The sequence below is a fragment of the Ochotona princeps genome, chromosome 13 (assembly GCF_030435755.1).
Source record: "Ochotona princeps isolate mOchPri1 chromosome 13, mOchPri1.hap1, whole genome shotgun sequence".
In the NCBI taxonomy this organism is placed as follows: Eukaryota; Metazoa; Chordata; class Mammalia; order Lagomorpha; family Ochotonidae; genus Ochotona; species Ochotona princeps.
This window is the reverse complement of record NC_080844.1, coordinates 39242872-39313292: the sequence shown is the minus strand read 5'-3', so window position 1 is coordinate 39313292 and position 70421 is coordinate 39242872. Positions and strand designations below refer to the sequence as shown.

The window sequence follows — 70421 nt, the reverse complement described above, 5'->3', positions numbered from 1 at the left end:
AAAGACAAGATAAGGAATCTTCCATCTGCTGGTCCAGTCTGAGTGGCCACAGCAGCCAGGGTGCTGACAGCACAGGCAGCAGCTTGACCCACTATGGCACAGAGTTGGCTTCTAACAATGTGAATCTTCATATTCATTGGCAATGTGTTTTATCAAAGAAATGAATTGTCTCAGAATTCAAGACACACAGATACCCTCAGACACTTAGGCAAAAAAAAATAAGTAAATAAAAGTTGAAACTGTGGGTTGATAGAGTTTCCTGGGAGATGACCATTATCACCAGTTTCCTGATGAAGTTCTGGGATATTCCATATGTCCTGCAGTAGAGGAGTCAGAGTGGGTGCAGGGAAGTGAGCTGCTGGGACTGGAACCCCAAAGGGATGCCCAACACCCACAGCTCCTCAAGGCGAACATTATTTCCATTTCACAGTCAGAGCCCTGCAGGGCATCCCCGCCCAGAGCTCAGGTGGCTGACTCCCACCCTCCACAGCACATAGAAGCCCCAGGGAAGGGTGGATTCCTAAAAGCAATGCCCAGAGACTCCTGGATGGTGTGGGGATGGGGAGTGAGGGCTTTAGCATGGGCAGCAGGATGTCCTCCCTCCTCTGTTGTGTCAAGTTGGTTGCAACAGTTGCCAGGTTGACTCCTTCAGCACAGTAGCAGCAGCACCTAAGGCAGTGTGCTTGGGTGTCAGAAGCATAAAGCCGTACTGAGATGGCTGGGGTTTCTGATCACAGAGACAAATACGCACAGGCACCCTCAGGTATGTGCCATACCAGGTTCCCAAGCAATAGTGGGGATTGGATTGTCATTTCTCCCTAAGGGCTTAAAGGGGAAAACCCCTGCAAAGAGGGACTTCTGTAAGAGCCTCTAGCAAGGACACACTACAGGATCTGTGTTGCTGGTTTCTCAGTTAAGTCACTGAGCTCTCCATACAAGAGGGTTTCAAAGGTTAATGGAAATCTGGATTTTTTCCTATTCCATACAATCTTTATTTTTAAAATCTTTTTAAAATCCTTTTGAACATTTTCTTTCGGAATAGAGTTAAAGGAATAAGGAAGTTTATATCAGTGTAGAAAGATGTTGAAATCCTCTGGGGTTACTCTGGAAAGTTCACGGAAATACGTATTAACAACAACAACAACAACAAACCCTGGGACTGACACTGTGCAGTAGTAAGATCTACCCACCAGCAGCACTGACATTCCTCCTGGGCACTAGTTCATGCCCTGGTTGCTCCACTTCTGATCCAGCTTTCTGCTAATTCTCCCGGGAAAGCAATAGAAGATGGCCCAAATGCTGGGGCCCTTATGTCCTGGCGGGAGACCTGGAACAAGCTCCTGACTCCTGGCTTTATCCTTGCTGTCGTGGCCAACAAGAGAGTGAACCAGCATATAGAAGACCTTTCTCTGTATCTCCCCTTTTCTCTCTCTTTATGATTTTACCTTTCAAATAAAGAACATTTTGAATTAAAAAAAAAAAAGAAAAATTATGTCTATATTCTAATTTTTTGACCAAAATGAACACCTTTATTTCTGTTTTCTTTTCCCCTGGGTTTTGATTTTTTGGTTGCTTATTTGTTTGAAAGGCAGACTTCAGAGAGAACAGGAGAGGCAGGGAGCTTCCGTGTGGAGTTCACTCTCTAAATGAACACAGTAGCTAGGACTGAGCCAGGCCAAGGCCAGGAACCTGGGACTCTACAGGTTCCCCACATGGATAGCAGGGGCCCGAGTCCTTGGATCTGCTTCTGCTCTTCCAGTTGCATTAACCGGGAGCTGGATCATTAGTATAGCGTTAGGATGGAACCAGTAATCAGGAGGTGCCAGAGTCCAGATGATAGCTTAACCTACTATGCCACAGCACTGACCTCGAATCCCATTTTTCTGTAAGGTTTTCTAGCACCTGGATAGGCAAAAGCCTCGCTTGTCACTTTCCCTATGCTTGCCCTCATCAAGCTGATGCCCCAAGAGCACAACGGGCGTTGCTACAAAATTTTGGCCTCTGGAGTGGGACTATGAGGTCACTGAGTTTGATAACTGACTTAATTGGATTTTCATTTCATTCTTGACAATTTGCCAGCAAGCATTGGGTTACCTACATTCCATGTAGCTCTTCCAGAAGGAAAAATTCCCAATCCAAACCAGTGTGAGTGCCAAGTGAAAGCAACATGGTTTCTAAACATGACAAGTAAGACTAGGGGGAGAAACAAAAAGCCCAGTCTGGCGAACTGCATAGTTCAACTTGGCGTCCTTACAAAGCTTTCTTTACTGGGCTCAACACAACTCAGATATCATTAAAATACATGGGATAGGAGCTTATTGCAGGAAAATTGGTGAGACAAGCTCAAGTTCATGTCCTGGTATGTGACCAGAAACAAAGGTGAGAGGAGAAGAAGCAAAGTTTTGGGCCCAGTGCGGTGACCTAGCGACTGAAGTCCTTGCCTTGAACGCACCAGGATTCCATAGGTGTGCCCTTCGTAACCCTGAAGGCCCAGCTGCCCATCCAGCTCCCTGCTTGTGGCCTGGGAAAGCAGTCAAGGACAGCACAAAAGCCTCAGGACCCTGCACCCATATGGGAGACCCAGAAGAGGCTCCTGGCTCCTGGCTTCAGATCGGCTCAGCTCCGGCCATTGTGGCCACTTGGGAAGTGAATCATCAGATGGAAGATCTTCCTTACTGTCTCTCCTCCTTTATGTATATCTGACTTTCCAATAAAAATAAAACAAATCTTTGAAAAAGTGAAGTTTTATTGAAATAAGACTCAAAACAGAGGTGCTGGTAGAAAGCAGCCCAGCCACAGAGGCCCCACAGGTCCTGGAGCACGGGGTGCTTGTATGTCTTTAGCACTGGATCTCCCCAGGAGCAGGTATTGTAGAGCAGGTATTGTGGTTGTATGTTGGATACTGTGAAGGCAGGAACGGTCTTAGCAGAGTACTTTGGTTCTTTCTTTCTTTTTTTTTAAGATTTATTTATTCCGAAGGCAGGAGCCAGGAGCTCTTTCGGTCTCCCACATTGTACAGGGTCCCAAGGCTTTGGGCCATCCTCGACTACTTTCCCAGGCTACAAGCAGGGAGCTGGATGGGAAGTAAGGCCGCTGGGATTAGAAAGGGAGCCCATATGGGATCCCAGCACGTTCAAGGAGAGGACATTTTTTCGCTAGGCCATCGCGCTGGGCCACAGCAAAGCCCTTTCTAACATGCTATTGTTGAAAGCTAAGTCGTGTTGTCTGTAGGCCACTCTGTGTCAGCAGGGGCCCATCCTGTTCTGTTTTAGTTTGTACTTGCTGGTTAGCACAGCACATATGTGCTGGCAAGGGGCCATGGAAATGCATTTGTCCGCCTGCCCGTAGTCCTCAGCTCTCTCAAGATGATATCATTCTCGCTCCTCACTTATCACCAGAATGCTGGGGGAGATGGCAGGCAGAGCGGTCTCCCCTTGCCTTTTTCCACAGTGGGAGAAACTGAGGAGGTTGTAGGTATAGCAGTAACCAAGGTATTGTCTCCAACCTAGTGGCAGAGCTAGGTCCCAGCCATCTCACTATTGTACCAAGCCACTTGCCAGCCTCGTTGGATGCAACATGCAAAGCCAGCCCCTTAGCAGCGTGCCTCACCTGCCAATTACAACTGGCATCCAAGGATGACGATTTCAGAGTCAAACAAGTTCTGTCATTGTGTGCTGCCTCCAACCCCACATCCGGTTCGTGTTATTGATGCCTGCACTTCACATGCAGTATCCATAGCAATGTACAAATATTGGAAGTCCTCTGCAGGCCCAGGGGCTTGCTTGCAGCGTAATATGTTGCACATGGACACAGAAGGGGAGGGAGTATTTATAGCCATTTATAGAATTTTACAATCTGCAGAGCCAGAGAGTTGGAAGGCTGGGTTCTGGGCATTACAGAGCATTTCCTAGGAAACTAAAAATAAATACATTATGAAATGCCAGTTCTCAGTGTGTCACTGGTGGTGTCCTGGCATCCTATCAGGAATCCTTGCCTTGTACATGCCAGGATTCCATATGGGTGCCAGTTCTAATCCCGGCAGTCCTGCTTGCCATCCAGGTCCCTGCTTGTGGGTTGGGAAAGCAGTCCAGGATGTCCCAAAACCTTGATATCCTGCACCCACGTGGGAGACGTGGAACATGTTCCTGGCTAATGACTTCAGATCAGCACAGCACTGGCTGTTGTGGTCATTTGGGGAGTGAACTGACAGATGGAAGATTTTCCTGTCTCTCCTCCTCTCTGTCTTTGCAATAAAAATAAATATATCTTTAAAGAAATATACTTTGACCAGAAGGGACATTCCTTGTACAACCCCATTGTGTCCTTTGAATCCACATAGAATGGTTTCTGGGTAGATGACAAAAGAGCCAATAGTAATGGAATGCTCACTGTGTGCCAGGCATTGTGCTGAGTGCCTCAGCTGCGTTCTCATTTCGTCTTCACTCTAACCCCTAGACGGTAGGCAATGGATGCCGTTTCTCCTAGCTAGCAAACAGGTCTGATGAATGAAGTAGCTTGCACACCTCAGAACAAGTAAGTAGTTGAGGATTCAATATTCCAATAAAAATAAGTCAGAAATTCCATTCCTCCATGTTACTTCACACTCATGTTACTTTCTAGGTTTATTTTTACCTGCTTCTTTCCCTTTTCAGACAGGTAGACAAGTACCCCTCCTCACAGGCACCCATGATCCTAAGTGCAAGTGTTCTAATCCCCTGTCAGTTTTTGGATCATTGAGTTCCTAGAATCAGCATCAAATATTAAATAAAAGTTAAATGATAGCTTCCCAGAAAGCCCATTAAAAATCCTGAAAGCTTTGTACTTCACCATGCAACATGAAAGGTACCAGAAATGATCAGGTTTCATTGATTCGTTGCTATTGATGAATTTCACAAGATTAGAGAAGATGTTTTTTAGTTCTTTTTATTTGTAAGGCAGATTTTACAGAGAGAGAGAGGTGGGGGAGTGGGTCTTCCATCATCTGATTCACTCCCAGTAGCCCCATTGACCAGAGCTGGGCTAATTGGAACCTCTTCTGGGTCTCCCACATGTGTACAGGGATACAAGGCCTTGAATTATCCACTGCTGATTTTCTAGGCCCTAAGCAGGGAGCTGGGTCAGGATTGGAACAGCCAGGACATGAACTGGCGCTCAAATGCTGATGCTGGCACCACAGAGGAGCACATCAGCCTGCTGCACCATCAAGCAGGGCCTTCTTAGACAAGATTCATTTTGCCCTGAAGAAGGAGAAATTGTAGGACCCACTTCTCCCGGTGGAAGACTAAGCATCCTCTGTAGCACATCTTTCCACACCATTGGCTGGCGCCATGGGAGCGCCTTTGCAACTCTAAAACCCAGAAAGCGATAGAAAGGCAAAGTCAGTCTCCACTGCAGACACCTCCACTCCATCCTCCCCAGGGGAGGCTCCTGGCCCGTCCTGGAAGACGCTGCTGTGGGCTCCATCGGTGCCTTCATTTCAACATTGCTTTGCTTCCTGTACAGTCCTGCTGTTCTGACTCTCTGAGTTAGTTATAATCTGCCGGGTTCCCTCGTGGATTCAGAGAAATCTATCCCTAAGAGCAGTTTATTTTGTATCTCTACAAGCTCAGCCCAGCTGTTGCAGCTCAGCTGTTGAACCAGTGATGGGGGCTCTCTCTTTCCGTATCTCTTCTTTCTCTTTAACTGTGCCTTTCAGATTAATTAATTAAAACCTTGAATTCATGAATAGATGTCTGATTCTAATCTAACATAACAGGGTTCCTTTTTTTTATCCCTTTCCTTGTTATAGTTCCTTTTTTCAACAGTGAGAAAACTTGCATATCTCCTTTTTTTTTTCATATCTCCTTATTTTCTCAACCCTTAAATACCCATATTATAGTTTCAGAATTGTTAATCCTCATTCCCAGGAATGATATCCCAGTAGCAATGAGCATTTCACAGCTCTCAGTCTCCATTTCTTTCTTTTTTTCTCCAAGATTTAATTATATTCATTGGAAAGGCAGATCCACAGAGAGAGGCAATAAAGAGAGAAAGATTTCCCATCCTCTGGTTCACTCCCCAAATAGCCATGACAACTGGATCTGAGTTGATCCAAAACCAGGCATCAGGGGCCTCCTCCAGGTCACCCACAAGGTGCAGGTCCTCAAGACTTTGGGCCATTATCCAGTGCTTTCCCAGGCCACAAACAGGGACCTGGATAGAAGTGGAGCAGCCAGGACATACACTGGCACCCATATGAGATGCTGGCACTTATAGCGGCTGGAAAAGCCAACTGAACCATTATGCCAACTACCCATATTCTAAGACCCACTTCCTGGGACTTTCAAGTTAACACCTACGTCAGTTCTTAGCCAGCCCTAGATAAGATGATCTTCTATTGCCTTCTGAGAAACCTTGAACTCTTCATGCCTGTCACACCCTTTGAATCTTTAGGGCATTTATGATTTGCCAAAAAGTACAACAAAGAGAAGAGAAAGCAGATAAGATCAGGGGGGACACTCCATAGATCTACTGGGCTGTTGGTGTTGCTGCAGGCCTGTTATGGAGAAACAAAGTTAGGAAAGGGGCTGCCTGTCCGAGGTTGAAGAGCCAATAAAAACAAAATGGGCCTTGAACTCAAGTCCTCCACCTCCCTTGAGAAGGAAAGCTTTGAATAGTTAAGCAAACAGTATCCTCAAACAGCTTTCTTCCTTTTTTTTTTTTAAGACTTTTTAAATTTTCATTTGAGAATCAGATTTTACAGAGAAGGAGACAAAGATCTTCCATCTGCTGGGTTACTCTGCAAATGGCCATATGGCCAGGGCTGAGCCGATCCAAAACCAGGAGCTTCTTCTAGGTCTCCCACATGGGTGCAGGGTCCCAAGGCCTTGGGTCATCTTCTACTGCTTTCCCAGGCCGAAGCGGGAAGCTGTATTGGGAGTGGAACAGCTGCGACAGGAACCAGTGCCCATTTGGGATCCCGGCACTTCCAGGCAGTATTAGCCAATTGAGCCATAGCTCTTGCCCCTAACAGTTTTCATTTTACCCTCTCACCTCAAGAAGGAGCATCTTGAAGGGAAGGGGTGGAAAGCATTGCAGAGAAAGCTCCCAGAGAGCCTACAGGAAATACCAACTGACTCCTCTGCCCTCACCCCACTCCCCAGGCCCACAGAAGATCCCAGGGTCATGGCCTAATGCATTCTGGGTCAAGAGTCATGGATTGGACAAGTAACTACATTCACTCTTAACCTGCTGTAAAATCACCTCAACACTAGAAGATATATTTTGTAAGGAGTTCAAATTTGGGTGACTAAAGAAATACCCATCAAAACAACGGTACCATGCCCCAAGTGATTTAACAATGTGGCGTTTAGACATCAAGAGTGGGAAAAAAGGTCTGGCATAGTAATCTAGTGGCTAAAATCTTCGCCTTGCATGTGCCAGAATCCTATATGGGTACCAGTTCGTGTCCTGGCTGCCCTGCTTCCTATCCAACTACCTGCTTGTGGCCTGGGAAAGCAGTTAAGGACTTTCAAGGACTGCCATGATCTTGGGACCCTGCGTGGGAGACTCAGAAGGAGCTCCTGGCTCCTGGCTTCAGATCAGATCAGCTCTGGTCATTGTGGCCACTTGGGGAGTGAACCAGCAAACGGATCTTTTTCTCTGTCTCTCCTTCTCTCTGTAAATCTAACCTTCCAATAAAAAAGAAAATACTTTAGGTCTCATCATTAAGGTGTCATTCTTCTGTAAGAAAAGCAGAATTATTATTATTCCTTGATAGGTTTTAAATTCGAGAAAAACCTACGATTGGAAACTATGTCATTGTTAGTTTTAGCTTCGATTTGAATGATGCAGTGGATTAAGCCACCACTTGCATGCTGACATCACTTGTCAGAGCTCTGGTTCAAGTTCTGGCCATCCCATTTCTGACCCAGCTTCCTACTAACGCACTTGGTAGAGCGGTGGAGAATGGGCTAAGTGCTTGGGCCCCTGTTGTCTACATAAAATATCTGGGTGGAGTCCCTGATAATTGGCTTTGGCCTGTTCCAGGCCTAGTGGTTGCAGCTGTTCAGGAGAGAACCTGCAAAAAATAAGATCTTTCTCTGTCTTGTACCCTCTCTCACTCTGCCTAAGAAAGAAAGAAAGAAAGAAAGAAAGAAAGAAAGAAAGAAAGAAAGAAAGAAAGAAAGAGAAAAAGAAAGAAAGAAAGAGAGAGAAAGAAAAAGAAAGAAAGAAAGAAAGAAAGAAAGAAAGAAAGAAAGAAAGAAAGAAAGAAAGAAAGAAAGAAAGAAAGGAAGGAAGGAAGGAAGGAAGGAAGGAAGGAAGGAAGGAAGGAAGGAAGGAAGGAAGGAAGAAAGAATCTTTGAGAAACAAAAAGAAAATAAACTTGGACCAGGTGTTTGGTACGGCAGCTAAGATGGTCACATACCATGGCTGGGGTTCAAGTTTGGCCTCTGCCTCCCAGTCCAGCTTCCTGCTAATGTGTGCTCTGGATGCACCAGATGTTTGGCTCAGGTCCTGGGATTCCTGCCACCTACACAGAAGAACTAAAGCCTGAGTTCCAGGCTCCTTCCTTTGGCCTGGCCCGGTCACTGCCATTAGAAGCATTTAGGTAGTGGTCCAGCAGATGGAAGAGCTCTGTCTCCAACACAACCCCAGTTGGGAAGTAGGCATCTGGCTACCTGCTAAATGCAGCCCAACCCAGAGCATGTGGACTTAAGTCCTGGACCCACTCCTATCAGCAATTCCCACTGATGTGCTGCTGTGGGGGCCCGGAGGGAGATCTCAAATACTTGAGTGCCTGCTTCCCTCTCACTCAACTGGGAAACAGCCTGAGCTCTGGGCTCCTCCTCTCAGCCTGACTCAGTTCCAACTGTTGTGGTGGTTTGGAGAGTGAATTAGCAGATGGGAGATTCCTCTCCATCTCATTTCCTCTCAAATCAACTGGATAAATGAATAAATAGAAAGAAAATCCTAAAACCACTGGCTGGAAAATGGTTATTGCCAAGCTCTGGAATAAGCCCAGAACCCTTTTCTCCTGCAGTATTGGCTGAGATCAATTAAGATGCTACCTGGACAGAGCTTCCCATGATGTGGAAATCAATGAATGCTGACTATTAAGACTGTCATGATGGATAACCCAATGGTTAGTATTAAACCTCTGCCCTCAGGCCTGACGCGGTGGCCTAGCGGCTACAAAGTCCTCTCCTTGAATGCACCAGGATCCCATAAGCAGTTCTGCTTCCCATTCAGCTCCCTGCTTGTGGCCTGGGAAAGCAGTCGGGCATGGCCCAAAACCTTGGGATTCTGCACCTGCAGAGAGACCTGGAAGAAGTTCTTGGCTCCTGGCTTCGTATCAACGCAGCACCATTTGTTGTGGTCACTTGGGAGTGAATCATTGGAGGGAAGATCTTCCTCTCTGTCTCTCTCCCTCTCTGTTTATCTGACTTTGCAATAAAAATAAATATAAATCTTAAACAAAACAAAACAAAAAAACCTCTGCCCTCACCTTGTACCAAGCCAACCTTCTGCCTTCCTATATCTTTTGCAACCTGGAAGGATTGGGAGGACTGCATGCAAGAAAGTAGATACAAAAACATATCGTTGTTTTCAACTTGTTAAGTCTCTGCACTTTTTTCTCTGTGTCACAGCACGCAGATCCACATCATGCTTCCCGTAGGTTACTTTCACTGACTGTGGCTCATGTGCTGTGTAATAGCAGCCTCCCCTCTGCCCTGAATCTGTGCAGAAGTGCAACCAACTGTGCCCACCACTATCTGGGGCCTCTCCAGGCCTGGATCTTTCTACTGGAGGCTCTGGAAAGATTGGCTTTGTGTCAAAAGGAGAAGAGAAAGAGGCTTTGTGCAGCCCAGACCCTCCCAAGCCACGGAGACTTGCTCCAGTTGGGCGCCGTCTCCATGCCCAGAGAGATAGCCAGCCCTATTTCCTGTCTCCTTGGCCCCCTGCTATTGGACTTGGGCTAAGAGAACAAGGCCTTGCCAGCTCCCCCAGCATCTGTCCTCTCGCCACAGCCAGGCTCAAAGCACACAGCACATCCCACAGCTCTGCCATGGAAGCAGCCTAAGCCGGGGGACTGACCCACATCCATGGGCACAAACCCCAGGTCCCTGAATGGTCCCTGTGTACCTTGGGCCAGTGCCTTGATTCTCCAGGTCTTACTGCGAGGTAGTGGAAGTATTCAGTGACGTGGGAGCATTTCATGTAGAGATGCTCCTGTACACTGGGGCCATCACATCATGATGAACACGGATTTTGAAGCTGGCAGCTGACTTTGTGGGGCAGCACATTAAGCTGCTTGAGACTGCAGCACCTCATTTCAGAGTGCCAGGCTGAGTCTTGGTTGTTCCACCTCTGATCCAGCCCCTGCTATGTCCCTACTTGGGTTAGGTCCTTGTCACTCACATGGCAGAGCTAGATGGAGTTCCTGGCATCTACCTTCACTCCTTCCAAATGTCATTAGTAAAACATGGAGTTAAAGGGTACTTTTGTGTGTATTTGTGAGGAGAATTTTGAAACCCATGCATAGCATTTTCCATAAATATACATTTTCCATGAACTTTTGTTTGTTTTAATTATTATATTTTTGACAACCTTTACATAGTTAATTAGGGTAAAAATGTTCAAGGGCTACAGGAAAATGGGTAAGACTATTAGTTCCATATTGTTTCCTTCATATATCTGAGATAAGGGGGATTTTAAGGGAGAAGCCCCTCCCAGCCTCCCACCCACCCCAGGTCCCTGCTGTGGGGTAGGCTCCCAGGATCTTGCTCAAGTGGTTTTGATAGTTCAACAGCTATGGATTGCTGCCTATCTCGCCACTCCAAGCACGATGAGGTCACTGAAGAATCCACTGATTGACACAGTCCATCATAGAGTCTCCATTTGCCCAGTTTTTCACTGCCAACATATAGCTGAAGTGATTGAATGACTTGTTCTGTCCTCTGTCTTTTCATGGTCAGGGCTCTGAGTCCAGCAGTTCGATTGAGGGTCCGACTGGGGAGATCCCCAAAGAAACTTTGTCTGAGGTGTTCCCAGATCAGATTCTTGTATGTACTAGCAAGTATAGGGCCCAGCACAGTCCATCGTCCCAATCAGCTGGTGGTTGCAATTGCTGGGTTGGTTCTGTTTCCAGCCCTGTCTTCTTGAACCAATGGGTGTTGCAGTCCAGCCTGGTCCTGTCCAACACATACTCAGCCCTCACATAAACCAGTGTGAGCTGCAGCCTAGTCAGAGCGACCCATAATAACCCCCACCAGGCCTGCACCCTGCCCTGGTTTGCCAGTATGTGTAGCAGACTAGTTCAGTCTGTCCCACATCCCCTTTGGCTCTCAAACATGTCAATGGGTAGTAAAGCCTAGTTCCATCTAACCAGCTCAACTATCCAGCCCTCACGGATGTTGCTGGGTGTTTCTGTCTAGCCACCACTGCCCCTGTCCTAGTCTTCGTGCCCTCCCGTTGGAGTGGTAACCCAAGAGGGAGGAGCCCACTATTTCCCTCCCAGGCCATTCCCACACCCAGATTATGCACTCTCCAAGTGGTTCTGTAGTTTACCTTGACAGTATTAGCCCCTAGTGCCAGCTTCTGCCAGCTGATGCTGCGGCTAAGCCCAAACAACCTTCACCCACTCTAATTGTAGTTTGCACCAGTAGGAACAATCAGCCCCGCCTGGCTTTTCCCTGATCTAGTCCACATGAGGCCCACAGGTGTTGTAGCCCTGCCTAGTCTGGTTTGCCTCCATCCCAGCTCACGCTCTCCAGTGGGAGTGGCTATCCAGCAAGGGAACCCTCCCTTATTCCCCCTGCCGCCTCTGCCCCCTCCCTTCCTGGTTCTCATGTGTGCTGTTGGGCGCTGCGGTCACATCCGGTACAGGTACCCTCACCTTGGCATTCCATAATGTGCACTGGTTTTTGTCACGACCAAGATTGATCAGCGCAGCTCTGGCCATTGCAGCCATTTGGGGAGTGAACCAGCACATAAAAGATCTTTTTCTGTGTCTCCTTCTCTGTAAATGTGCCTTTCCAATAAAAATAAATAAATCTGAAAGAAAGAAAGAAAGAAAGGAAGGAAGGAAGGAAGGAAGGAAGGAAGGAAGAAAGAAAGAGAAAGAAAAGAGAGAAAAAGAAATGAAGCAATTGTGACACCAACTGGCACCCTCATGTAAGATTCAAGTGCCCCAGGCATCAGCTTACCACCCTTCAGATACTTTACAAGTCTCCCTCACCTCCCAGCAACAGAACATCAGGATTTGTGCACCTGAGACTCTGGCATATAAGAACTCCACCCTTCTAATGCAGGTCCCTCAGGGGAAACTATCTAAGTTAAGGCTCGGCTCTCAGCCTTGAACACTCTGATTATGATTATGAACGCAATAGGATTCTTGGCTTTCTAACAACATTTATAAATCTGCAAACTGTAAACAACTGATAGCAATGCAAAATAGATTTCTTGTTTCTAGATGAACACACCTGTCTACTGGCCATACCACCTTGAACACACCAGATTTCATCTAGACGAACACACTTGCTTATTGGTTTGTATTCTTTAATCTTTTTTTTTTTAATTTGTTTGTTGTTATTAGGAAAGCAGATTTACAGGAAGGAGAGACAGAGCTGAGCTAGTCAGAAACCAGGAGCTTCTTCTGGGTTTCCCACGTAGGTGCAGGGTCCCAGGGCTGTGGGTCACCCCTTGCTGCTTTCACAGGCCACAAGCAGGGAACTCGGTGGGAAGTGGCATAGTCAAGACACAAAACGGTACCTATGTGGGATGCTGACACTTGCAGGTGGAGGCTGCCATGCCAGCCCCAGCACACCTGCCTCTTACAGGGTCAGGTAACTTCCTGCCTGCACTGTGTAGAAGACACCAGTTTCGCCTCCATTTTCACATTCAGGTCAATACTGGGCATCTTGGAACAGCTACCTATTCAGCTCCCTGCTTATGCACCTGGAAAAAGTGGTAGAGCATGGCCTACGTACTGCTGTTGGGGCCATTTAGGAATGAATCACAGGATGGTAGCTCTAATTCTGTGTTTCAAATAAATAAAAAATTTAATACTGCTTTTTGGGGACACAGCTGTGGCTTCCCATTAGTGTGCCGGTTTGAGTCCCAGCTGCTCTATTTCCAAATCAACTCCCTGCTTGTGGCCTGGAAAGGCAGTCAAGGACAACCCAAAGCCTTGGGACCCTGCACTCATGTGGGAGACCTGGAGAAGCTCCTGCCCTCAGATCAGATCAGCTCTACTTATGGCAAATGGGGTAGTGAACAATCAGATGGAAGCCTCTGTCTCTCCTTCTCTATGTGTGACTCTGCCTTTCAAATAAAAGTAAATATGTCTAAACAGAAACAACCCTGCGTTTCTGTGAGGAGTGACTCCAGCATCAAACATCCGCCCCAAAGATTATTAAAATCCCCGCCATTTTGTACTTGACGCATTTTGAAAGCCTTCTTCCCCTAGGTCTTGGTTCCCTCAAGATTCCTGCCGTTAGGTTCAAATTTTGTTGTCCGCCAATCCACTGTAACTTGCAACCCCGTTCTCCACCAATCCACTGTAATTTTGTGGCACCGAGCCTGATAGCCCTAGCCACCAATCCCTTGTGGCTCCCTGATACATGCCCCCTGCCATTAAGGCATGGTCCCAAGTGGGTGCTTTCCCCCTTTTGCTAGTACTTGTACGTGCCCTCTTTCTCTCCCCTTTCTCCCCCCTCTCCCTCCTCTCTCTTTTCCTCCCTTACAGCTCCCTTCTGTCAAGGAGACAGACAGAAGGGAGACAGAGGTCTCCCTTATGGCAAGAAGACCTCTCTCCCTGGGGCATCTTGCTCTGCCATGTTTTCTCTCCCTTCCTGGCGGCTGCCTCTCCCGCTGTGATGAAGACCTGCATCTGACATCTTGGGTTAATGGTGAAGATTCCTAATAATTTCTGCGTCTGTTCTTTGGACCGGTAGCGAAGTCTTAGGATTCATTCCTTCATTAGTGAGTTCAATAAAGCGTTTATCTCATGCTCATCTTACATCAGTGTGAGCTGTGATTTTACTTTTTTGGGAAAACTACCTTGTCACAGTGCTGTCACTCCTTCAAGTTTCTTCACCTGAAGAAACATGTTGATATAGAAGACAGGCTTCAGGTCCGTGTATGCCATCTCGGGGGGCCAGACACTGTCTGACGTCCTTAGGGTCATTTCTTGCGCCTCACTCCTGAAAGTCAGGTTATGTCACGGCTGCCACGCCAGTCTGTGAAATGAGCTGTCTCTGACTGCTCCTACTCGGCCCCTGGGAGCTGTTGCTCAGCTGTTCATCCCCACCCTAGCGCCTCCCAACTTCACCCCCTTCCTGCATCCTTCCACGCTCCACATTCAGGCTCCAGCAGCGCGAGGTGGCCCTGGAGGGCAATTGCTTCCCCGGGGTTGGGGAGCGCGCCCAAGGGGTCTCTAGGCTCTGCACTGCTCCCGGGGTGCTGAGGGACCTCAGGAGGAGGCGGGTTCACTAGCACTAGAAAAACCCGGAGCCGCCCAGGAATCTTGGCTGGGACTGCGAGCATTTCCTCCCAGGCTGGCCCAGCGCGATCCCGGGGAGGGCGGGGGCGGGCAGACGCAGCGCAGCGCTCGACCCTGCCGGCACCATGCGGCCCCTGCTCTGCGCGCTGGCCGGGCTTGCCCTGCTCGGTGCTGCGGGAGCTTTAGCGGGTGAGTAAGGGCACCGGGTGCTAAGTGTGGGCAGGGGTCCGGGAGGTGGGGGGAGAGCCATCGATGGCAAGGTGCGGATGAGCGAGTGATGATAGAGACGTTGGGAAAGAGAGAGAGGGAGAGAGAGAGAGAGGGGGAGGGAGGGAGAGAAAGAAAGAGAGGGTGAGAGAGGACTCGGCAGGGAAATAGAGAGGGGGAGAGGGAGAAAGAAAGAGAGGCTGAGACGGGTTTGGAGGGAAACACAGATAGAAAGGAACAAGGGCAGAGAGCAGAAAGGAGTTGGAGAGGCAGAAGAGCAAGAAGGGAAGAGAAGTAGAACTGAAATGGAGAGATGAAGACTGGTGTTTAGGGAAAAGTTGAGCAAGAGTGGAAAAAGGCGGGGGGGGGGGGTGTTGGCTTAGCGGGCATGGGAGAAAACAGGATGGGGGGGTGAAAGGTCAGTTTGTAGGGTGGGGCCCGCCTGCGCAGGGCCTAGATCTGACTTTCCAGGGCACCACACCAGGAGTTGAGCTGAAAGAGGCCGGGACTTACTGGGATGGAAGCAGTCTCCAGGACCGGGCCCTGCAGGGTGGTGACAAGTCAGTTTTCAAGCTTGCTTTTTGAAAGATTGATTGATTCAGAAGTTAGAGTGACAATGACATAGAGAGAGAGGTCTTCCTATCTTCATCCTCCATCCACTGGTTCACTGCCCAGTTGCCTACCACAGCCAGAGCTGGGCCAGGATGAAGCTAGGTGCCAGGGACTCCACCAAGGTCTGGCACGTGGGTGCAGGGCCCCACGCACTTGGGATATTGTCTCCTGCTTCCACGGGCACATTAACAGAGAACATGTTTGGAAGTGGAACATCCAGGACTTGAACCAGAGTTGCAATGTGAAGTGTTGTCATCACAAACAGTGGCTTAATCCAGTGCACCACAGCTCTGTCCCCCAGTCTCCAGGTTGTCAGAGGGCTCCCCGAAGACCTGCTCTGCCTTGGGCAGGGCACGGGTGGTGGCAAGGAGGCCCAGGCAGCTTGACACCGTGCCCTTTCATACCCCTTCCCATGCATCCTTCTGCTCCCTGGCTGTGCCCTACAGTTGGCTGGAAGATGATCCCATCCTGCACCAGGCCCTCTGAAGACCCCGGAACAGTGTGCTCACCCTGTGCCAGGCCCATTGAGGACCCTCGAACAGTGTGCATAGGCACTTCAAGGAGAGTCTCCAGGGCCAAGTTAGGTCACTTTACCTCTCCAAGCCCATTTCTACTTGTGTACACTGGAAGGTGGTGACCCATCACTGCAGGGCAGACCCCAGGAAGTGGAGGAAGGAGACGTGTTTGGCAAAGAGCAGTTATCCATGCACAACCTTACTGATCTCCCCAACTCCCCAAGCTTCCAGCTCTCCACCTGCCAAGGATGATCAACTTGTACCTATAGCTCCAGCATCCCATATGGGCACCAATTCCCAGCTGCTCCAATCTGATCCAACTCCTTGCTCATTGTCCAGGAAAGCAATGGGCCCCTGCACCCATGTGGGAGGCCTGGAAGAAGTTCCTGGCTCTTGGCTTCCACCTGGTCCAGACTCAGCCATTGCAGCCTGTTGAAGAGTAAACCAGCAGATAGAAAGTTTTTCTTTCCTCTTTTTCTCTGTAGCTCTGCATTCAAATAAATAATATTAAAGTTAGCTTTTTTTTCTAATTATGCATGTTCATTGCTACAGATTAAGAACAAGCATAAAGAGGAAAGTATAAATGCATTGATATGATTTCCTACTTTCACTTTTTCAAGTTTTTGTGTTTTGGTTATTGTCTGTTTTTTCTCTTTTTCTTTCAAGTTTTATTTACTAGGAAGACAGAATAGCAAAGAGAGAAGGGGTGGAAAGATCTTCCATTCCTTTCACCCATGTGGGAGACCCTGAGGAGGCGCCTGACTGCAGATTGGCCCGGCTCCAGTCATTGCAGCCATGTGGGAAGTAGACCAGTGGATATAAGCTTGCTCTCTCTCTAACTCTACATTTCAAATAAAAAATAAGATTTGTTTGTTTATGAGAGAGTGACCACCCACCAGCTAGCTCACTTCCTAAATGCTTACAACAATCAGGACTGGGTAGGCTGAGCCAGGAACTTGGACCCCCATTCAGGTCTCGCACATGGATGTTAGGAACTGCAGAACTCGAGCCCTCACCTGCTGCTTCCAGGCGTGTTAGGAAGGAGCTGGGCCAGAGTGGAGCAGCCAGCACTCCAACTGGCACTCCAAACGGGCAGTGGCTTCACCACTTCATTACAATGTCCACTCCTCTTCTCACATATTTTTTAAAGATTTACTTATTTTTATTGAAAGGCAGATATACAGAGAGGAGGAGAGACAGAGAGGAAGATCTTGCGTCCTTTGATTCACTCCCCGATGGCCGGTGCTACATCAGTCCGAAGCCAGGAGCCCGGAGCCTCTTCCAGGTTTCCCATGCAGGTGCAGGAACCCAAGACTTTGGGCAATCCTCAACTGCTTTCCCAGGCCACAAACAGAGCGCTGGATAGGAAGCAATGCCTCTGGGATTAAAACAGGTGCCCATATGGGATCCCAAAGCATACAAAGTGAGGACTTTAGCCTCTAGGCTACGGCACCGGGCCACTTCACATATTATTGTGTGAAGCTTTCAAATTGAAGACAATAACTATTGTTTGCTTTCTTAGCTTCTGTTTCTAAAAAAAAAGAAGAAGAAGAAGAAGGTCTTGGGCCTGGTGCAAACTAATCCCAGTTGCCCCACTTCCCATCCAGCTCCCTGCCTGTAGACTGGGTAAACAGTAGAGGATGGCCCAAAGTCTTGTGACCCTGCACCATGTGGGAGACCCAGAAGAGGATCCAGGCTCCTGGTTTCAGATTGGCTCAACTCCAGCCATTGTGCTCACTTGGAGAGTGAACCATCGAATGAAAGAGTTTCCTCTCTGTGTATCTGACTTTCCGAAAGAAATTAAAAATCATTTAAAAAGTCTTGATAAAAAAATGTAATGCAAAAACCAGAACAGCCCCACATACCTGCCAAACCAGCTCCAACAAGTGCAATTCTTGGCCAATCTTATTCAGTCAGCAGAATGAACATCCCTAATCTGAAATACTTCAAAATCTGAAAACATAAATATTTCTTTGTATATTTATAGATGAAACCATATGAAGGCTGGAATTCCCTTATGCAAGTTAAATACGCCCTCCCTAAGTGCATAGGACCAGAATTGTTTAGGCTTCAGATGTTGGAATGTTTACATTTACTTAATGAAACAACTTGGAAATGGGACCCAAGTATCAACATAAAGCTCATTTATGCTTTTTGTGTATACCTTATATACATAGCCTGAAAATGGTTTTTCTATCTCTTTAATCTTTTTTTTTTAAGATGTTTTTATTGTAAAGTCAGATATAATGAGGGGAGAGGCAGAGAGGAAGATCTTCCGTCTGATGATTCACTCTCCAAGTGAGCGCAACAGCCGGTGTTGCGCCAATCCGAAGCCGGGAACCAGGAACCTCTTCTGGGTCTCCCACGCGGGTGCAGGGTCCCAATGCTTTGGACCATCCTCGACTGCCGTCCCAGGCCACAAGCAGGGAGCTGGATGGGAAGTGGACCTGCCAGGATTAGAACTGGCGCCCATATGGGATCCTGGCACATTCAAGATGAGGACTTTAGCCACTAGGCTATCATGCTGGGCCCAATTTTTCTGTCTTTAATAATTTTGTGCTTGAAGCTAAGTTTCATGACATGAAATTTTCCACTTGTTGCATCTGTTGACACTTAAAACATTTTCAGATTTTGAAGGATTTCAGATTTTCAGATTAGGGATGTTCATCTGATCAGTACTCTTGTTAAAAATGGGCTGGAATACCATAATCACATCAAAAAATGGATAGCAATTTCTCAATATCAACAAATATGAAGTGTTTTGATTAGTGCTATATATCTTAGCATTTTTTTTTTTTTATTGGAAAGGTAGATTTACGCAGAGAGACAGAAAGATCTTCCACCTGCTGGTTCACTCCCCAAATGACCAATATGGCTGACAAGCAGGCACAGGATCTCAAGGCTTTGGGGCATCCTCCACTGTTTTCTTAGGCCATAAGGAGAGAGCTGGATGGGAAGTGGGGCCACTGGGACATGAACCAGCACCCATATAGGATGCTGGTGCTTGTAGATGGAGGATTAGTTAGTTATGCCAACTTACCAGGCCTTAAACAGTTCATTTGTTTGGTCCAAATAAAATTTGCATTTGGTTAATATACCTGTTAGGTCTCCTTAAATACTCACGTTCTCTCTCCTTCCTTTTTCCTTAAAATTTGTTTATTAAAGTAAGTTTATCCTGGAAATTTCTCCACATCTAGATTTTGCTAATTGCATCCCCATGGTATCATTTAAATATTCCCTCCTCCCCTCACCCTTTGTGATAGCTACATCTAGAAGATTCAACTAGTTCCTGTTAGAGCTTTTATTTGTTAACTTATTTAGTTAGTTGAAAGGTAGAGTAATGGGGCAGGGACTGGGAACAATTCTACAGGCTGATTCACTCCCCCAAATGGCTACAATGGCTAGGGCTGGGCCAGGCTAAAGCCATCAACCTGGAGCTCTGATTTCCATCTCCCACGTGGCTCAGCTATGGGACTATCGCCTTGCAAGCGGCTGCTTAGCCCTGAGCACCACGACTCCAGCCCTCAATGTTTGGGTGAGACTATTTTATAGTCTTTATTGTTTTTCATTGTCATCTGTTTGATGATTACTACTGGACTTAAATCTGTTCAAACCAAGACATATTGGTCATTTCTACCAATTCTGGTGAATCGTCTTAGACTTCTTCTTTTGTGGCATTGGAATTTTTCATATTGATCTGCAATAGCTTTTTGCATATTAAGTAAAGCAATGTGGTTTGCATATTTCTTGAGATCTTTTTCTAAGGTAAAGCTTCCATCAAATTTCTATTTTGCTATCACAGGGGCTATAAGTCCTGAGGTCCTAGACTCTTTTGTTTTTTAAGATTATTTTGCTTTATTGGAAGGCAGAGTCAGAAAGAGAGATCTTCCATCCATTGCTTCACTCCCCAAATGGCCACAGTGGCTGGAGTTGAGTCAGTCCAAAGCCAGAAACTTCTGGGTGCGGGTCCAACCACTTGAGCCATCCACTGCTGATTTTCCAGTCCATAAGCAGAGAGCTGGATTGGAAATGAAACAGCCAGGACTCGAACCAATATCCATATGGGATGTCAGCACTACAGGCGGAGACTTAGCTTACTATACCACCATGCACCAGCCAGGATCCTAGATCTTCCCAGCCTCATTTTGAGTTCTGCTGGGGAAGCCACCAGTGTGCAGCACCAACCAGGGCCCCAGCAGTGAAATCCAGAGCCCGCTTTTTTTTTTCTTTTGGTGAAAGTAGATGATACCAGCAAACTGCAGTGAGAATCATTATCTTTCTCCTTTCAACAATGGATAGAGCGAGGTGTAAAGCACTCAAAGACATCCAGACCTAGGTTTCGTGCAGAATTACAGCTTGTTCTCAAGGGGAACCTTGGTCAAAGCAGGAAGCTCGCTGAGCTCTCACCTGCAGAAAAGGGACAAACACAAAAAGCAATATATTCTCCCCAAGCCCATTTTATGCAGCTGCAGCAAGATGCCTGAAGCTGGGCACTTTATAAGGCCAGGAGGTTTGTTTAGCTCATAGCTCTGGCAGGTAAGGGTTCAATCAGAATCATGCCACCTCCTCGTGAGAGCGCCCCTGCCCTCACACCCACCCTCCCCACCCTGGCTGCATCCCACCAGGGCGCATGCAGAAGGGAGCAGATGGCGGGACCAGAGATGCAGGGGTCAGCTTCACTGTTGCTGGCGTAATGCCCAGGCTCGAGAGCCAGCTACCCCTCTCTGGGAGGCCAGGCCGAGGGCAGAGGGTCAGGAAGTGGTGACGTGTTATTGCTTCTCCAGCTTGCTGCTGCGCATCTTTTCCACAGCATTGGACAGGGTGCAACCTGAAAAGCTTTAGGGGCCGTCTCAGCATCCTGTGACTTTGGAAGTATCTTATTACATTGTTCATTCATTCTGAGGATTCAAAAACAGTGTTTCCAGGCAAGTGTTTGGTCTAGCCATTAAGATGCCCAAGTTCCAGTCCCAGCCCTTCACCATTTGAGTGCAGCTTCCTCTAAGGCACAGCCTTGAGGGACAGAAGGTTACAGCTCATGGAACTAGGTCCCTGTTACCTGCCTGGGAGTCCTGGATCAGGTTCCTGCTCCCTGGCATAACACGTGGTCCAGCCGTGACTGCTGCTGGCGGGCACTGAATGTATCCAGATGACATCTCCACACTCACAGAGTGCTCTACATGGCTCTAAGCCGGATCCTGAAAGCAACACGGGGGTGGGGGGCACGCCTCAGCACAACGCGAAGGCTTTTCAGCAGGCTGGCTCCAATGGATGGCCAGCCGGAACAGGCTTCTGTGTATGAGTGTTCTTGGGGTGATCATTTAAAAAGCCACTGCTGGTTTTGAATGATTCACAAAGATGAGTACAGATAGTAGATGTGGAGAGCTTTAGTTTCCCATTCTATGGAATGTAGTTGGTGGGAGGGAAGCCTCAAGTCAGAGCAGACCATGACTGAGGCATCACAGTCCCCAGAACCTGCCACTCAAAGTATTTCCCCACCCCTGAGCTTACGGAAATCATATGAATTGCAGACATGTTCTTCCTGTCCGGGTTCCAGGTACAAAAGACTCCCTCCATGCCCCTCAGGCCTGGGAATAGAAGGGGGCCACATGCTATGGTCTCGGAGGACTGGACCCAGTGGCTGCTGCTTCTCCACTGGCCTGGGGCCCTCTCTCTGCAGCACATAGTGCTGTTCCTCCGCCCATGGCCACCGTCCAGGGTGCGCATCAGACACTGAGCAGGAGCCAGGCCAGAGGCGGCCAGCTCTGAGGAGGTCCACTTCCCAGCTGTCAGCACTGGTGAGGGGTTGGGAGTGGGGATAGGGGTGGAGACAAGGACAGTCACACCCCTGGCTGTGCAAGGTCGGCCCTAAGAATCCCTTACCTTCCCACTCCCGTCATCTGAGCTTCCTGACAGTGTACACACATGTGCATTGACATGGAAGGCCCCCAGTCCTCATCTTGCAGGGATTCCTGGCCCAAGCGGCCACTTCTTCACTCTTCTGCTCTGACCTTAGAGTTCACTCCCTGGGCTTCATGGGGGCGGGATGGGGGACAGGGGTTTCAGGGTAGTGGAGCTGCAGCTGGGAGACTGTGCCTCAGGGCCACCCCATGTTGTTTTAGGGGAGACAACAGAGGCTCAGGGAAGGGGAGGGGCGGGAAGGAAGATGTCTCCCCATCCGAGTGAGCCACCAGCTGCTACAAGTGATGGTGTGTGCTCCGCCTGAGGGCCTTCCAGTTGCATGGTGGACATCAGGAGCCCCGTTTGGAGCCTTCGCTCTCAGATGACCTCCTCGGGGCCTGGCTGAGCTTGTGGACAGTTGCACCATGGGCACCGCGGGCTGTCCAGATGTGAGGGATTAGCGCTGTACACTGTGAAAAAAATGCCTCAGTTCTGCCTGTTCCCCAGAGGGGTTTGGTGGCCAAGTTAGATCTCATCGCAGAGAACCAGGATTTTTTGGCCAACAGAGAGGAACAGATTCACTTTGTTGGAGGCTTCCAGTACAGCCGGCAGATCCCCCTTTGCTCGGCACAGCTACTCCACCTGCCCCAGCCCCAGGCCTGAGCTGGGGCAGGGTGTCAGGGGGAAGGTAGATGGGGTCTGGGAGAACCGGTGAGACTAAGGCTCCAAAGCTCTTGGGCACAGCCTGCCCACAGGTGTATCTGTACCCAGACTTACAGCAAGACTGGCCCCCAACTGCCCAGTCTGTGGGTGAGAACAACTTTTCCTACCCCTCTTAAAGCCTCTGTCCTCCAGGCTGAGCACCCAAGGTTCAGAAGAGACCCAGGATGCAGTCCTTCCAGACCTGAACCCCCCACCCCCGGGATCCCTCCCGTCTCCCCGTCCCTCTGTCTGAGCCTTTTGAGTGGATTCAGCCCAGATTGCATCTGGTTTTTGGCCAAAAATCCCATCAGACAACTGGCTTTTATAGTTGGACATTCCAGACGATACAAAAGCCTTAGAAAAAAATTCAGAGAAAATGGATATTTGGGCAGGGGGAATGTCTAGATTTCAATTTTGCATGTGTGTGGTATGTACAAAAATTAACGTATCCGCTAGTTCCGGTTCCCACAGATTTTCTGAAGGCCCCTGGTGTGGTTGAAGAAATCCCTCCCCCAGCCCAGTGCCTAGCCCCGCAGCTTCAGCAGTGAGCAATGCTTGGCCAGTCCTTTTTTTTTTTTTTTTTTTTTCCTTATTGGAAAGTCAGATTTACAGAGTGAAGGAGAGGCAGAGAGATCTTCCATCTGCTAGTTTACTCCCCTAGTAGCCACAATAGGTTTCTGGGTCTCCCACATGGGTACAGGGTCCCTAGGCCTTGGGCAGTCCTCTACTGCTTACCCAGGTCATAAACAGGGAGCTAGAAGGGAAGCAGAGCAGCTGGGATATGAACTGATGCCCATATGGGATCCTGGGTGTAGAAGGCGAGGACTTTAGCAACTAAGCTACTGCGCCGGGCCTTCTGGCCAATCTTGTGGGTTCGTAACATCCACCCAGTCCTCTCCCTCAGCCCCATCCCAGCCCTGGACTAATCTGAAAGAAATCAAAGAAATTGTAGTACTTCTTTTTGTTTATTATCTTAAATATTATTGATTTATTTGAAAGGCAGCGTTGACAGTTGCCACATCACTGCAGGTGCCTGCATCCCTGCCCAGAGCCTGGATGCCTTCAGGCATTCCCATAATCTCAGGCCCTCCAGGCCCTGGTCCCTGTATTTATCCCAATCTGATGGCCTTCACCTCTTTCCTTAAGCAAGCTGAACCCCACAGCTCATCCCTTTGAGCTCCTGGCTGGCCCAATCTCAGCCTCTGTTCGCTGGCTCTACCACCTGCCATCTCCCAGCTCCCTCCAGCCAGCCGTGTCTGCACCCAGGCCGCAGGACAGCTGGGGAAGATCTGCTTCATCCTGCCTGGCACTGCCCCTCCTCCACTTCCCTTGGGTAAACCCTCTGGTAATTCAGGTCTCCTACTAGCAGTGCCCCAAAGACTGCCTATTAAGAAAACAACAACAAAATGAAAAAGCACTTGATTTCCAGGATAGTTTAACTGACTCAGTAGGAGAATTCCTGGAAACTTCACCCCTAGCTTCCCCCTTCCCCACCACCCCACAGGGAGAACTTCTCAACAGGTGACCTAGAGTGGGAGCACGGCAGAGTCCCCGGCTCTTTGGGGCAGAGGCACCTTCAGGCGGGTGTGTTTGTAGATCTGCTCTCCCTTCCTTCCACAGGCGGCTTCTGCTGCAACCCCTCCATTCTCCTGACTTCCTCCTGCACCTTCCCATAAGAAAACAAATGACAACAGTGAATACTTCTCCAGGCCATGTGGTGGGTCAGAAGTTTCCCAGAGCTTGGAGTTGTTACCCACTGTCCTTTTCCTTCTCACTCCCCACGCCCACTGGGGGACTTTGCTGTTCTCTGTTCCCCTTCTCATCCTGTCAAGTTCTCGCTGTTGCCTCAGGCCATACTGGCTTTCCCAGTCCCCTCCCAATTGGTTTATCTGAAAGGCAGAATTACAGAGAGATCTGCCAGATGCTTGTTCACTGGCCAAATAGTCACAGCTGATAGTGTTACCGATGCGAGTGAAAATACACCAGCTATGTCTAAGGTTTATCAAGGAGTTTTTATTAACCAACCTTGGTGATAATAGAGCGTACTAGAAATAGTTCATATGGCAATCTAACCAATCATAATCCAACCAATCATAACCCCAAGAGGAACAAATGGTCCATTACCCTTATGTCCATCCGTTAAGCTGAAGACCTATGTCCCAGCTTTCCCAACAATGTAAGTTATCCTAAGAGACATTCAACGAATAACCTGGACACAATTACAAAGCTGCAGACATTCACCTTTCCCTGGCTTCTCTGCCCACATTCCACTACTGCTAGGCCTCACCGCTCCTAGAACTCCTGACAGCACACAAACCAGAAACAACAATACTATATCCATTGTCCCATCTAAGCAGTACTCAGGGACCATGCTCAGGGGATTACCTGTCCTGGGTCAGCCAAGAGTCAGGTGCCAGAGCAACGGAAGCACCTGACCAGAAAGAGCGAGCCTCTGCTTCATGAGCCTTTTAAAGGGACTTGTGAGGGGAGTGGTTACACAACAATGCAATACTGACCCCTCTCAGATGATAGGTGAGTCGCAGGTGGGCAGGAGCGAATACCCAGGTAGTGGGGGGTGGGAAGTGGCTGAGGATGGAATTAACATTCCATTGCTGTGAGGACCCACCTTCAGGACTGAGGGTAGGGGATACAGCCACATTCCATTTGCCCAGTCAATGGGTGCTGGCTACCACTGGCTGCACCCTGTAACAATAGGACTAGCCAGGAACCAGGAGCTTTTTCTGGGTTGCCCACGAGGGTACAGGGGCCCACACACTTGGACCATCTTCTATGATTGCCCCAGGCACATTAGCAGGGAGTTGGATCAGAAGTGGAACAACAGGACTCGAGCCCATGTCCATATAGGATGTTTGGCATCACAGGTGGTGGCTCAATGTGCTGTGCCACAGTGCCAGCCTGGGACAGTGTAATTTGTTCATGATGTTTCTCTCCTCTTTGCCTCAATTTTCTCACGTGCAAGCTGGGGGCGGGGTGACTGGATCAACACCCAGCAGATCTGGGCTCTGATAGGCCAGCCTCCGTGTCCATCACTGCTGCAGCATCTGTTTCTTCCTCCCGCCCTCTCACCCCGACCACCGCAACAGCCTCCTGCCTTTTGATCTGCTCTCCGTGTTGAAAACTTCAGCCCACTCTTGTGTTAAGATAAATTCCAAGCAAGCATCACCACTGGCTTCCTAGAACCTTGGGCTTACACCCTCCCTCGAGGTGTGTCTCCAGAATGCCCCCATTCCAGGCTCATCGCCCACCCACCCCAGACTTTGCCACCCCCTGGGGAGGCCTGGCTAGTGAGCCTGGGTGCTTCAGGCCTCTGGCCCAGCCTGGAACCTTTCCTGTCTCCTTAACTACCTGGTTCAAGGTGCTGTGGTTCATCTAATAAAGCTGCAGCATGCTACAGGAGCATCTCACAGGGGCGCCGGTTTGAGTCCTGGCTCCTGCACTTCCCATCCAGCTCCCTGCTAATGCACCTGGGAAAACAGTGGAGAATGGTTCAAGTGCTTGAGCCCCTGTATTCACAAAGGAGACGCAAAGGAAGCTCCTGGCTCCTGGCTTCAGACTGGCTCAGCTTTGGCCATTGCGGCCATTTGGGGAGTGAACTAGTAGAAGGATCTCTCCCTCCCTCTTTCTCTTTCTAACTTTGCCTTTCAAATAAATACATAAACCCATCTTTAAGAAAAAAAAAATCACCTCCTTGGGGAGGTGCCCCCGAGTGTATTCATGCTCCTGCCCTAAAGAGGAGTGAATGATGGGTCATCTGGCGGGAGGACACTGACCCCACACCTGTGCACCTGAGCATTGCCACCCCTGCCCTCCCCCTCTCCCCCTGTCCACTCACTAAGCCCAGTGATCTACAGGAGTGACAAGTCTTGTCTCCCCCAGCTGTAGAGCCCTTCAGTCTGGCCCGAGGAGACTCAGCCGGGAGCGCAAGCTGTGACCAACACGTGGCTCTCCAGGGTCGTTTGAACATCCTAGAGGAGGTGACAAGGGTGATGGTAGGGGGAAGGGTGGTGGGCAGGGGCGGGGTCACCATGTAGCCTCCCTCAGGGCCGTGTGCTGGCTGGTGGAGTGCTGGGGTACAGCTTTCTTTGCAGTGACTGGGGGTCAGGGCCCACGTGGTGCATCTGGCTGGGGGCTGGCCTGCCATCTCAGCCCCCAACTTCCCTGACCAGAGGTCTCCCAACACTTACTGGATGGGAAGGTGGAAGTTCAGTTCATGTGTTGTGTTCTCAGCTGGGATTCATAACATGAGCATTCCTGTTCACCAAAGACAGCAAACCCTAGTTCACTAACAATGTCATGACTTTGTCATCACAGAAATCACAGACAGCTCTACCACATGGGCGGGGGCGGGGGGGAGAAATGTCTGTTAGTCCTCAGTATATCAGAGTGACAGCAGCCTTCATCTTAGACCATGGTGGTTCATGAGGTAACACATGATTTTCGGGAGCCGGTGTGATACCTCAGTGTCAGCATTGCCTGTGGGTGCTGGTTTGCATCCTGGATGCTACACTTCCCATCAGGCTCCCTGCCTGTGGTCTGGGAAAGCAGCAGGGAATGGCCTAAGTGTTTGTGGGAGACCCAGTAGAAGCTCCTGGCTTCAGATCAGCCCAGCTCCAGCTGTTGTGGCCATTTCGGGAGTGAACCAGCAAATGGAAGATCTGTCTCTCCTTTTCTCTGTAATTTTGCTTTTCCAATAAAAGTAAATAAATATCAAAGAGATCATTTATTTTGAAAAACAGAGTGTAAAATATGTGATATCAAACACTCAATCTTTAATACTTGAATAATATTTTAATGCCACTGATGTGCTTGGTAATTATATGTTTTATTTTTGCATTTAAGGCAAAATATTCAAAGTAATTTTTTCAAAGATTTATTTATTTTATTTATTTGGAAGGTAGAATTACAAAGAGAGGAGGTAAGACAGGAAGAGAAACTTGTCCATTTGGCTCACTCTCCAAATGTCTGCAATGGGTAGGGCTTGGTCAGGCCAAAGCCAGGAGCCTCAAGCCTCTTTCAGGTCTCCCACATGGGTGCGCGGACCCAAACGCTTGGGCCATCTTCCATTGCTTTTCAAGGCACATAAATGGGAAACCTGATCAGAAGTGGAGAAGCCAGGCTCTAACTGCACATATGGGATGTTGGCATTGCAGGTAGAGGCTTAGCCTGTTGTGCCACAATGTCAGTCTCCAAAATATTTTTATTTATTTTCATGTATTTTAAAGGCAGACAGACAGAGAGCGCCATCAAAAACAAAGAGTGGATCCCTCCACTTCCACTCACTCCATAGATGCTCACAGTAGCCCAGATTGGGCCAGACCAAAGCTGAGAACCCAGAACTCAATCTGGTCTCCTCTTTTGGTGGCAGAAACCCAGTGCTTCAGCCATCACCTGTGCAGGAAGTTCCACTCCAAAATGGAACCAGGATTCTAACCCAGACATTCAGACATGGGATGTTGGCGGTGCCTTAGCCACCACAGCAAATGCTCCAAAAACATCATTCTATGGGATTCACCAAACTCCTGGTACAAAAACATGCTAATACTGAATTTAAAAAAAAAAAAAAAAAAAAAAAAAAAAAAGTCAAAATTTAAAACCTGCTATTTGACAGAAGTGCCACCAGAGGGCAGGGCAACAAAGGGAACGTGGGCCCCAAGCTGCCAATCTTCAGGGAGAGGCATTTCTGTTTACAACTGAGTGAAGTCAGAGCCCAGAGCCAGGAGGGGCCCCTGAGAGGGAGCCCCTAGGTGCTGTCATCTGGGAAACAGCAGCAGGCTCAGAACCTGAATGGGGACCCAGGCCCGCAGCACCTGGCTCCCTCACCTTAGCATCCCATCAGACCCAGTAAACTTGGCCCTGCTCTGGTCATTGACTCTGCCCCCAATCTGCCCCTCCCATTCTAGACCGTGGAGAAGACCGTGGAACATCTGGAGGTGGAAGTAAAAGGATTGCTGGGCCTGCTGGAAGAGCTGGCCTGGAACCTGCCCCCAGGACCCCTCAGTCCGTCCCCCGACTTTCCTGGAGACGGTGAGTTGTGAGGGTGGCCTCTGGACCTGCTCATCTAGGGCTGGGTTGGCTGCACCCCCTCTGCAGGGGTGACACAGAGAGGCAGGAAGAGTGTGAAAGGTGTCTCCTGCCTTTGGGGCTGCTACAGCCTAGTGCCAAGTCAGGGTTCCTAGGGGAGCTGCCCCCCTACCCTGCCCATCCCAGACATCCTTGGGCACAAACCCAGTGTGGATTCTGGCACTTGAGAGCCCGCTCCTGTCCCAGCCCTATTGGCATCTCACTGCTGTGGAAGTGGGGACCTCAGCAGCCAGTCCTGGGTGTCCAGGGTTCAAGAAGGAGAAGGAAGCAGGCAGCTGGCCCTCAGGACTTGCTTCCTCCAAGGCTGCACATGTCTTTTCAGATCTCTTCTAAGCCCAAAGACCTCTGGTGGAGCCAGTGCAGAAGACATGCACCTGCCAGACAGCCCCAGACCCCAAGGAGCCAGATCCTCCTCCCTCCTCAGCTACATGTGAAATAACAGCTACTCCTTCCATCCTTGCCCTCAACTCCAACTTGTGTGTGCTGCCTGGGTCACCTCGGAACCACAGCTGCCTCCCCCATCTACCACCATGCCCTGGGCTCAGCCCTGGGAGACCCCGCCCATCCGTGTTTCCACCCTCCTGACCCACGGGGCAGGGGCTGCTGCACACAGGTCAGGTGCCGCCCAGCTCCGGGCCCTGGAGTGGCCTGGCAGTGCTCACTGTGCAGCTGCATCTCCTGGCTGCTGGCCAGCAGCGGGGGCTCCTGGGGCCCACCAGGCCCGCTGGAATCACACCTCTGTGCATTGTGCTGAGATGTGCCGAAATCCTCAGGCCCAGAATATGGCTGTTGAGGTCAAATTCAACATTTTTTAGCCACTTGAAACAAACATTCAGTGGTTTCCAGTACATTCGCAATGCTGTGTAGTCCTCACCACTTGTTCCAGAACACTTTTGCCCCGGGATATGGTCACTTGTCACTCTCATTCCCAGCAGCTCCTTGGAAAGCATGAATCTGTCTCTGCTATTCCAGACATTCAATATACATGAACATGGCTTCTTGCATCTGGGTTTTTTTTTTTTTTTTTAGATTATTTTTATTTGAAAGGCAGAGTTACAGAGAGAAGCAGAAACACAGAATCACACCCAAAATGGTCTCGATGGTCAGAGCTGGTCCGATCCGAAGCCAGGAGCCAGGAGCTTCTTCCAGGTCTCCCAAATAGGTACAGAGGCCCAAGGGCTTGAGCCAACCTCTGCTGCTTTCCTAAGCCATAATCAGAGAGCTGGATTGGAAATAGAGCAGCCAGGACTGGAACCAGCACCCATGTGGGACGCCAGTGCCACAGGCTTAACCTACAAATGGCAGTGTCACGTCCTATGTCTGGCTTTCTCACCAAGCATGTTTTTAAGGTTCTTCTGTGTTATAGCATGAATCAGTACCTCCTCGCTTTCTGTGAGTAGCGTTCCGCTGTGTGGGTCCACATTCTATTCACTCTTGCATCGGTTGATGGAAACTTGAGTCCTTTGCGCTTTCGGCTATTACGAATAATGCTGCCGCAAATATCTGTGTGCCAGCTTTCTATGTAAACTGCTGCTGACTCAGACGGTTTCATTTGTTTACTTTTAAAAGGATTATTCATTTAAAAAGCAGAGTTACCGAGAAAGAGAGGGAAGAGAGATCTTCCATCCACTGCTTCACCCCTGAAATGACCAGGGCTGGGCCATGCTGAAACCAGGAGCCAGGAGTTTCTTCTGGGTCTTCCCTGTGGGTGCATGTCCCCAGGCACTTGGGCCATTCCTGCTGCTTCCCCATGCCCTTGTGTTTTAGCAGGGAGCTGGATCAAAAGTGAACTAACTGGGACTTGAACCGGCACACAAATAGGATACAGCCATTATAGATGGCAGCTTAACATGTGATGCCACAGCGCCAGCCCCCACTCCTTATTCAACTCTTGGAAGAATCATTGATCTGCTTTGCATGCCAGCTGCTCCAGCTTGCATTTCCACCAGCAATGTTAGCTGCCAGCTTTCCATAATGCTGTCAGATTAAAATCTTTCCTTCTATTCTTAATATGCTGACTTTGTTTTTACGCACAAAGGAGTGTCATGGTTTTCCAAGAGCTTTTGTCTGCACCTAGTGAGAACATCATGTGGGGTTTTTCCTTGTCATTTTGTTGCTGTGGGAAATGTCACCTGGTTGCTGTTTTGTGAAACTGGCCTAGCTGGGGACAATCTCACCTGGACTTGGTCTGTCATTTGGTTGAGAATTTTTGCATCAAATTACAAGGGATATTATTGACTGGCAATTTTGTTTTATCTTTTTCTCGTGGAGGCTTTAGCTTTGGTCTCAGGATAAAGTAGGTTTTGGAATGAGCTAGGTTTGCCAAATTCACTGCCATTTCCAAAGAACTTACTGTTTCAGTGAGTCTATTGCTTTTCTAGCCTTTATTTCGGTTCTCTGTACTATAAACTTCATTATCTCTTGCCTTCTGATTGCTTAGATTTAGTTTGCTCTATGTTTTAAAATTTTTTTAAAGGCTTATTTTTTATTGAAAATCAGATTTACAGAGAGGAGAGACAGAAAGATCTTCCACCTGCAAGTGGTCACAATGGCTGGAGCTGCACCAATCTGAAGCCAGGAGGTAGGAGCTTCTTCCAGGTCTCCCACCAGGTGCACCTCCCAGGTGCAGGGTCCCAAAGCTTTGGGCTGTCCTCAACTGCTTTCCCAGGCCACAAGCAGGGAGCTGGATGGGAAACGGAGAAGCCAGGATATGAACTAGTGTCCATATGGGATCCCAGGACATGCAAGGCGAGAACTTTAGCCACTAGGCTATTGTGCCAGGCCCCATGTTTTCTAATTTTTTTTTTAAAATTATGTATTTATTTGAAGGAGACAGATATCTTCCACCTTCTGATTCACTCTGCAAATGGCTGCAATGGGCTGGTCTAAAGCCAGAAACCAGGAGGTTCTTCTGGCTCTCCCATGTGGGTACAGGGGCCCAAGCACTGGGCTATCTTCTGCTACCTTCCCAGGCACATTAGCAGGGAGCTGAATCAGAAGCAGAGCAGCTGGGACTTGGACCAGTGCCCATATGGATTGCCAGCCCCTCCTGGGCATTTCTAACAGTGTAATGTGGCCCTCAGTGTGTTGTGGCTGCTCATGTCTGCTGTAGTTTAGACTCTGTAACGACCTTCTTAGGCTACAGCCTCTGTGTGAGTGACTGCTGAAGTCCAGGCCATGTCTAACTCTGCCTTAGCTTCTGCTTCCTGCGTGGGCAGTGCTGGAGGTCGGCCACAGGGGACAAAGGGGGTTTTCTCACGTCCTCTCCCAACACACTGGCCTTCGGGAGCTGCAGGACATCTGCAGGAACTCTGTGAAGCCCTCATTCCCCGCATTTGCTCCCAAGGGTTTCCAGGTTGTCTCCTGTTGGCCCCGGCTGGTGTCCCCTCCCGCAGGCATCAGAGCTAATACACTGGCCTTGAAATGTCCTTCAGGGATGTCACCTTCAACCTGCAGAGCCCAAATAAGAGTAAGTCGTTTAAACAGGTTTTCCAGAAAGCAACCTCACAAATGAGACTATAAAGGACCCTCATTCTTTTTAAAGGTTTATCTTATTTTTATTTGAAAGGCAGAGTTAGAGAGAGATAGAAAAGACAGATCCTCCAACCACTGGTTCACTCCCTAGATGGATGCAATAGCCAGAGCTGGGTCGGTCCAAACATGGGAGCTTCTTCCAGGTCTCCCACTTGGGTGCAGGGGCCCAAGCACTTGAACCATCCTCCATTGCTTTCCCAGGAGCATTAGCAGGGTGGGAGTTGGATCAGAAGTGGAACTGCATGTGTAGCTGGGACTGGGACTGACCCCTATCCCTCCAGGAGGCAGGCGAAGACCCCCATGTGGCTCTCTGTCACCTCCTGTCCTGAGCATAGCGAACAGTGCTGACCCCGTCCCTCCACAACCCTGGACAGTAGCAATGGCCTTTGCCGCTAGTGCCACCTCAGCAAGCTGCCCACACAATCCTCCTGCCCATGCTTAGCATGGGCGGCCAGAGGGAGGGGAAGCAGGACCGAGGTCAGCAGAGGCAGCACTCAAGGATGCAAACGTCTCCATCGCCAAGGCCTGCCTGGGCGTGGTGTGGCACAAGGAGCTGGGGACTGTGGCAGCCAGAGAACAGTGCCACTTGCCCCAGCCATGTGGGAACGCCGGCCTCGTGGTGCCATAATTTGCTTTTTTTTTTTTTTGAAAGAAACCAGAATTCCAGATTTTTTTTTTTTTAATATAAGATTTCTCAATGTTTAAATGTTGGCAAAAGATTCACGTTCCTACAAAGAACTTTGTGTAAAGTAACTCCATCTGCCAAACAGAGGACTGAGTGTGCCGGGGCAGATGACAGCGACATCAGAGCAGGCAGAGTTGAGGCCCTGCCTTGGCGCAGGAGGCCACCAGGGGTAGGCACTTCATCTTACCCACGGGTCCCATCCAGCACCCAAGGGTGAGAGCCTGCCCTAGGGGCCGGTACGCTTGGGAGGTTAGCGGGGAGGCTGGGAGAGCTGGGGCGGGATGCTGAGGGGCTGCTATGGTGACTGGGACCTGTCACCCACCTCAGTGCCCCGCTGCTCCAGGCCTCCAGGGACTCTCCTCTCACTGCTTGGGATCCCAGAAGTCAGGCAGCAGCAACCACCTGGGGCTCACCCTAGAGATAGCATCCTCTGCCGGGTGAGAACGGTGTGTTCTAAAAACTCTCTCCCCCTCCTAGACTCCGCTTTTCCCAACACCATCAACTATGGTGGGTGCCAGACCCTTCAGCCCAGGGGTTCCCTCGAGTCACGTGCCTCTGGGGTGTCCGCACCCTCCTGATTAGCCCCTAGCTGAGAGTTCTGCTCCAGGAGTCAGACAGACACCCTCCCTCTCTCTACTCAGGCCCCTTCTACCACACTAGCCACATTCCGCCCACCTCACCCTCAGAGGGCATGGCTATGCCTCATGCAGACCCCCACCCCTTTCTAGTGTCTGGGCTCCCAGCAGGCATTTCAGGAGCCTTTGTAGTCAGTTAATGCAATCAGAACTTTGCTACTTAAAGTCGTGTGTGAATTCTCACTAGTCAGTAAGGCTGGAGGCCCCGAGCCATGGGGCAGAGCCATGAAGCAAAGAAAAACAAACTGGCGCCAGGAAGACATTTCTGGAACATTCCAGAAACAGCTAACTTTAATGTGGAAACAATTTTTTGTTGTTGTTTTGTTTCTTTCTTTTTTTTTTTTTTATGGCTAGAGACATTCAGGTTTAAGGCACATTCCAAATGACAAGGAGGCCCCGTCACTGGCAGGGAACTGGCTTGGCCCTGTGGTTACAGGAAGGATAGAACAGCTGACTCTCAGGCCTTAGAAAGGAGTGTGTTTGGCAATAACAACGCTCATGACACATTCTCACCAGATGCAAAGACTACCCTGACTGTCCCTCCCTCCTCCTCCCCACTTCCCCAGGGAGGCCAGGGTGCTCCGCCCACCATGCCACCCTCACCAGAAACATGTCCGGAGTGAGCAGATGCTGTGTGAGTATGTCAATCTAACAAAAAGAGAAAAAAAGCATACGATGGCAATGGAGGGGGTTGGGATGGGAGCTCAGCCACAAGCCCAGGTGCTGCCTGCACGAGTGGGCAGAGAACAGCAGGTTGAGTGGGCAGGTGGTCTGGAGCGAGCCTGGTCTTCTGGCAAGGTTCCCGGCTCAGTAGGGGCAAAGGGCAGAGGGCTGGGGGCCTGTGGACGGCATGCCTAGCGGGGGGCTACTGTGTGGATTTGTGCGATCTATCTTCTGGCCTCTTGCTGGCATGGCCGCTGCTGGCGGGTGGGCAGCAGGGGGCGCTGCGGACGCGGCTCAGTCATTGCCGCCGCAGATCTTGAGCAGGATCTTGCGGTAATCGCCCGAGGTGTCTCCCTAGGTGGGGGATAGAAGCAAGGCAGCCCTGGCTCAGGGCGCGCTGGAGAGCCAGGCCCGGCCCCCGGCACACACAGGCAGTGCTGTAGCTGTGTGCTGACAGGCCCCGTGCATGCACCAGGGTCACAACCTTTCTGGGGAGGTACTGCGGCCCTCTGTGTCTGACAGGCCAGCAAGGGAGCGCCTGTTCAGGGAGGTTTAAGGAAACTGCTTGCAATCACACAGTGGGTTCAAGAACCGGGACCCAACCCTAAGTAATCCCCTGCAGAAAAGCCCATCGAGTAGGGCTCCATGGACCACTTGGGGATGTGTGTTCTCGCTGGCAGGTCACAGAATGGCAGGGTGGCCGGGACTGCCATGTTGGGCCCAAGTAGAGCAGGCCTGGGACTCTCCTGTCCCCAACCCAGATGCAGCTGGGACTCACCAGCGGCAGGGCCAAGCCCTGTCCCGCACTCAGGAGCTAACCACTGGGGAGCCAGCAGCAGAGAACCACAGTGGGCCCCCTAAACAGGACGCCACGTGGCATGCAGCTGGAGCCCATGGGCTCTCTGAGAAGAGGGAGCAAAAGGGAGGGCTATGGCAGAGGCAGTGCCCCCGGCCCGCAGGGGCACCTACCGTGATGTCGTGGTACAGCGACTTGCCGTACATCCGCTTGTACTCGGCCCTGATGTCCAGTAGGTCAACCTCGCTGCGCGACACCATAATGCGGATCAGCGTGCGGTCCTTGGTTCCTGCCCCCTGAAGAGGCCACCAAGAGAGTGTGGGTGAGTGACAGGTCACCGCCCTCAGTCCCAGGCCCCGCCTATCGCCCCCAAACCCCACCCTGTGCCCAGCTCAGCTGTGGGCTGGCTCTACCCTCCCCTCGCCCCGCATTCAGCCTGTGGCCCCAGGAGGGCCTCACCTACCTTCATGGCCCTGTTGAGCCTTTCTGCAAAGAAGGCTGGGGTGTTCTTGAGACATTTCACTGCAAGATAGAGACAGAGAGAAGGGAGGATGGGACAGAAGTTCACAAGACTTGCAGAGAATGGAGGCCCTCCTGGGAGACAGAACTTCAAATCCATCACGGCACAGTCCTTCCTCCATCTCCTCCTCCTCCTCCAGGCTCACCGATCCCCCCGCCACACACACACACACACACTCACTCACCCCTGGCTTGGCCTGGCCCCAGCTTTACAGAACACAAACACACAGCCTGCCCAAGCTCATGGAGTCCACTGTGCTCAGACATGGGGGAGTGTGAAGGGGAGAGAGTTGGGAGGAGCAGTGTGCAGACACCCAGGCCCCCCATGGGTGGGTGGGAGTAGAATGAACATCCCCCAAGAGTCCTCAGGCTATGAGACCTAACTCAGGGGACATGTAAATGACAATTTTCCATCTACTCCCCGGCCCTCGATGCCCCCAGGAGGCTCCAAGCAAAGCACAGCAACAAGACAAGCAGTGTCCTTGCAGAGAGAGTGCAGAGGGGCTGCACGGGCCTGGGAGCGGAGGGGCCTCAGGGAACCAGGCCTCCGCTGGGGCACAGCCACCACAGCCCTCTCCCTGTCCAAATGTTCCTTCAAACATCCCCCAACTGCTGCATTTTTTTTGGAAAGAGCCTGGTGGGGTATGAGTGACTTTCCTCAGGGAGCAAGGCAGCTGGATGCGCTCCCGGCAGTGCTCACCTCACGCCTCCCTTCCCCAGAACTGCACTAGGGACCCCGGGTGATCCCTCGAAACCCCAGAGCCCTGGCAAGCAGCAGGCCTCGTGGCCACCAGGGGTTCCTCTGCCGCACCACCCTCTTGCCCAGGGAGATGCGCCAGAGGCACTCACCCACGGCCAGCATGCCCTGCTCCAGGTCTCCCGACATCTCCCGGCAGATGCTCTTCTCGATGTCGCGGCCCGTCATCCTCTGGTACTCGTTGAAAACTAGCAGGAGGACATAGAGGGATGGGTCAAGGACCAAGGCTCGCGCTCCCTCCAGCTCCCACAACTTCAAGGGGAGAGCCCCTGTGCGAGCCCCACCGCACTGGCCCCATCTGCCCTGCTCACCACACCTGAGCAGTTCTCAAGGTGGCCACACTGTGCGTCACGAGCCCTGCACACAGCTCCATGGCCCCAGCTCACCCAGTAGGCACATCCATGCCCCAGGGCAGCTGCCTGCCTGGGGAAGGAGGCTTACCACACCCAGTAGTACCTTTCCTCTCCAGGTCCCCAGCATGGCTAGCTACAATACCCCCACTGTTTCATGGGTCAGACTCATGCTTCTTGCCTGTGAGCCAGCACCCAGAGCTGCCTTCTACCCACCCTGCCTGCGCCCAGCAGACCTACGGAGCCCCATGTGGCAGACTCTGACATCACTGATATGGGGCCACTTGCTCCCACTTAGACTCACACTCCTTCTCCCCAGGCCTGTGACACAGGTCATGGGGCAGAGCCACATCACGGACACCATGTTGGTCCTCCGGAATGTGGGGGACACCATGGGTGTCCTGCAATTTCCCATTCTCATCCAAACCACGGAGATGGAAGCATGCTCACTCCAGCTCCATCACAGCACAGTGAGGAGGTGAGAGCGTGTGCTCTGGGCAGCAGGGCGTGCATTTCAATGCATTGCAATTAAGGAGTTGGCAGGAATGCCCACACGCCACGTCAGAGTGCCTGAGCGCAAGCAAATGCACACTCCGGGAGGCAGTGGCGATGGTGCTGTGGTCCTGCCTCTCACAGGGGAGAGCTAGATTCAGTTCCTGGAAAATGAGCGAGCGGATGGAACTCCTCTCGCCACTTCATCCCGCCCCACCACTCCAGCAGGTCAATAAAACACATTTCTAAAACCCATTTAGAGGCAGGTATTTGGCATAGTGGTTAAGATGTTACATCTGGGGCCAGCATTGTGGCGCAGCAAGTAAAGCTGACACCTGCCATGCCGGCAATCCCACGGGACGATGGTTCGTGTACTAGCTGCTCTACTTCCCACCTAGCTCCCTGCTAAAGGGCTGGGAAAACCAGCGGGAGACGGCCCAGGTGCTTGGAGACCATCTTTCCAGCCACATGGGAGACCCTAATGGAGTTCCTGGCTCCTGGCTTCGGCCTGGCCCAGAACTTGTCATTGTTGCTCTCTGGGGAGTGAACCAGTGGAGAGAAGATAAAGAGAAAGAAAGAGAGAGACTGACTCTGCTTTCAAATAAAAATGCATACAACTTCTAAAAAACAGAAGTGTGCCCTGGGCCAGAACGCCTGGGTTCAGACCTGAGCCTGCCCACACCCAGCTGAGTCACCCAACGCTTCCTGCTTACTGCTCTAGAATGAAGACACCCGCAGGCCCCCTCAGTTTGGGGCCCAGGACACAGCAGGTGCTTGGGTTTCTGCTTCCATTGCCCCTGCAGACCACTGGGGGGCGCTCAGCATTCTCTTCCACACCCACTACAGCTCACAGCGGCCCTCCTGTTCTGCCACAGTCCTTTCCTCGCATCTGCCCACCTCCCTGTGGCTCCTCCTTGGTCTCATATAGTGGCCTTGGGTGGGCTATCCTCAAACCACCGCACACTGTCCGGGAGAACAAGACCTATTCTTGTCCCAGGGCCTCCAACACAGCTGCAGGCCTGGCCCACCCTTCCCTCACTGCTGGCCTGACACACTCAGCCGCCTGGTGCCTCCAGCCGCCCAGCAGCCTGCTCTGCCCTCCCACTTGCCCAGCCATGAGACTGCGTGTCTCCCTAGCTCCTCTACCATGAGCAGGGCCAGAGACCAACCCTTCCCACCACATCCCTACCGCCCTGATCCAGATGGCCACAATCCTCACCCTGGGTCCATGCAGTGGTAGCCTCCCAACTACTATTCCCTCTGTGCCTAGGGGCCCATCTCCCCATGGTTTCTACCACCTCTACCCTCCCCCTGTCCTACGGCCCACTCTAGCCACATGGACACCCGCCACCATTTCTCTGGATCATCTGGGAGCCCCCACACAGGGGCCTCTGCTTAGGGGATTACAGTCTCATCTCACCTGGATGAGGACCGCCCCAAGGATCACCCTAGACCCCATGTCATGGCTTCCTGACCTTTCTCTTCTGCCTGACACAGCTTTTCTACTTAGCACACGCTTGCTGTCTATATTCCTGAACAAGGTCTACTGCATGAGAAAAGGACTTCTTCACACCCACTCCATCAGAGTGACTGGGTTAGGCATGGGCTCAGTTTATGTGCTGAGTGAACGAGAGAATTAAAGTCACCCAGCATCACCGCTGGGCTCATTTCGTGAGTGGTGCTGCAGCCTACACAGGGTGGGTGCCCCCAAGGGCTCACCCAGCTCTTTTGTTCCAGCGTGGGAAGATCCAGCCGGGGGTCTGCTCTGTGTCTTCCCCCCTCCTCCACCCGCAGCAGGAAAAGATGGCGTCCTGCACATCTTAGCAAACTCTCAGGCAGCATCCATGCAGTCACCACGAGGAGGCGCTGATGAAGCAGCACCAGAGTTTGGGGCTCCTGTAAGCTCCTATAAGCTTTGATCTGACCTCATATAACAGCTGCCAGAAAGGCCCGGGGCCTTCCTTACCTGCCACCAGATGGGCCCGGCTCCGGGAGCAGAGAATGGCATTGAACTTGGATTCATCTGTCCCCAGGCGGTTCTCTCCAGCAGCATACAGGTCCTGGATGGACAGCAGGACACACGTGTAAATAGGGGTTTCAGCACCCTTGGCTCCCAAGCCAAGGTCACCTCAGAAAGCCAGGCAGTGCTAGGCTCTGCAGGTCTCCGAGAAGCCCAAAGGGGCAGTGCTGGGCCATGTGATGCCCTTACAGAACTGGCATAGAACTTGGGGTTGGGGACAGGAAAAAGAGAGAGAAGTTGGGACCAGGATGACTAAGGTTTTAGGGGCCCAGAGCAGGTGAGGAACAGCCCAAACAGCTGTTCACAGAGAGCCTCACAGCGGGGGACAGAGGCCTAGCATGAACTGAGGTGACGGGCGGCTGTGGTATGTGGCTAACCATGCTAAGGGGAGACTACTTTGCAGCCACAGACAAGGAAAGGGGACGATAGGTCCCCAGCGACCATGAGGTCTGCTCCCCAGCGAGGCTAGACACCCACATGGAAATTTCCAACCCTCAGCACTTTCCTACTCTATCAGAAGGCGCAGGTAAGGCAGCAACCATCACAACAGTTGGTAGGAGACACTCACAGGTGTGGCTCTGACATGGATCTTACTTGCCCCGTGGTTTATGACCCAGACATGATGTTTGCAAAGTGGCAGGGTTTGTACTTGTCTGCCAAGCTCTTGAAGAGCCAAGTCCAAAATATTTTGCTCAGTTTGCAACCTCTGACTTCAATGACCCCAAAGTACCTCCGGGGTCTCAGGTGGCAGCTCTCTGCTACGGGTATTGATACCATGAACAGGGGGCAGACACTCAGAGCGCGAGAGCTGAAGCCTGGCACAGCAAATGGCCTATAAAATTTCCACTAGGGGCAAGACTCAGAGACCGGAGAGCCAAGTATGTGCATGGAACTCCAACCAATGCACCTGGGAAAGCAGCAGGAGATGGCCCAAGTGCTTGGGTCCTTGCACTGCATGGGAAACCCTGGTAAAGCCACACCTGGCCATTGCAGCCATTTGGGAAGTGAAAAAATGAATAAAAGATCTTTCTCTATTTCTCCCTCTCTTTTAAACTCCACCTTTCAAATAACAACAAATAAATCTTTTAAAAAGAAGTCACAAGCTGGGCAGATGTGGAGTAAGGCAGAGCCTGCAGGAGTCAGCAGGTACTGGGGGAGCCCAGAGCCAGGAGTTTGGGCCTCAGCCAGGCTCCGCCTCCACAGTGCTCTGGATTCCAGCTCAGCCTCAACTTGTTCATCTGGAAAACAAGGTCCAGCTCTAACGGCAGAGAGGATCGGACACCGACAGCTTCCAGAGGATGCCCTGCGGGGGCGGCAGGAGCAAGGGACTGGGAGGAGGGGATGGGAACAGGAGGTACAGCAGCTCCAGCCAGCAGGGATGCTGTGGCTCTCCCCGAATGAATGCAGCAGTCTGAAGGCATTCATGGGAAAGGCCAGATTTTCTAGCAAGGAACCAAGATGCCTTCACATCCTCCCTTCTGTCACATGAGGGGAATGTGGGCAGATTCCCCAGGCCACACAAGTGATGGGACAGTGGCTTCCAAGCTCCAGGCCTCAAACACCCTGCAAACCTGAGGGTATGTCCAGCAAAACACAGGGAGAGATAAAGTCCCCTTTAGCAATGCTGATCTTCTCATAGGTTCCCTGGCAGCATGTGTGCATTGGGGGGCTGGGATGTGGACTGGGGTAACCTGCTCATTGAACAGTAGAGCACGGCTAAAACCCATAGCCCCTGGAATCCACCCCTCCCTTGTGAAGCAAGTACCCCAAGGGGTTGCTTGGCCTGGCCACATACTCACCTGGACATCTCGCTGCACCAGGGACATGTCCACGTTCGTGCTTTCGTCTCGGTTTCCCTGGAAAGAAGCAGGCAGGCTGGGCAGGGCCCCTCCTTAGAGGGCACACCCCTCGCCTCTCCACCACTGCCCCTCACACCCCAAAAGGCCCAAACCAAACACTAGAAAACCACCTCGGCTGCCCTTCTCTTGGGATCCCCTTGGACATTCTCCACCAACACCCAGGAACTTCTTATTCTGTATCCCCACTGATGTTCCTGACAGCTCACCTGACGTCTGTGTGGACGGCAGGGCTGGTAGCATGTGCAGGGTTTAAGCAGTGGGTTGTGGTGGGGATGCCTGCCAGTTTCTCTGCCTGAGAGGGGGCCTCGCCTGGCAGTTCCACCTCCCAGCTCTCTCCCACCTGACCCTGAAGCTCTCACCCAGGGAAGCAGTTCTAAGACATTATACTCTTGCTTCCTTATTTGCAAGACTTTCTAAGCCCCCTCCTCATACACGGCTGGCGGGGCAGGGCAGCACAGGAAGAGGGGGGTGTGTTTCCTGCTGCAGAGAGGTACCTGGGAGAGGGAGATGAGGAGCCTCTGGAAGTGGCCCGATGTGTCGCTTCGAATGGCCTCCTCCAGGGTCTTCTTGAATTCTGAAAGGGAGACACGCAAGTTCCACCCCACAGCAGGAAGCTGCCTGACACACACAGCCACCAGGGGGTCCAGGCTAGAGGAGGCAGATGACCTTCTAGGAATAACCATGCCCATGACCTTCATTCTGACCTGCCCATGGTCAAGCTTGACCCCAAACACACACCCAGAAGGGTTTCCCCAGGGTCTCCCTCACCTCTGTCAGCTGCCCTGTGTCAACAGCAGGCCAGGCCTGGGAGAGGCAGAGGGACCAGCAGGGGTGGGGAACACGGCCTTGGGGACAGCCTAACCTGCTTTGTAGGCTTTGTTCAGTTCCTGGATGTGCTCATTGCTGCGGGAAGCGAGGATCTCAATCAGGCAGGCTTCATCAGTACCAGCCCCCTACGAGAGCCGAGAACAAACCACACCACATGCTCAGCACCATGCCCTCACCCCTGCCCAACATACAGCAGGTGCCCCATCAAGCGAGACTCCCAGCTGAGACAATGCTCTCTGACATCCTGAGTGATCAACCATGGGGACCCTCGCCCCCCCAAGCCAGGAATCAGAGAAGTGTCGTGACTTGTCTGAGGTCACACAGCCAGGAGCAGGTGTACTGCAGTCTCTCTCTCAGCCCACGAGTGAGCACTCGGGGTGTCTGCAGACTTCTGCAAGGAGGCAGCCACAATGAGGACAGAAGATTGTGTTGGGTGGCAGGGCGAGCAGCCTGGCCCTGTGTGGACTTGAACCCTGGCTGTGTGACCTTGTGCACAGAGGTGAGCCTCTCTGTGCCCCAGGTTCCCTGACTACCAATTGGGTGTGGTGCTATTATTGCCCTCCCAGGCAAGTCAGGAGAACTGCATGAGTAGGCGTGGGCGGAGCACCCAGTGCAGTCAGGCCAGGAACCCTGCACATCGGCAGGTGTTTTACCATCACCAATTGCAGGCGGCTGGAGTTTACAAAGGGCTGACACATTAGCCCCTTACCCAGATCTCAGCACACACCCTGACAGCAGCCCCTGTCCCCTCCACAGAGGTGCAAGGACACATGACTACTTAGCAACAGCCAACCCTAAGCCGGTGCTGTTTCCAAAGCTGCAGCACGCAGGGGCGAGGCAGGGGCTAGGCAGAGGCCTGGGGGTTACTCCCTGGGACCCCGAAGCCGCCTCCTGACCCCTTCCTGGAAATGTGACATGCCCCCACACCTCAGCACAGCCCTCCCGTTGACAGGCTGCTGCACTGAGCTGCCTGGTCCTCCTCCCTCTGGGTGCCTGCCAGGCCTTGGAGCAGACTCCTTCTGAGGTCTGGCTCTGCTCACAGGAGCCACCTGCTGTTCCCCACTTATGGGACTTCTACACAGAGGCCAAGTCCTGCCTAGGATAGAGATGGCTCACCCTGTGTGGTCAAAACCCCTGGACTAGTCAGAGACGGGGAGCCCAGGCTAAGCCAATCAGAAGCTGCCTCCATTTGCATTGGTCTCCTTTGGGGCTAGATTTCTGACAGGTAAACAGAGATGGACAGGAATCCTCTGGAAGCTGACAAGGAAGGCAAAGCCAACAGCAAGTAGGAGCAGGAAGCAGGAGTTCAGGGGGCAGAGTCCTGCCCTGGGCAGCAGGGTGGGACGTGTTCCTGGCATTCCTGGTCCTGGCCCTCTCAGCACCAGGCTTGGTGACCCTCCAGCCTCCTAACTGCGCTGTCACCTTGGTCGGGCCAACACTCCACAAACATGTTCCTGGTATTTGCTAGTTAGAGCCGGAATGAATGAAGACACCATCTGTGGCCTCCTCCCCCTCTTCATATGTCCTGTCACTAACTCCTCCCCCACCACCATCCTTTTAACAGGGAGAGGCTTAGACACTCTCTGATGAAAGGTATTTGCCTCCTGGCAAGGCTGCCCCTTCTCCAGCAGGTGTATGCAAACCCAGGAGACACAGGTGCTTCACTGACAACAGCAGCTAAGGAGGAGGCGGCACCACACCATGCCACCCAGGCCTGCTCCACAGATGAGGGCAGGCGTGTACACACACATGCACACACACACCTTGATGGCTTCCTTGATCTCATAAACGTCAAACAGGATGGGGGTCTTCATCAGGGCCAAGATGGTCTTCTCAAAGTTCCCTGAGAGCTCAGATTTCAGATCTTTGATCAGATCCTGGTCAGGAATTGAAATGAACAAAAACAATCCTGTTGCAGGAACCACCGAAGGTGACTAAGGAAGAACAGTACCCCAGCTCCGCGGGTCGGCCGCACCGGGAGCCTGGGACTGAAGCACCTGAAACTCAGGCCGTGGGCCAACCCTGCCAAGCCAGAGCCTGCAGTGAGCAAGGTGGCTCACAGAGCATTATGCTTTGTGAAGTGCTGGGCTGGGACACTCACCAGTTCCACATTCACCCTGATTTAAGCTTCTGAGACTTCAAACCCAAAGTTCACAAGACAACCCTCAACATACTCTCATGTCCACTAGACTTCCTGGGTAGTCACGTCAAGGAGGAGAGATGGGGGAGGACACAAAAGCTCTGTCCCAGTCCCCACAAGGAGGGGGCTCAACTTGACCAGGGCCTGTCCCCAAATCCCAGCACCCTAAGGACACCAGGATACCTCTTGCAGCGCAGCCTCAGGAGGCCACTGCACCCTCAGGCAGCTCATGGTCCATTCCACAGACCCAGCCGTCTCGGCCCCAAGGAAAGGCAGGGGTGAGCACGGACAGGGCTGGAGGTGCCCCCCTGTGCCAGCGCCAAGGACGTGGCACCTGGCTCAGGAGGGAACAGCCGTTTCTCACCTTGCCATAGGCGGTCTTGAATGACAGGAGGATCTGTTGCCGCTGCTTGTTGGAGCGGTTCCCCAGGCAGTCGATGATGGCCTGTTCGTTAGTCCCTGGGGAGAGGAGGAGGAAGGTAGGGCTACAGTCATCTGGACGCTCTGACAGTCCAGGGGTCTTGGCATGGTCCTGGGCATTCCCACCACATCCCACCTCTGTGCACCTGCTCCGCCACCCCCACAAAAACAGATTGCTTCCCCCAGCTCCCCACACAGACAGCCTGGGGAATTGGGCAGGAGGGCAGGGGCCTGAGCTGCCACAGTCTCTCACCAAAGCCCTTCATGGCCTTCCGCAGGACCTCAGCATCTCGCAGGGGATCGAAGCCAGATGCATCCATGATGGTGCCTCGGTTTCCAAACTACTGGCACAGACAGCCACAGGTAAAACTGTGTGTAGTTCGCCTCACCCTGACCCAAACATGCTGCACCCCCAGACTCTGGGACAGAGGCCGAAGTGGGGGCCACACAGAGCACTCGGCATCCAGTCTGCCTGACCTATTGTCTGTCCTGGATCAGGGTGTCCTGGTGCTGGAAATTGTGCCTGGCTCACAGGGTTACGGGCCCACAAACAGCTGAGTTTGCATGCTGATAATGTGGTCCCCTAGCGCCCTCCAGGGCTCCAACCACAGTCCACATGGGCACCCCTGGGCGCCCACAACCTGGGGCTTCCACCCTGCACTACTGCACAGGGCAGCCCCACTTCCTCTTGGTCAAAAGCCAGCTGCCCGGCTCTGTCCTCTAGACTGTGACCTGCCTGCCTGCCTGCCTGCCTGGACACGCCTCAGCCAACTGGTGTACATCAGGCTAAACAATTATCCCCCAGCTGATGTCTCTAGATGGTGAGCACAAGCCAGTGATAACACAGAGATAAGCTTAGGGGGCAGAGGGCAGTGCAGGGGGTAGGGTAGAAGGAGCAGAGGACCCTCTCTTTATAGCAGTCATCCAGTACACAACACAGCCCAGTGCTGGGCGGGGCTGGCCATGTGACCCTGACCATAGGCTCTACAGACAGCAGTGGTTCTCCAACATGAGCCAAGATCACCCTAGGAGGAACTGCCAAACATTTCCCCCATAACTTGTGTGGGAGAGCACAATGAGGTAGCTACAGACCAGAAGCCACAGGGGACATGGCCTTGGCAGTGGTGGTCTGGGGAATTCTATCAAACACAGAGCCCCAGGAATAGTAACAAGGGAGTGACAGGGGATGCCTATCTGACCGTTCCCTGCTGAGCACACGTGAGAGCAGCCCGGGCAGCAAGCAACTGCCACTGGGAGCCTAAGAAGCTGCACCTGCAGGACTGAACCTCCCTGCCAGCACCCTACCACTGCCCACCTCCCGACCCCCCACCACATGGCCAGACTTTGGGGTCCAGATCCTGACCAGCACTCACCTGGGCTGGGGGCACAGCAGGAGTGACGCCCCCAGACCCCGGGTATCCTGGATAGCTTGGCGTTGGCTGCTGCTGCCCCGGGGGTGGCACTGGTGACTGCCCAGGATAGGTCATTGGTGGCTGCCCAGGGTAGGGTCCTGGGGGATGGTGTCCAGGGGGAGGCATGGGCTGGCCTGGCACAGGGGCCCCGGGGTATGGTGGGTAAGAGGGCGCCCCAGAGGGTGAGTTTCCTCCAGGAGGTGGGTACATTCCATATGGTGGAACCCCTGGCTGCGGGGGAGGGGGCTGCCCAAAGCCCCCTGGAGGCACTGGAGGGTAAGCACCCCCTGGGGCACCAGGGTACAGGTTCGGTGGCACGTTGGCTCCTCCAAATGTCCCGGACATGTTGGCAGCCTGGAAACACACAGAGCATAGCCTCAGACTTGAGGTGCCCTGTGCTGGCCTGAGTCTTTGGACCTACACCCCTGCACACATACAGATATTGTTGCCAACACATGCAAGCACACACATGTGCACATACATGGGTAGTACCCTGATGACAGCCCTCCTGTTCTGAGACACAGCTGAAACACACCCCATGCCCACAGGTGGACATACAGAGATCCCACTGAAGCCATGGACAGCCAGGTCTCTCCCATCAGGCAGCTGGAACCACCCGGGGCCACCTGGGCAGAAGTGCTGGACTCACCATTCCCGAGAGGTAGTCCTGGTTGAACTGCCCTGCGTAGTTGGCCACGTTATCCAGCCCGATGGGGGGCATGGTGGGCGGAGGGTAGGCAGCACCTCCCCAGGCACCACCGCCTGCAAGCAACATCAAGGCCTTTAGCCAAACGGGGACAGGGCAAGAACTCAGCAAGGGAGAACTCCACCCAGAACCAGGGGAAAAGGAAGTCAACATTCCCAGGGTGCTCTGCAGAGTACTGGGTGGGCACAGTCCTCCCAAGCCCACCATAAGAGAACTGAAGGACAGACACGAGACATTTGGGGACATGGACCGAGCCCAAGCAGCAGTAGGCCAGGGAACTTGGAGACTTCCTGAGTGATACAGAAATGAGCTTAGGTGGGGGTTTTGGGGGGTGTCATCCGTTTGTGTGCTGTGACAAGCAGTAGGCTAAGGAGGAGGAGGGACACAGGCTGGGTCATGGCAAACACAGAAGACATCAGCCATTACCTATAACGGCACATAAGTGGTAAGAAACCTGGTGCTAAACCTGATAAACCAGATGTGCATAGGCCAAGGCTCTCGGCCACTCCAGGCTCATGGCTTCAGCTGGCAAATAGGGTGACCATGTGTGCGATGAGGACTGGGCTGTGCTGGGCCCAGCAAGCATTCACATACAACCACTAGCACAGAGCTCAGCAGCAAGGCAGTATGGGGCTGCTGGCCAGCTCCATGCATCCCTGTCCACGGCACAACCGTGGGATACTTAGGGCAGGTCCTTTCCTAAATTGTCCCCACTCCCCAGCCATGACACTGTGCTGGCAGAAGCATCGGGCACAGGGCCTCTGTCCAGGGTTGGCAAAATGGAGTGAGGAGGGGGTAGTATTCAGAAAAAGATGGCCAATCTACCTAAGCTCTGAGGTACCACGGCATAGCATCTGGGGCCTGGTCCTCAACTGCTCAGTGTCCGGGGGAGATGGTAGACAAAGAGCCTGCAGGCCCCACCTGTGCTCAGACCCCCACAGAACCCTCTCTTGTCCTGGGGGCATGGGGCAGCATAGGTACCCTCAGGGTAGCCAGTCTGGAATACCCTTGGCTGCCCCTTGTCCCAGGAGCCCTAACACATCCTCCCAGTCTCAACAGGGCCACATCTCATTTCAGGAAGACGAAGAGGTGCTACAGTCCAGGGCTTTGGAGTTTAACAAGAAGAGCTGTAGGGTTTGGCTTTGGGTCACCTGCCTGGGTAGCATAGCCTCACTCTGCCAGCCATTGTTGTAGCAAGTGACACCTGACCCCTCAGCACCTGCAAGGAGTAGGGAATCCTGCACCTGCTAAATCATGCTCTGGGAAGCACAGGGCAGGGACATGCCAAGGGACTGTCGCCAGCCAGCAACACTCGGCGGGATGCCATACCGCTGGAGCCTGTTGCCTGGCCATCACATCCATAATCAGGCCTGCCCAGCATGAGGTGGATCCTCAATGCAGAGAAAATGGAATCTCAGAGGAGTGAAGGCATCTGAGTCTGCATCCGCCCACTGCTCTTGACCAATAAAGCAAGAAACCCAGACGGGGCCTTCTAGACTGTGTCCCACAAGCTCCTCAGCCCCTCCTCCACACCCAGCAGCTCCCCTAGTGCTGCACCCCCAACCCCAGAATATGCGGGAGCCTGGGGAGTGAGCAAATTGCAATTCACATCCTCTTCACTCCTGGCCACTGAGCAGAGAGGAGGGGGTCACTCCACACTCCCCGTCCCCTAGTCCACTGCCCCTCTTACCTGGTGCTGGTGGATAGCCACCAGGGGGCGGAGGGTAGCCTGGGTAGCTCATGGCTGGATCTGGAAGGAAAGAGGAAAACTCATTTAGACCCTGCCAGGACCCTTGCCAAACTACTGGGAATGCAGGAGGGGCTGTATCAGGCCCAGGCTATGGCAGCCCAGGTCCCCCTGCACCTGCTGGGCTCTGCTGGAGGAAATCGGACATGCAAGTTCCAGCCCTTCCCCATGGTTGCAGGAGGAGCTGGTGCCCACGAGCCTGCAGGTCTCCGTGAAACCTCTCAGCCTCACTGCCACCTCTGCTATGGAGGGGGTGGATTGGGGTTGGGAGGGTGGGAGGTGTGCAGTGTGTATGAATGTGTGTGTACCTGTTCTCTGACCTGAAGCCCAGGAGAGTGCACTGCCTCTCTCTGTCCAGGCTCCAGGTGTGCATTTATTTACATTCCTGCATCCTTATCACCAGCCACCTGGCAAGGGGGAAGCCCGAAAGCCTTACTTCCCAGTGCTCGAGCTGCACACAGCCCCTACACTGGACCTGACCCATACACTTTCCATTCTCCAACTTGAGGGTCCCCAGGCAAGGGAACCTGATAAGGCACAAAATAGTGGCTCCAAGTGGTTCCTAGTCTTTGGAAAGGCTTCTCTGACAAGACTGGAATCTTGGTAAATGAGCCAACACCAGCCCATTCCAGCAGATGTGGTCATTAATGCCCAGAGAAGGTGAGCAGGGAAGAAAAGAGGCCCAGGACCTAGGTTCTTGCCCACGAGGGCCACGTAGGACACATGCTCTCACCAAGTCTTCTGGACACAGCCCCACCACTGTGACACCAGCCACTCAAAGTCAGCCCTGTAAGCTGCAGGCTCTTGCTAAGGCAGCAGCTGTGCAACTCGCAGACACATGCAACAGCAAGTGGGAGGATGTGATGACACCTTTGTGGTCAACTCTACCCTTATCTGCTGGGTTTGCGGAAGCTGCTTGTCCTTCCACATGGGCTCTCAGAGTGCAAGGGCTGTTAAAACGCGTCTCTGGGCATCCGGTTTCCAGAAGGTGCAATCTGAACAAATGTCGGTGGCCACCTGGATCTGAGGAACCCACTTTGAGAAGCACTGCGCTGCTGGACACACTCGATCCACCTGCCAAAATTCTTCTTGACCCTGTGGGCAGAACACCTAATGCATAGCCAGGTAGGGGGGAAAGGAAAAAGCCGGACCAAAGATCTACAACACCAAACTCCAAATATATAGAATTTCTGTATGATAGGCAGAGTGGGTGAAGCAGCTGGCTGTGGTGCTAGCTCCAGTTTGGGTTCCAGTTGCTCTACTTCTGATCCAGCTCCCTGACAATGACCTAGAAAAGCAGCACATGATGGCCCAGTGCTTTAGCCTCAGCCTGGCCCAGTTCTAGTTACTGTAGCCATTTGGGAAGTGAGTCAACAGATGGAAGATGTCTGACTCTCTCTCTCTCTCTCTCTCTCTCTCTCTTTGTTTCTGCCTTTCAAATAAATCTATAAATCCTAAAAAAAAATCATGATCATTATACATCTCTACATATAGAACTGTTAATTCTGAAAGTAACTACAGAGCATTCATTGCAAGGATCTGCTATGGTTTCTTTAACCAGCCACTTTCCACTCTTTGAGTTTATTTATTTTTGAAGATTTACTTCTTTCCTTAGAAGGCAGAGTTAGAAAGGAGAGACAGAAGGAGAGCTCTTCCATCCACTGGCTTACTCTGCCAATGGCTACAATGGCCATGCTGAGCCAGGCTGAAGCCAGGAGCCAGGAACTCTATCCAGAATCGGCTGCAGGGGTCCAAGCACTTGGGTCACCTTCCTTCCCAGGCAGGCAGTTAATTGGAAATGAAGCAGCAGGGACTCCAATTAGTGCACATAGGGTACATTGTCACAGGCGAGGCTTAACTATACTACAACATGGGGCCTTAAGAGTTACTTTTTGGTTTTGCTTAAAAATAAAAAGTTACTGTTTCACACAGGCATATAAGTATCTGCAAATATAAATTTCTAAAGATAGAGGGGTCATTTTTAATTTAATATCACTCACTACACCACAGGGCCACCCCAAGTGATCGTCATTTGAGGGCAGTGCTTTGTGTACACTAAACAAATGAAAAAGAAACTCAAACAACACTTCATGTATACACACCCCCAGCCAGCCCTGGAAGGATAAACAAGACACGGGGATGCACAAGTCGCTGTGGGAGGTGAAACTGGGAGCTGGGCAGGAGGTTACTGTTTATACAAGGCCAGTTCAGAGTCTGTGGGAAGCACAGTTAAAGCGTAAGTGTGTCTTAGTCATTTTTTTTTTCTTTTAATCTGTGCAAAGGTTGTTCACCATACACTTCTGCCATGCCCTGCTGGGAGGCCCTGCGTGGAGACAGCCCCTGAGTCCCTGCCACACCCTGCTGTTGCTCCCCACTACAAGAAGCAGCCCTCAGAGAGGACCCTCAGCCCAGGCTGCCTCTCTGAGACCTGGTGGCCATGCCGCCAAGATGGAAATAACACACACAGGGTCCTTTCAGCTCAGGGCAGCCGCCCACGGGCCAGCCTCAGCCAGCACTCCAGGTACTGGCGCTCCTGCCAGCCACGAGCAGTGAGGGAGCTTCGGGGACCTGGCCTTGCCAGATGTCACCATCTGCATGCTGGCTCTGAGTGCTGCCCCTCTGCCCTGGAGGACCCCACAGGGCAGGCAGTTCAGCCGTAACTCACTCCCACTGCTCAGCTGCTAACTCTCTCCTCTCCCAAAGACACCACATCCATGCAGCCCTAGTTTCCCCTCTCCTGAAAAAACAGCCTCAACCTTCCCCTTCCTTCTCCCCATTTTCTGCCTGGAACAGTCCACTCTGCTCCTTACCAGCATTCACATATCAAAAGTCTTACCATGTCCCATTCCTGCCTTAACACGGAGCCCTTGCAGCTGGGCTGGGGTCTGCCCTCTCTGCCTGCCCAGTGCCCAGTAGTTCTGACCTCCCAGCAGCAGGCTCTCAGGCCAAGACCCCAGGCATCCCAGCCTCCCATTGGCCCATCCAGGAGTCACTGAATGTTGATGGAGTAGTTCTCCCATGGGCCTGGCAGGGACACAACAGGGCCTGCTCCACAGAGGGTACGCAAGCTTATCTTCAAATTGTCAGGATTCAAAATCAAGGGCACAGGGCCCAGCGCAATAGCGTAGCAGTTAAAGTCCTTGCCTTGAACACGCTGGGATCCCATATAGGTGCCGGTTCTAATCCTGGCAGCCCCGCAGTTCTTTGAACATGTGGGGTAAGCACTGACTGCAGACAGCATCCCAAATGGCGGCCCATAGGGCAGCAGCAACACACTTTTGTTTCACTGTGTTCCCTCTCAGGTCACATTCCTCCCAGGGTGTGCCTCCTGGCACTGTTTGTGGAGATGAAGCAGTGGCCCTGAGCTGCCTGGTATGTGTTTCGTGCCCAACCACACACTGCCAGGGAGTGGCTGAGCCTTCCTCCCCAGGGGGCACAGCACAGAGCACGTGGCAGCTTAGAGCCCAGAGTGGGACACTCAGCACACATGGTGCTAATCAGAACAGAAATCCTGCTTCAGGAAACCCTGTTCCAGGATCTCACCCAGATATGGACCGCAACGAGGGCGCTGCAGCTAGTCCCAGCCTGGCCCCCCCAGGCCCACCCCAAGCTGGCTGGAATGGGTGCGACAAGGAGATCACCTGTCCTGCTCTTTCCTCTCACACCACAGAGGATTTTTTTCTCCCCTTCTGCTTTCACTCCAAACTCAAGACTGCCAGGCTTGCAGAATCCACACTGGCAAAAACCTTGGCGATGATCTAATTTCCACCCCACTTGTGACTGCAGCTAAAATACACCAGGGACACGGCTTGCTCACATCACAAATACCCCAGGAAGAGGGTCCGTGGGAGACTGGCCTGCTGGCAGCTGAAAGCAAAACAGGCCTCCTTCTCCCCCCTAACAGGGCTGCACCACGAGGCTTATGGGTGGGCTGGTGTGACAGCCCAACCTGGTTCTGCCATTGTTGACCAAACTTAAGACTCCACCCACTTCTCCAAGAGCAGAAAGACATGGTACAATGTTTGTGCTCTGAACCGGACTCTGCCAAGTCCCCTCTCATGGCTGGGTGTTCTAAGGAATCCTCCACACCTCGGCTCTCATCATCACCACCACCACCACCCTTCCCACCCCCTGCTGGCCATTAGGGAGGCAGGAAGCTAGAGACAGCCCAATCGTTGCCACAGACACTCAAAGTCAGCGACAGGAGCTGGCCCTAGCAGACCATGCAAGGGGCAGTGGCTCTGGAGTTTCCCAACCACAGAATGGAAGCACGGGCTACCAGTGACTTTTTTTTTTTTGAAAGGCAGAGTTAGAGAGGAGGAGATACAGACAAATCCTCCATCTGCTGGTTCACTCCCCAAATGGCTGCAACAGCCAGAGCTGAGCAGATCCTAACCCAGAAGCCAGGAGCCTCTTCTGGATCTTCTACATGAGTCTAGAGGCACAAGAACTTGAGCCACCCTCCACCGCTTTCCCGGGATGTTAGGAGGAAGCTGGATTGGAAGTGGAGCCACTGGGACTCGAACTGGTGCCTTATGGGATGCCAGTATAACAGGCGTAGGCTTAGCTGGCTATGCCATGGTACCAGCCAGGCTGTCACTGCTTGCAATGTCTTGTTATACAGACCATACACAAAAGAGAAGCGTGTAGTAAGTCATCTTCCTTCAGTTTCCACAATCATCCCTTCAAGGCCAATCCTGAATTATTCTGAAACAAATCTCAGATACTGCACCTTATTTTACCAGTCATTTTTCTTATCTCTAAATGACAGCCCAGTAAATATTAGTCACTCTACAATACAAACATGTTTATCAATATTGATTTATGTAACAATATCATATAACATGACAGACTTTAAGTGAACTAGGCTACTGTGCCATCCAGGGGCAGACTTGGGGACGGACTGCAGTACCTGAGGGAACCCTGTCACCATAAGAAGGCCAGAACATGAACTCCACCAGGACTTCGCCAAGCCCCGGACCATGGGCTCTGACCGAGAGGCGAGGCTTCCCACCATCTGTGAATGTCGTCTTCCAGGGCACTGGTCAGACAGAAGCCACAGGCTCGCTCGGTCACCACTGGGCCCCACCATCCAGCTTCAACACAGCTCACGTGGGAGGGCAGGTGGGTGGGGGCTGCCATCTCTCTTGCCAGGGGCTAATGAATGAGCCTGACCATGTGGTTTAATATACCTGGTCCTCAGTTTTCTCCTTTATGATCCCGCCCCTCCCTGGCTCCTAAGACCATGTAAGTACTATGCAGGAGGCACAGTATTTGGCTTGCCTGTGCAAGGCAGGGAACAGCATAATGAATACTTACAAACCCACGGCTCAGGGGAAATGCAGTCAGCTCCCTGACTATGTACTTCTGCACACTGGCTCTCAGAGTGCAGGAGCCACCTGGTCTCTGACACTGTCCACTCTGATGGCAGCCACACAGCTGCAGGGACTCAGGGCACACATGATCTACTTCCTCCAGCCGTGCCTCCGCTCATTCCTTATTTCTGTGCTTTCACCACTCACTGCCCCCAAGTCCTGCCCAGGACTAACCTGCACCCTCTCCCCCAGCTGGTCTCACCCAGGCTGGACCTGGGCAGAAGCAGCTCAGCGCAGTACCACAGTGATCTCTGATGCTAATTCCATGTCTTATAGGCCTAACAGTCACTTCTGCCTGTGTGCTAGGCATTGTGCTAAAGGCTTTACCTGGAATTAACTGTCATGACGCTATGAGGTAAAGACTAAAATTAACATGAGACACAGAGAGGTGGAGTAACTTGCCCAAGTTACAGAGGGCTGAGCCAGAAGGCAAGGCCAGGCCCAGCACCTAAGGCTTTCTCCACTACCCTATATTTTCCCCAGAGCCTGGCAGCCTCAGGAACCACTGTTTTTGAGGTAAGAGCTTCAGAAACACTGGTGTGATAGAATCAGGGATCAGGATATTTGGTTTCCATGTCTAATTTTTATTGCGCGATCTCTGCATCTTGATTGAAACAGTATAGGAGGATGGGAAGAACACGCACTCTCCTGACTGCCCCAGGTTCAAATCCCATGTCTGCTGCCTGCTGGATGTGTGATCCAGGGCAGGTTAAAATTAACTTTCCTTAGTTTTCCAGATCTGTAAAATGGGAATAACAATACTCTGCTACATGTATTCTCATTAGCATACTTCACCTTTCATTACCTCAATTTCCCCATTACAGAACAGCTGACAGGATGAGGGTCCCTGCAGACCCCAAGGCAATACCAAGCATAAAAATTGTGGGGGCTCCTAGGAAGGTGGGGAGCACCATGGACAGCATGACTAGAGCAGTGTGGTCTCTGAGTGCAGTGATGTACTGGGAGGTGCCACACCACGGGGAGAGTCCTCCCTCCACCCAAGGTCTCCCCCACACCAAACCAGCTCTCAGAGCTTTGGCCAGTGTCAACCCTGACTGGGCGGGTTCTGAGTACGGAAAGCAAGCGACAGAGGAAGATGGTACACTCGGATTCAGTGCCCATATCTGGTTGGCACCTTGGCCAGGTGGTGGTCCCTGTAGACATCGAGGCTCTTGCAATGGCCACAGTGGCAGCAATACAGTCTGCACCTGATGTGAGTCTTAAGGTTGTAATGCAGTCAGGACCTGCTATAGATTCCAGGTGTGTGGCTTTCCAAATTCATTTGTTGACATCCTGACACTCTGTGTGATGGTGTCAGGAAGTAGGGCCACATCAGGGGAGCCCCTGGCAAGCTCCTTCACCCTCCCATCTTGTGAGGGCATGGCAAGAAGGTACCACCTGTGAGCCATAAAATGGATCCTCATCAGACACTGCACCTGCTGACACCTGGATCTTGGCCATGCAGCCTACGGAAGCCTGAGCACTCAACTTGTGATGCTCAAGAGCCACCTGGCCTACACCATATCATAAAAGCAGACGGAACAAAGCAAGCACTAACACACACCCTCAAAAAAGGGAAATTGTGGCTGCGTTTCCTGGGAGCAGCAGCCAGGCTGCACATCAGTTTCACCACTTCCACATGGGGAAAGCCACTCCCAGCCATACCACCTCGACAAAAAAGACCTTTTCCCAGGCCTGCCAGAAAAACACAGGGAACACCAGCAGAACCCCAGAAGGGGGTGACACTGAGCACCAAGTCCCAGGGGTATGGAGATGCTCTGCAGCTCCTTCACTGTCAAGCCACTTTACTCTTCATAAAGTGCAGCCCAGCTTCTGCCAGACCACCCTGGGTCTCGGGGTGCTCCATGCCCCAAGCTCCATGTCAGACACCACCCATGCAGTGTGCCCTGCATGAGGTTTCTTGGCTTGAAAGGACCCTGGAGGAATTCTCCTAAACGCCTCCCTCATGCAGGCAGGGAAAACGGCTATAGAGCCAGCTACTCACTCGGAGCCCACGCAGCCCGGGCATCACCCACCTTGCTTCAAGTCCAACTGTAGCATCTCAGCAGGTTCCCCCCACCTCAGTTACACTCTCCCCCATCCTCCATGCCCTCTCTGCACAGCCCATACTCCTCACTTAAAGGCCACTCATGTCACATGACAGTCTCAAGAGACTTCTCAGATCTGCTGCCTGAATTTTACCCAATCCCACACAGCTCTGTATCATCTTATGACACTACAGCTGGGCTGTGGAGTGACCCACAGGGCTGTGAGTCCAGGCCCAGTGATTTCAGTTCTGGCTCCACTACTTGCTAGCTGTGTGATCCTGGGCATACCGCCTGACCTCTCTGAGCCTTTCTCTTGACGTAAGAGGGAAAACAAATCCATCTGACTCATTGGCTAGCATCAGGTATACAGCTTTCCACCACATCAGTGGAGGCACACACTAATAGTTGCTATACACTCATCATTTTAACTGCTCACTAAGATTTTAACTGCTCACCAAGTCAGGATCTCAACTCTACCACGTGCTGTGTGACCCTCCCTGGGCAACCCAACCTTGCTGAACTTCCAAGCTGTCTACAAAGACATCATTTGCCCCACCTATCCTGGATTACTGCGAGGACTGAATACAGTAAGAACAGGAACAAGCTTTGCCGGACTTGACCAAGAGGTCAGGTTCTCCATACGAAGAGGGAAGAGAGGGCCAAAGACATCAGGCACACACCAAATGTGTGTTGGGGTGTGTGTGTGTGTCTAACAGATGGCCAGAGCACAGTGGCCTCAGTGTCAAGCCAAGCCCTAGAGTCATGTGGGCCTCAGGCTGGTGTTGGCAAGGGGTGGGGAAGGCAGGAGCAGGGCCCTGCAAAGCCCAGGATGGCTGTCATTGAGTCACTTGGTTAGGTTCTTGTAAAACAGCCCTGAGGGTCCAGCATGGTAGCCTAGTGGCAAATGACAACATCTTGTACGTGCCGGGATCCTATATGGCGCTAGTTCTAATACCGGCAACCCCACTTCCCATCTAGCTTCCTGTTTGTGGCCTGGGAAAGCAGTCGAAGACGGCCCAAAGCCTTGGTACCTTGCACCCGCATGGGAGACCCGGAAGAAGCTCCTTGCTCCTGGCTTCAGATTGGCTCAGCTCTAGCCGTAGTAGCCGCTTGGGGAGTGAACCAGCAGATGGAAGATCTTCGTCTCTGTCTCTCCTCCTCTCTGTATATCTGACTTTCCAATAAAAATAAATAAATCTTTAAAAAAGAGAGAGAAAGAAAGTAAATGGAGACAAGAAGGGAACTCTTTCGTTTTGTTTTCGTTTTTTTGTTTTGTTTTGTTTTAGTTATAAGATGGGAATGCTAATGCAGAAGGCTTCCAAAGGAAATCTTGGATGGCAGCTCAGCCACAGACCCAAGGAGCAACTGGTCTGGTATTTTCTTTAATTATTAATTATTTTATCTTGATAATCTTTACATAATTGATTAGGGCACAAAGGGTCAAGGGCTACAAGAATGTGGGTAAGACCATTGTTTCCACATCCTCTCTCTCTTTTTTTTGTATCTGGGGTAAAGGGGGAGATAAAGGGAGAAGCCCCACAAAGCCTCTTACCCATCCCAGGGTCACTGATGTAGGGCATGCTCCCAGGGCACTGCACAAGTGGTTTTGATAGTTCAACAACTCTGATTTACTCTCGATCTCACTATTCCAAGCACTATGAAATCTCTCCAGAACCCACTGGCTGATACAGTCCACCTTAGAGTCTCCCCCTGCCCAGATTTTCACTGCCAACTGGTCTGGTCTTGAGCAACACCTATGCAAAAAGTCGGGCTGAAAAAATGGAGAAGTATTCACTTCAGGAATAATGGACAGTGACAGTGTCCTGCATGGGCGCCATGACAAATTACCAGGCACAGCACTAAACAATACAATTTATGATCATACTAATATAAGCCTTAAGCATTGATATACAAATCAATTCCTTATCTATCTGAGCAGGAAGTCAATATGTCATGTCTAAATTAATAAGAGACAGTAATACAAAGTATTAAAGACAAAGAGATACAAGGCCAGCACGATGGCTCAACCAGCTAATCTTCTACCTGCTAGCACCAGCATCCACCACGGGCGCTGGTTCATGTCCTGGCTGCACCACTTCTGATCCAGCTCCCTGCTTGTGAACTGAGAGAGCAGTAGAGGATGGCCCAAGTCTTGGAGCCCTGCACCTACATGGGAAACCCAGAAGAAGCTCTTGCTCCTGGCTTCAGATCAGCTCAGTTCCAGCAGTTGTGGCCATTTGGGGTGAACCGATAGATGGAAAATCTTTCTCTCTGTATCTCCTTCTTTCTGTAAAATTTGACTTTCCAATAAAATTAATAAATAAATCTTTTTTAAGTGTAATAATGAAATCAGTACTCTATTATCTCACTTTAGCTAGAACACTTCAACTATCAATATAGTACTCAACAACATTCTGAAAAAAATAAACATGCATTTCTAGGAACAAGTTAAAACTGGAGACTGGCATTGTGGCCACTACATGCAATGCCAGCATTCCATTTGGGCACTGAGCAAGTCCTGGCTGCTCCACTTTCAATCCAGCTCTCTGCTGATGTGCCTGGGAAAGTAGTGGAAAGAGGCTGAGCCACCCCTATCCAACAAAGCTTCTGGTTTCAGCACAGCCCAGCCCCAGCCATTGTGGCCATTTGGGGAGTGAGCCAGTGCATGGAAGCTCTTTCTCTCTCTAACACTATCTTTTAAATAAATACTTTTTCTTAAAAGTTAAACATCTTTGCTCCTAGAGTCATTTCCCCTAGCCAGTCTCTGGATCTCTCATCAGCATTTACAAGGGATACTTTATACAATTTATGCACAATGCAAAAGAAAAAAAGAGTCTTCTTTAAGAGAATACAAAACAGCCTACTTTTGTTTGCAAATGTTACCAGGTAGTCAAGGAACTTGCAAGGGAGGGGTCTGCAGCTTCAGCCTCAAGAGCATATTAAGCATCATAACAATGCACCTGGGCTTAAGTGGCACCTTGCACAGCAGCTGGGCTCCACTGCCCCTGGGGCAGTTCCAGGCAAACACATACCACAGGGTTTTAAGAACTGTTCCCAAGAGGAGCAGAGCAGGGTGCTGAGCACTGAGTACAGAATTATGTCACCTTAAGAGCAAGGGAGAAGGCTTCCTACATCACACATTTATCAAGGAAAGGGGGGGTACTTAGTGTGGTGGGGGAGAGAGGGTGGGTACTGACTTGGCCCTCCATCTATAACAACAGAAAATCGACAGATCTGACCTAAGAGTCCTGCATCTACATAGGTGACACCCAGCTGGCCCCTCAGCTGATTCCCCACCCCGCCCGCCACCAGCAGGCATCAGCATTTGTCCTCAGAGAGGCGCCAACTGAGCAGGGATGGGGCAAGCCAGCTCATCTCACTATCACAGCAGAGTTCTCCCAGATCCTTGACCCAAAAGAGGGTCCGGAGGAGTTGGATGGGGGGCTAGTCAGCTCCTGGACTGCTCCAGGGCGCCCTGAGCTGCCCATCGCTGGTTCTGCGGGACTGTCCCGCCTCTGGGGGACACTCCATCGCTTCAAATCAAGCAGACTAAAGAGTACTGCAACTGCACATGGCTGAGGCAGCACGCCCTGCTTGGACGCTCCAGGAAGCCTCACCTGACAGCTCTTACCACAGACTGCTTTTCTTTCTTTTTTACTTTATAAACTTCATTTTTGAAAGACTTATTTATGTGTTTGAAAGGTATGGTCACAGAGAAAGCAGGAGAGACAGGGAGAGATCTTCCATCTGCTGGTTCACTCCCCAAACGACAGCAACGCCCATGGCTGGGCCAGCCCCAAACCAGGATCTGGGAACTCCATCTGTGTGGAATGCCAGCATTGCACACAGCAGCTTAATTGGCTGTGCTGCAAGAAAGAAGTTAATGTATTTAGTTGAAAACAGAGTTAGAGACAGAGAGGCACACACAGAGAGAATCTTTCTTCTGTCACTTCACTCCCCAGATGGTTGCAACAGTCAGGGCTGTGCCAGGCAGGAGCCAGGAACCAACAGCTTCTTCCAGGTCTCTCATTCTGCCTTTCTAACAGTTCAGACCTCCCTGATCAGCCACTGCACACAGAGGGGAGATCATCCCTGCCAGAACCCACCAGGCCAGAGGATAGGGAGATGCTCCTGCAGACCTCCCGTGGGCCTCCCGTGCTGTAGGTGGCATCCGAGGCTGGGCAAAGCATCACATCAGACCACTAGGTAGTGGCGAGAAAACAGGAGGGTCCCACCTCAACTCCAAGGCCGACCTGATAGCAGGGACCACAGAAAACAAGGCCTTAGCCTGGCCCAGCTCCGCCCTGTCCAGCTGCATCTGCAGGACTTCTGCTCAACAGGACCTCCTCCACTCTCCTGGACTTGCCCAGGACCAGATGAAGTCCCACTTCTTCCAGGAAGCCCACCTGCTGTGATCACTCTTGGGGTGGTGGGGAGGGAACTCTTCCAGGGCTTGGCTTGAAATCTTTCAGTGCTCCCTTGTTCTAGTTCCTAGGATGGCACACACAGCCTGTCACTCCACAGGTGTCACACTGACCTTCACCATGAGTTTGTGGCTTGGATCTTTTCACTCAGAGAAACTTAAGGCTCAGGGGAGGTTCCTGCCATGAAAGGCGTAAGCAGCTACCAAGCATCAGAGCCAGTACTACTTTCTGGCTTCCCTACCCCGCCACCACTACACTACAGGCTGCGGGCCAGGTCCCTCCTCCTCTCTGCCCTCCTCATTCCCCGCCCCCCACCCCCACCCAGGCCCAGGGTTGCCTCAGAAGTCCTCCAAATAGACACAAGATGGATAGAAACCCCAGTGGACCCTGACTCATCTCTTCCACACCCTGGGAGTCACCCATTGTGACGACCTTTGTCTGGGATGTGGGCGTCAAGAGCTCTGGGGATAGAGAGGGCACATCTGGGATAGTCCCCACTCACCCTCTTTGACTGTGGGAGAAGCTCTGCCTCCCTCCCCTTTGCATTGTGTGTCACAGGTGCCATTAAGCCGTGGACCAGGTAAGAGGGCCCCCAGGGCAGCATTCCACCAGTCTGACTCTGTTTTCCTAGGCAAGACACAAAAAGCCTACAGAAGGTACAGTTCGACTCCACACCCACAAGCCAGGAATTAAAAATAGTCACAGCCCACGTCAGCCACTAGCCAAGCGATGCTTGTGGCTCCGCCTGCCAAGGGCTGGCACTTTTTGCGGTCTAGCCTGGAGACGTTCTGGGCAAAGCAGGCCAGGAATGGGCAGTGAGCTGTGTCCAATGCCTCTTCAAGGGGCAAGGAAAGACACTTCTTAAAAAACAAAAAACTAGTCAATTCCCAGTGCACAGGCATTAGAATGAATGGGAATCATAAGACATGGGGAGCTGGACGGGGTCTTCATGAGACCATTTGGTTCATTAGGTTGATTATAACAGAAGGGACATCCAGGCTCAGAGAGCACCAGCATGCTGAGGTTGAGCTGTGGGAGGATAGGACGAGATTAGAGCCATGTCACTGGACATCCAGGCCGTGGCACTGCACGTGGGCAGGCTCCCCGGCCACTCTGCACACATCTGGGCTCCATCTCATCTACAATGCCACAGACTCGGGAAACATGAAGGTCCACTTGGGAAGATGGCACAGGCAAGTGACTGCTGCCCTCCCCCAGCACATCCCTGCTCATCAAACCACATGCCAAGTGTCATCTGCCCCAGTGCGGAGGAGGACTACACAGCCTCTGTCCCCAACTTCCCTGCAGTCGCCCAGGTGCCACAGCCAAGGCTGAGCAAGGCAAGCACAAGATACTTCCCCTTTCCACAGCTGGGTCTTGCAGCCCTCAGGGCTGGGTGAGGTGGAGATGACCCCAGGGACTCAGTGAGTGGCTGTTCAGGCTCAGAGGCAGCTGCCTGACACTGAACCACCTGACCAGGAGGCAAAGGGGACAGTCAAGGGCAAGAGAATCCAGGCATACATTCTAACCTGGGGTCATCCTGGCTTAGACTCCCATAGCACAGAAGACCCCCCATATTAGCAAGAAACTGGTTTCAAGACCCAGGACACCAAAGCCCAAGAAGCTCAAGTCTCTTCCACAAGATGGTGCCATGTTTGCATGCGCCCTACACACATCCTCTCCTCTCTCTTGCATGGTTTCCAGATTTCCAGCAATACCCAACACACTGTGAGGGCTATGTCAACAGTGGTTATCCTATGTTGCTTAGGCAATAATGACAAAAGTCTACACATATTCACTGTCCAGTTTTTTCCCCCCTCTCAAATATTTTTGACCTGGGCTTGGTTGCATCCACTGACAGACCTGTGGACCCAGACAGCTTACTGTAGTTTCAAGTTAAGGAGGACAGTGGGTGGTGTTCCAGCAGCTTCTAATCATCCTCCCTCAACCATCTGCCTTCAGTCGCTTTAGTCACAGAACAATCATTACAGCCTGAACATAGCAGCTCCACTAACAGCCAGGCTTCCCAGCTCCAGGCAGCCAGGTCGGGCCCCCCAACCCATGGCCCTGTGGGCCATCCTGGGGCCACGCAGGTTCAGGCAGTGCCAGACAGTGCTCCTTACGGTGTGCCTAAGACACGCAGCATCAGCACAATCTGGGCGCCCATTAGAAACTAAAGCACTCGACCTCCACCACAGACACCCCAAATTAAAACCTTCTGGAGTGACGTTCAGCAGCGTGTGCCTGCACAAGCCTTCTAGGTTACTCTCATCCAATCTCAGGTCTGAAGGCATCCACCCAAGAGAATGTGGGCAGCAACATTATGGAAGCAGCCTGGTGCCTGGACAGCTTTATGGGACAGATGCCTAAAAAACCTGCACCCTTGGGGCCAGCACAGTGGCACAGCATGCTGTTTTCACCTGTGGCATCAGCATCCCCATAGGCACCAGCTCGTGTCCTGGTTTCACATCCAGCTCCCCGCTTATAGCTTGGCAAAGCGGTGGAGGAAGTCCCAAGACCTTAGGTCTCTGCACCCAGGAGAAAACTCCTGGCTCCCAGCTTCAGATTAGCTCAGCTCTGGCCATTGCGGCCATCTGGGGAGTGAACCAGCAGACGGAAGATCTCTCTCTCCCTCTCTCTCTGTAACTCTCTCAACTAAAATACATAAAATTTTTTTAAGAAAGAAAGGAAGGAAGGAAGGAGGGAAGGAGGAAGAATGGATGATTCCTGGACTCTGATTTCAATGTGAGGTAAGCTCCTCTCCTAATTCACAGCAAAACCTGGATCCTAGGGCAGGAAAGGTGCGAAGAGGCAGAATAGCAAAAAGGAGGAAAGGAAAGAAGGAATGCCCAAGTAGAATGAGTAAGAAGTTCCCAGGCCTGACATCAAGTGCACCCAGCGACCACTCTGAGCTCCTCCAGCAGACAGAAACCACCAGGTGGGACCAGGCACAGGCTACTAACAAGAAACACACGGAAGCCACAGGATTTGCTTCTAAGGGTTGGGCAGACATACCAGGTACACAAAGAAAAACACAAGGTGGAAACATGAACCTGAACAACAGGCAAAGACTTTCCAATAATCCTGCCTTCGCAGGCTGAGGGTTTTTTATTTTGTTTTGTTTTCCCCCAGTTTTGTTTGTTTGTTTGTTTTTCGGTCTTCTTCCTTTACCTATAAACACAGGACTCAGAGTGCAGGGTGAAATACAGCTTCGGCTATTGCTGCCCATTGAGACGGCTTATGTAACTGGGGCCAGTGCCTGATTCCTGAGCTCTGGTCCACACACTTTTGTGTCTGACTTGGTCATTTTGCTGGAAGAAAGAGAAAGCCAATCTTATTGCCTCCAAGGAGAAAGCAAATGTGTAAGTCAAGTCAGAGCTGTCCACCTCTTAGGACTCAAAGGAAGGAGCCAGGCACTGCAAAGGGACCCAAAAGGTCCTGCTGGGTTTCGGGGTGGAGTGTGTCCCCAAGGGTTCCTGTGCTGGAAGCTGGGTCCCTAGGGTGCTGAGAGGTGGAGGGACTTTAGAACATAGGAAGGGGGGGTTATGGTGCAGCAGGTTATGTCATCTCAACACCTAGGACATGACATCCTTTGTGGGAGTGCTGGTCCAAATTCCACCTACCCTCCAATTCAGCTCCCTACTGATGTGCCTGGGAAAGTAGTGGATGACGGCTTGGGTACTTGGGTCCTGTGGCCCACATGGCAGACCTGGAGAGAATTGTGGGCTCCTGGATTTGGTCTGTCCCAGCCCTTTCTAGTGTGGGCATTTGGGGAGTAACCAGGGGATGGAAGATCTCTTTCTACTTCTCCATCATTTAGCCCTTCAAATTAAAATAAATAAATAAGTAAATCTCTAAAAAGACAGCAGCAGGGGGTGGGGGTGATGGGGCCGTGTAGGAGTGATTAGGCCATTGAGCATTCCTCCTGAGAAGGGACCAAGGTCTCAGGGATAGCTTAGCTGGTGCAAGCATATAGGGGAGTGAGGACTGGCTGGGATAATCCAACCTGTGTCCTCTATGCAACATCTCTTACACACAGCCCAAGACCTGACCAGCCAGAACAGTGAGTCACACACACATCCTTTCTTCAGCAATGACCCAGTCTCGGGCATTTTAGCACAACAACACGACAGGTTTCCAGGCCACCTCCCTGGGGTCTGCAGACCAATCTCCCTGCACCCATCCCTTCTCAAGGCCTGGCTACTGTGTAGACTGTCGGAGGGTCAAGGACACGAGCTCATGGTAATCAGCGAGCAGAGATGCAGACCAGCTTATAAACCCCATCCAGCATCAGCCTGCAGCGGCGGAAGGGCATGGCTTCTATGCCCCTAAAAGATGCCTACCTCTGAACCTCTTTTTTTTTTTTAATTTATGTTTATTTTTATTGGAAAGGCAGATTTACAGAGAGAAGCAGAGACAGAAAGATCTTCCATCTGCTGGTTCATTCCCCAGTGGTCACAACAGCTGGAGCTGAGTCAATCCAAAGCCAGGAGCTTCTTCTGGGTCTCCCATGGAGGTACAGGGTACCAAAAGCTTGGGCCATCCTCATCTGCTTTCCCAGGCCACAAGCAGGGAGCTGGATGAGAAGTAGAGCAGCCAGGACATGAACCGGCAACCATATGGGATATTGGTGCATGCAAGGTAAGGACTTCAGCCGCGAGATTACCACACCAGGCCCTCCACTGAACCTATGAGCCTCATTGCATCATAACATGCCCTTGCTCTTCTTAGAAATATAGGAGAAAAGGAATTTGGCTGTTCTTTGGCTATATGTTCTCCCCACACAGATTAGCATGGAATGTAAGGCAAAGACTCCAAGCACAAAATGAGCAAAAAAGGACACAAGGTACAATCCACAAAGATAAGCCTGTATAAAAATAAGCAAGGAAATGAAATTCCTAAATCCAAAACTCTGGTACATGTAACTAGAGCCTACAGCTGGGCTTTAAAAAGAAAAACAGTACTTGTTTTTGACAATTTGATACCAATTTAATACCAATAGGCAAGGATATAAAGAGGAAGCTTAGGTTGATAGATTGGTCCAAAGGCTGCTTTTTCTTTCAAATACATGAAGAATTTTAATACTGATCACAAGAAAACTTAACCTAGGAGCCAGTTCTGTGTCCTAGCAGGTTGAGCTACAGTGCCTGCATCCTCAATGGGTGCCAGTTTGAGCCTCAGTTGCTCCACTTCCAATCCAGCTTCCTGATAACATATCTGGAAAAACAACAGAGGATGGCCCAAGTCTTTGGGCCCCAGCATCCTTATGGAAGACCTGGAAGAAGCTCCTGACTCCTGGCTTTGGCCTCTCCAACCCCTGTTGTTGTGGCCACATAGGGAGTAAACCAGTGGATGGAATATCTCTCTCCCTGCTTCTCTAACTTTGTAACTCAATCTTTCAAAAAATAAATTAAAACCTTTAAAAAAAATGAAGAAAAAAGAAAATGTAATCAAGTTCAGTAAGAAGAATATTTAGCAGATCACATTTGGTAATCATAACCTGATAAAATCAGCATCAATAAACAAAGATTACCACATTCCATAAATTAGTCTCCTGGGAAAGTCAGGGGTCTATATTCTGAATCCTATGGTGAGCATTCCCTCCAAAAGCCCACCAACTAGGACTGCACTCAAACGAAAAAGTTAACCAAAATTATAATATATCCAGTTAGAATCCTGTTCATATGAGCCAACACTGTGGCACAACAAGTAAAGCTGCCACCTGCACAGCCAGCATCTCATACAAAAGCCAGTTTATGTCCTGCCTGCTCCACTTATAACCTAGCTCCCTACTAGCAGCTGTGAAGACAGAAGATGGTCCGAGTGCTTAGGCCCCTGCCACCCACACAGGAGACCTAGACGAAGTTCCTAGCTACTGGCTTCCACTTGCCCAGCCCTGGTTGTTGTGGGGATGTGGGGAGTGAGTCAGTAGATAGAAGATCTCTCTCTCTTTCTCTCTCTCTTTGTGCTTTTTCTTCTAACTATGACTTTCAAAATACATAATTTTGGGCCCGGCGGCATGGCCTAGCGGCTAAAGTCCTTGCCTTGAACGTGCCGGGATCCCACATGGGTGCCGGTTCAAATCCCGGCAGCTCCACTTCCCATCCAGCTCCCTGCTTGTGTCCTGGGAAAGCAGTCGAGGACAGCCCAAGGTTTTGGGACCCTGCACCCGCGTGGGAAACTTGGAAGACGTTCCTGGTTCCCGGCATCGGATCGACACGCACCGGCCCGTTGCGGCTCACTTGGGGAGTGAAACATCGGATGGAAGATCTTCCTCTCTGTCTCTCCTCCTCTCTGTATATCCGGCTTTCCAATAATAATAAATCTTTAAAAAAAAAAGTACATAATAATAAATCTTTAAAAAAAAGTACATAATTTTTTTTTAAAAAATCCTATTTCATAAAGACTACTATAAGGTGCTTGATTTGGGAAACTTAGTACCATATAAAGGTTCATAAATGCCTTCAGTGACACTGAAACCAGGGTCTTTTTTATAGGTTGTTTACACATACATGTTTCCAGATCTTCCCAGCTCCTATCAGTAAGGGAAAGGTTGAGTAAATCATGGTAATTCCATGCAGCCACTGCTGACCTGGAGACCGAGGGACCCAGAGTCATTCGTGACCCCTGATAAGTAAGCCAGAAACATCAATAGAACCAAATGCTCTCTCAGCAGCATTCTCCTTCCTTTCAAAGCCTGTCTGAACCTGGGACCCCCACCCATCTGCTCCACACCAGCCTGCTCCCAGCACCCCACCCTTCGCCCCAAACAACTCAGCACCCAAGCAGTGCCACCACCCCTGACCTTCCCCAGGTTTCCGTTCACTGCTCAGTCCTGGCTTTGCACCCTCCCATCCCCACCCTGCCGGGCCTTTCCCAAGCTCCCCTCACATCCTTTAACGCTGCTATGCAATGAAGCATTCCGGAGATTCCCTGCCCTTGACCTCAACCCCAAATACAGACAGAAACATGCCAAGCGAATTCATGATCTCCCTTGCCTGCCCCCACCTGCCCCGATTCTCATCCAGGGCCTCGTGTCCCAGGGACATCCTTGAGGACAAGCCCAGAGTGAGTGGGGGTGGCTTTCCCTTGTACACGCACAGGACGAGGTGAGGCCAATAGTAGGTCCTCATGCAGGAGAGTGCAGCAGAATCATGCCTTGTCACCTGCTTCCTAAAAATAACTGTGGCCTTCCAGGGACATAGCACACTCATGTGCCATCATCCCTCCACATGCACACCCTTTTTTCTCCCCTCTGGAGACACCAGGCCCAGGCGTAATGAGCCACTTACCCCTTCTGTGGACGCCCTCGTTCAGGCATCTTTCCTTCAAGCCATTCTCCCCACCACAAGCCAGCTGCTAGGTGCAAAGAGCCCCTCTTCCCCCCCTCTGCATTTCCCCCCTCCTTTTCTGCTTAGGCAGTGGGTGCTCCAGGAGCCCAGGCCCTGGACAGCTGGACACAGAATCAGGCCTCTCCTACTGCGCAGGCTCTACCTGGCTTCGTAGCTACCCGCAGCGACACACCCATGCTGTGGACAGCATCATGCAGCCCCTAACTCCTCTCACCCCTTCAGCACACACCTGCTCACCTGATCGGCACCTGAGGCAGGCCCTCAGGGCAGCTCTAGTCACCTCCAGCCTGTCGGGGTGACCCAGCACACACAGGGCTTTGTCCCCTGCTGCTTCAGTTGTCCCCACCCATGACTTCCTCCCATCAGTGCAGACAAGGCCTGGCTGTACTGCCAGAATTCTCCCCAGGTGACCATCAGACCTGGATTTCCTGGATGGTGGGGTTAGGGTCAGCCAACTGTGGAATGGTCTCAGTGGTGATGTTAGGATATTTTGCTGAGTTTTAAAAACTTAGGTTAAGTCCATGAACTCCCACCCAGGAAAGTTCAGGTCCCCCATGGGACCTGACAGCTGTCCTATGTGAGTGTCACTCAAAGTTCTGAAAGTCAAACGGACCGTAGAGCATTGCAGAGAAAAATCCAGAGAAACTGGACCAGCTCCCTTGGCTGTGATTGGGAAGTGTATGGGTACACACACACACACACACACACACACACTCCCATGGGACCAAGTGCTAAGAACTGAAGCGGGCAGCTAGGAAGGAGCAAGCAGAGGGTGGGTTTCCAGAACAGTCTGGACCTGCGAAGATTTAGCAATTTCCCTGTCACCTCTTGTCACACATAGCTGCTTTCTCCTCTTTTGCAACAAGTTCCTAAGCAGAAACCACAACAAACCAGTCCTGGCTCAACTCTCCCTTCGGCCATCCCAGACTGATCCAGAACCACCCGACCAAGGCATCACTAATCAATCCCAGGCTCCCAGGAATGGCAATCTAGGAGAGGCCCTTTCTCCTCGCCCCGCCCCCCCCCCCCCCAGTCTGGCTCCATAAAAGAGGCATGCCAACCTCTAACAGCTCCTTATGCTCCTCTCTGTCCAGGTTCATTTCCACCTCATCCCACCCACCTTGGACTCTGCCTATCCAGCCTGTAGGAGTTAATATTTTAACCGGAGGGCAACCACTTCCTGATTTGCTTCAATAGACAATCTCCTGTGCACCCACTAAGATAAGGCCCATCCCAGGGCCCTTCAAGAGATCAGGAGATGAGTCAGAAATAGCCCCCACCCTGCACAACTGAGGGTGAGACCATGGCCCTCCAAACACAAGACAGGTGAGTCATGGAGGAACAGAAGAGGGCTGGGTGCTCCTGCCAGTGCCCAGGAAAACACCTGCACGGCTCCCAGGAGGGTGGTGGACCGGCCAAATTGGGGTCATGAGAACAGAGCCATGTGTAATAAGACAAAGGGATGGTTCTAGAAAGGAGCAATTCAGCTCAGCTAGTGCAGGTGGGAGGAGAGCTGTTAACAATGATCGCCTTACACATCCACACAAAGTCCATTCCTAACATTCCAGGCCCTGCTTTACACCTAAAGGGGGAGGGGGCCACACACCTGCAACACACAGGTATGTATAGTGTACTGGTGACCACACAGTCCAGCTGATCAGTACCTGAACCCGGATGGCCACTAAATACCCACACGACCAACCTAGGAGTAGGTGCTCTCATCATTTCCATTTTACAGACAGGGAGACCAAAGCACAGAGACCGGTCTGACCAGGAAGTGAGTGCCCACTGCCCAGGGTCCTCAGCTGGCCTCTGGATTCAAGACATAGATGGTGCCTAGGGGGAGGGGGCCCTGCTAAGTCCTCTGGAATCCCCTCACCACTGAATGTAGCATAAGGAGTGAGCAGTGTCACAGCCTTCAGTCCCTGGTGGGCCGTGCCCAGCTCACCAGGCCCAGGCAGGGCAGCAGAGAGCAGCATGGAGTGAAGGCCAGCAGAGGGGGCCCAAGAGAGAGGAGCCCGGGCAGGGTCTGTCTCCAGTTAGCAGAGGTCCCCGGTTACAGGGGCCGGACTGTTTGCAGCTAGGGCCAGCGCCACCGGCTGACCCGATCTACCCCGCCTCCACAAGTCCCAGGAAGAAGGCCAGCAGGCCGGGACGATCGCCTGAGGTGAATCTGCACTCTCCCAGCCCCTCGGCTACCTACAAGGAAGCTGCAGCGGCGGCAACTCCCAGGAACGTCTTCCGCTCAGTTCCGGAGGGAAAGACCTTGAGGGCAGATCCTCAGCTCGCTCGGCTTTGCACCGGGCCAGGAAGGGCGCACACGCTGGAGAACTCACCTGGGTCGGAGGGGCCGGGGTCGCCGTCCGGCCGTTGCCTTCTGCCCCGCAGGTGCCCCCGGCCCAAGCCCTAGCCAGGCCGGGACGGAGCCTCTGACCTCCGGCAGCCCCGCACAGCCACGTGTCCTGGCCACGAGGGCCCGTTGCCTGTGCACCCCCAGCCCTACCGGGACGGGTAGCCAGACCAGCACCCCTGCCCCAAACTGCGCAACCAGGAATCCGCCTGGCCCAGCCGAGGCAGGGGAAAAACTCCAGCGCACTTGCCGCCCCGCCCGGCCGCCGCGGCTCCTCACTCACCTGGCCCCGGTGAGCGGTTCTCTGGGCGGACGTTTCGGGCGCCGCGCCCTACTTCTTGAACCAGGAGCTCGGGGACACTGCAGGGATCTGAGAAGTTGCGAACACTGGTGAACACGGATTCCGCGGCCGTCAGGGCGAGGCGGGAGGAGGCGGAGCCCACCGGAGCGGAAAACTCGGCGGCTGCGGCCGCCCCAACGCGCCCCAGGGCGGAGCCGGGCCAGGGGCGGGGCCGAGCTAGGGGCGGGCCTTCTCGAAGCGGACCGCCTCTGAGGGGTGGGAACTGCACCCAGGAGAGCCACTCCGAGGGGCGGAGCTGTGGGCGAGGAGGGCGGGGGTCGGCCCAAGGGGCGGAGCTGCGGGCAAGAGGCGGGACCGGACCAGGGGAGGGCCTTCCCGGAGCGGACCGCCTCCGAGGGGTGGGAACTGCACCCAGGAGAGCCACTCCGAGGGGCGGGGCCTGCACCTGGGCGGTGTCTTGGGGCGGGGCGTCTTCGAGGGGCGGGGC

General features: G+C 51.8%; 2 protein-coding genes across 2 annotated transcripts; one reads left to right on the top strand and one right to left on the bottom strand.

Moving 5' to 3' along the window:
• Positions 1-14515: 14515 nt before the first annotated feature.
• On the top strand, positions 14516-29525 carry PLAC9 (placenta associated 9). The gene is made up of 4 exons (XM_004583613.2): positions 14516-14674; positions 26317-26414; positions 28341-28464; positions 28844-29525. Exons 1-4 carry the CDS (start codon positions 14611-14613, stop codon positions 28852-28854), a joined length of 297 nt encoding a protein of 98 aa, XP_004583670.2. The 5' UTR covers positions 14516-14610; the 3' UTR covers positions 28855-29525.
• Positions 29526-34028: 4503 nt separating this feature from the next.
• ANXA11 (annexin A11) lies at positions 34029-70074 on the bottom strand. The gene is made up of 15 exons (XM_004583523.3): positions 69917-70074; positions 48028-48087; positions 46281-46393; positions 45593-45985; positions 44473-44560; positions 44164-44258; positions 43423-43536; positions 41694-41784; positions 41326-41405; positions 40772-40828; positions 38919-39012; positions 36203-36298; positions 35298-35356; positions 35008-35130; positions 34029-34392 (listed from the first exon to the last, which is right to left on the bottom strand). The coding sequence occupies exons 2-15, from the start codon at positions 48077-48079 to the stop codon at positions 34333-34335; spliced, it is 1515 nt and encodes a 504-aa protein (XP_004583580.1). The 5' UTR covers positions 48080-48087; positions 69917-70074; the 3' UTR covers positions 34029-34332.
• Positions 70075-70421: the final 347 nt, after the last annotated feature.

Excerpts from the sequence above, each read along its gene's own strand:
- ANXA11 (XM_004583523.3), bottom strand. The coding sequence starts at position 48,079 with ATGAGCTACCCAGGCTACCCTCCGCCCCCTGGTGGCTATCCACCAGCA. Across the intron at positions 44,561-45,592 it reads CTGCTGTGCCCCCAGCCCAG|TTTGGAAACCGAGGCACCAT; the intron begins GTGAGTGCTGGT and ends CTGTGCCAGTAG. Across the intron at positions 41,406-41,693 it reads GAACAAAGCCTACAAAGCAG|AATTCAAGAAGACCCTGGAG; the intron begins GTTAGGCTGTCC and ends TCTCCCTTTCAG.
- PLAC9 (XM_004583613.2), top strand. The coding sequence starts at position 14,611 with ATGCGGCCCCTGCTCTGCGCGCTGGCCGGGCTTGCCCTGCTCGGTGCT. Across the intron at positions 14,675-26,316 it reads TGCTGCGGGAGCTTTAGCGG|CTGTAGAGCCCTTCAGTCTG; the intron begins GTGAGTAAGGGC and ends TGTCTCCCCCAG. Across the intron at positions 26,415-28,340 it reads GTTTGAACATCCTAGAGGAG|ACCGTGGAGAAGACCGTGGA; the intron begins GTGACAAGGGTG and ends CTCCCATTCTAG.